Source organism: Colossoma macropomum, unplaced genomic scaffold, assembly GCF_904425465.1.
Source record: "Colossoma macropomum unplaced genomic scaffold, Colossoma_macropomum, whole genome shotgun sequence".
NCBI classification, from domain to species: Eukaryota; Metazoa; Chordata; class Actinopteri; order Characiformes; family Serrasalmidae; genus Colossoma; species Colossoma macropomum.
This window is the reverse complement of record NW_023495933.1, coordinates 1-72,089: the sequence shown is the minus strand read 5'-3', so window position 1 is coordinate 72,089 and position 72,089 is coordinate 1. Positions and strand designations below refer to the sequence as shown.

General features: G+C 38.7%; 1 long non-coding RNA gene across 5 annotated transcripts; it reads left to right on the top strand.

Annotated features, from left to right (window-relative positions):
* The first annotated feature begins 38,609 nt into the window (after positions 1–38,609).
* Positions 38,610–69,339, top strand: LOC118803635. 5 transcript variants are annotated; one of them, XR_005006904.1, is made up of 7 exons: positions 38,610–39,014; positions 39,108–39,264; positions 40,416–40,477; positions 59,911–60,123; positions 64,064–64,155; positions 65,922–66,001; positions 68,401–69,339. It is a non-coding gene; the product is annotated as an uncharacterized LOC118803635 (long non-coding RNA). The 5 variants fall into 5 exon arrangements; XR_005006903.1 differs by lacking the exon at positions 40,416–40,477; XR_005006905.1 differs by lacking the exons at positions 40,416–40,477; positions 65,922–66,001.
* Positions 69,340–72,089: the final 2,750 nt, after the last annotated feature.

Here is a 72,089-nt window from a genome sequence, read left to right as displayed (position 1 = left end):
CTGTGTGTGGTGGTCTGCAGAGGGAAAATCACTCAGACACACACAGACCCCAAAACTGACCAAACATCAGTTCAGGCTGAGCAGTCAGTGTAATCTGAATCTGGTTCTCTATGTCAGGTGTTCAGTGTCAGTAAAAAGGGACCAAATGTAGAACGTAAAACAAGTCTGAACATCATTTTCGGGATGTTTTTTCCACTGATTTTTAAGGTTTTAGCATATTTAACTGTCTTTAGTTTTTACATGTGATGATGATGATGGTAAAATAGTGGTAAATCTGAAAGGTTTTTTTTATCTTGAATGTAATTTTAAAAAATTAGTTTTAGACTGAAAACCTTCTCAAAACTACTGAAAAACGTGTCTCAGGCATCAGGCAGTGAATTCATGGCCATTTCATGTAATAACTTTCTGTGATGGAGCTTTTAGAAGCGTTAAACTCTTCAGTCGTCTGGTTCTGCAGAACGGAGCATTTCACTCTTCTGAATGAACACGCGTCTCTGTTTTTGTCATTTATTATTTTTTTTCATAATTCGAAAACTCCAGTTACTCTTTACTTTGTGTGAAACTTTTATGATAAATGGATCAACAAAAGTGATCTAAAAATCACTGTAAAAATAACTTCCATTAACTTCAACTATAAATGAAGAATGTTTTCTCCTTGTTCTGTAAAGTTACCATTTGAGATGATACACACAGAGACAATGTATATGTATGTTTGTGTGTCTTTGTAGTACAAAACGTGTTTATTTGTTTGAGATTTCTGATGTATGTGGTGTTGATTATAGTAATAGTTCTTAATTCTGTTTCTTTCAGAAATGTGTAAAAGACTTCTGTTGTTCCATCACTGCATTTGTCGTTACTTTGTATAATAAAACCATGAAAATTTAATTTTGAGACAATTATTTTACACAAAACATGTAAAGCGAGCTGTAATTTAGTTAATGCTACATCTAATCTATGGCCAGAGAGCTGATTCTAAATGATAAAAACATGACTACTTTACAAATCACGCCCTCATAGACACACACTGACAGACTGTGTTCAGTAATATAACAGTATCATGTTACCATTAAAGGTGATTGTACTGACAGACTCTATAATGTTTGATGTCACTACATCAACATTATTCACTCTCAAATGAGAACTTAATGAATCATAAAGTTAAATCAGCAACTTCAACCATCCTACAGTGTTTATAATCACTAACTCTGTAAGCAGATCAACATCAGATTTTACTGTATTACTGTAGTCTGAACCCACAAACACATATGAGCACACGCAGTACTCTCTACTGACCACACACACAGTACTCTCTACTGACCACACACACAGGACTCTCTACTGACCACACACGCAGTACTCTCTACTGACCAAACACCCAGGACTCTCTACTGACCAAACACACAGTACTCTCTACTGACCACACACGCAGTACTCTCTACTGACCACACACCTGCTAAAGCTGTACTGTCCATGTTTTCTGATCATTCTGAATAAGTGCTGAATCTGTGAGAATGAAGAAGAGACTATAGAAACGAGCAGAAAGCTTGTAGATGTTTCATTTACTGTACTTGTTTATGCTTCTTTTTTTGTCATTATCCAATAATAACATTTTTCAGTTTTTTACATAATTTCCCTACATAAAATGCCTGTTGCCCTTTACATTGTGTGTAAATTTCATGAAGAAAACAAGAAACAGCCCAAAAAAGACTGGAAAAAATGTATGTATGTACAAATCCAGTTCCAAAAGAAATTGGGATAATATGTCAAATTCCAATAAATACAAAAATCAATGATATACGTATAGTTATAAGCACCTTTACTGTTGGTGTTATATTTGATTTTGGAATGTGACACTTTCTTAAAGAGATCATCAGTGCTGATGTTGATTACCAGGATTTGTTAATCTTGTCAGTAATCACTCAAATTACAGTAAAACTAATCCAGCTCGCCCGAGAGGGCACTCGTGCAGTCTAAGGCCAAAAGGGCAGGACCTCTGTGCACATGCCTGGAATCAATGTTTTTTTTTTTAATCCATTTTAAAATGTGTTTTTCACAAAATGTGGAATATTAGAACATTAATTACAGTGATATGTCTGTTTAATGGTTCGCTTTACTTTCAACTGGTTGTGACACCTGTGAACTGCTGTGTGAACCTGTGTTGTCTTAAGGGGTTCAGAAATATGATAAATATTATGTGCTTCATGAGTAAAACACACTATTTTAAAAACTGTATGATCGTGTCTGAGCTCTCTGTTCTCGAGTGCAGTTTGTGTAAATTTCCACACTGTTTGATTTGCAGGAGATCTTGTCTTCATAACTCTTGCTGTTGCACATCTTAAAGCCCAGGCTAAACCATAAGAAAGCTGCACCTTCTTCTATTCACCGTGTGGTCTGCAGTTAGCGTGTGGTTTGTGCTCAGTGGCTGTTTTTCCTCTCGGTGGTCTGTCGCTTCAGTAAACAGTAAACAAAGAAATGCATGAACACGCACCACACTTTCTCACACTCTCTCTCTATATATGGACCGTTTTACTGAAGGTGTTAATAACAGCAGTTCCACAATAAAAAATACTTACAAAAACAATGAAGTATTGACACCTTACATATTTAGAAGGATTATGCTATGATCTATTAAAGCCAAGGCATTCATTGAGACAGTAATAAGCTAAATTTATTGTGACTTATCATTTATAAGGTACTTTCTATTGGGAGGCATCTTTCCCAAACCGTAACCTCTAAATTTTAAAACTGTTATTTAGAAAATGCTGTCACATGTTTTCATGTCACTCCTGAAACACAGAGTTTCAGGGCCTGTTTACAGCTGCATTATCATGCATTTTAGGTGACTGGATCATGATTGGATTCCACACAAAAAGCCAGGTGTAAACATCACCAGCACTGCATTATGAGCGGATTATGATTGGATCACTCAACCTACGTTCAGAGATGGTCAGAGATGGACTTTCACCACATTTAACACAAGTGTAAACAGAATGTATTTTCATTATCTGTACACAGTTACGCGAGTGGAAATGTGTCTGCTGAGCGCCGACTAGCAGGTGAGAGAATAAACAAAATGAAAGATGGAGGACACGCGAGGCTGGAGTTAACCGTAAACCAAGAGCCTTCATGTCCAGATCAGTGCAAGATAATCAACTCGCATCATGAAAGAAAAAGAGTAAACAAAAGGAAAACAGAAGCAGCACATGTGCTAACATGCTTTTCTGCAGGAAAAGTAAAACTGGATCATCTGGTCAAACTGGAGACGCAGTTTAGTAAAAAGTGTAAACAGAATCAGGTCGAAATTTATCCAGCTATGATATGAAACATGTTAATGCAAGGCATAAACAGGCTCAATGTCCACAGGCAGGGCCTTATTTTAGCCACAGCCCTGAACATGAAGTGAGACTGTATAACTGTCCCTTTTTGGTGTTTTTACCCCTTAAAATCCAGGCTTATTACATACTAAGGCTTATTATTCAGTAACTACAGGGACTTCACTGTAAACTGGTTGAGTTGTTCTTGGGTTGTAGAAGTGTGTAATAACACTTTGGGCCATCCGGTGGGCCGTGACCTTATAAAGGGGAAATAATTACGGTTTTATAAGTGTCTGTTAGTCATGTGCTGACTAGTGTTTTTGACTTCTGCTCAAAATGAGCTAAACTTTTTACTATGGAAATGTGGTACATTTTTTTATTATTTTAGTTTTTATTATTGTATTTTAGTGACAAAATGGAATGTTCAATTACAGATTTCAGTAAAATAAACAAAATAAAATTAAGAGTCACTCAAAGCAAAAGGACTTTAGTCTAAAATCCACCTCAGCTAAAAGTCCAAAATGTGTCAGTTAAAAGTCTAAAATGTGACTTCGAACCAGTTCGGTAGAATAATATATTCCATCATTTCAAATGTTTCAGCTGGTTATAATATGAGGATATTAATAATCATCACATCATGTCTTTCATTGATCATAATATCATAATAAAGCGTAATCATGGTTTTATTTTAAAACGATAGCCTAACCAGCATCTTTATAAAGTCTGAACACCCCCAGCTGGCTGGCAATTTCTATATAAAATCCTCTACAGAGAACAAACATAAATATGCCATTTGTCTGATTTTAGTGCACAATTTAAATTTTTCTGAATTTCACATAATTTTTAAACATAAAATATAAACTGTGCCATAACTTCTGCACAGGTTTTTTCCCCAAATATGTTAAATTCAGCAAATAAACAGTAGTTGTGCAAATAAAAAGTGCAAAACTGTGTTGTCTGCAGAGGACGTGTTCACTTAATTTCACTTAGAAAATCAACAAAACACGTCAGCATCTCAGCTCCCAGTGCCCGTTATCCTCTGTTAGACTCCACAGTAAATATATTTATGTTATTTCACAGTTTGGGACTGTATGAAATTCTGTTTATCTTGTGGTTACAGTTGTTGCTCTCACACTTTTCAAAAAGCAAAAACTGAAAACGCTGCAATCTGTTACCTTCACTGCTCTTCGTTTGGTGGTTTGTGCTCAATGTTCTAACTGTCTTCCACTCAGTGGTCTGATGCTTCAGTCAGTAAAAGCATGCCCCCCTTTAGCAAAATAAAAGTATGCGTTCCCCTTACTTAATCACTTATTCTTGCTTATTAGTGACTGCACATCGCAAAGCACTAACACTACTGTTATCCAATGGAATCTTCTTCAACCTCAGAGCAAAAAAATTAGCGGTCATTTTAATGCATTTAATCCTTTTTACCACATTGAATTTTCATGTTGTTTAACGTTGTTCTATAATTATAAAAGAAACATCGAGCAGAATAAATCTTAGGGCTGAAGCAGTGCTGTAACTGATGAACAGACTCACTGGCAGCAGTTTCACACTTAGTTCGGTTGTTTAGTTTCTATTTTGTAAATCGCCTTTTTAACAGAATAAGAAAGTGATCCGTTTAAACGGCTAACCAAAAATAATCCACTGTAATTATCCAACAAGAGTCTACTGAGCATTTTTAGTGACTGACTGAATTAATGTTTTGATTAATAATGATAGCACTACACTGCACATTCTCAGTGACGGTGTACCGAGGTATAAAAATGTGCTCATATCTTGTGGAAAATATTTATGAACTGGTAGCCTAATTTAATTTATACAATTTATATGAAAAGGCCAGTGAACATTTTTCAGTTTGACCAGGCTGTGAGATGGGAACTTTAAGCTACGGTAGCAGATTCTGATTAGGCCATCGGCTGGGGACTTTGCACTGAGACAGCAGACTTTGACTGGGCCAACAGCTGGGGACTTTGCACCGACACAGCAGACCTTGACTGGGCCAATAGCTGGGGACTTTGCACTGACACAGCAGACTTTGACTGGGCCAATAGCTGGGGACTTCGCACTGAGACAGCAAACTTTGACTGGGCCAATAGCTGGGGACTTCGCACTGAGACAGCAAACTTTGACTGGGCCAATAGCTGAGAACTCTGTACTGAGACAGCATTTTTTGACTGGGCCAATAGCTAGGGACTTTGTGCCGTGACAGCAGAATAAAATTAACGGTGTAAACTGAGTTTCATTTAAATCATTTGAATGTTACATGATTTGCAATAGAAATTTGCAATGTTACAAGCGTGTTTTACATGGATCACTTTCAGCTCACTGGCAGGCATTATGGAGGGGCATGTGGGAGCAATATACCTGTCATATATAGCTGTTTGCTAGTGGCTCAGTATAGTTACTTTTCTGTGATGAATATAAGCTTTGATACCATTTTTATTTTCTCTGTACTCCACATGTAGGCGCAGTCTCACATTTTATTAAAGGGTATTTTTTATACATTTTACCTTTAAACACCCTTCACAGGTGTTTGTGATTACTCAGATGGGTTTAATTGCTTCATTAGTGCAGATATGAGAATCTTTCAGAATCCAGTCTTGATTCTTGATTCTGTCTCAACTCTGATTTTGCTGTTTGTCAACATGAGGGCGACACTAACGCCATTGTTTTCATTTAACTGCCAACAAAAGTGAAACCATTATAGGGCTGAGTAACAAGAATAAAGAAGTAAGAGGCATCAATGTAGTCGATTTGTGAAAGTCCAGATATAAACATGTTTCCTTTTGGCTGACAGTGTAGCTGAACGCTGCTACTCAGAATGTGAAGACGTACACAAGATCTGCAGCCTTTAGTAGGTTTGAAGTTTGTTAAACTGTTCGGATTCTGGCAAAAGTGACAGAAAGAGCTCAAGTTCTCAGTAGGTTACATATATGACGCCTCATCAGTGCTGTGGCCCGGGTTCATTTTTGTTCTTCAAATCACTTTATGATTTTTGGTACATTGGGAACAAAATTTGTTTGGTGTATCTTAGACCTTACACGTGTCAAAAGAACTGCAATCTTTGCAAAAGAGTCGTTTCACATTTACTCAACTAGAACCTGTCTGGTCACTTTGTGGATAACCATATAAAAAAAAATCAAGCAAAAACTTCTTAACTCATGTAGCCAAAATTTTAAAGCTGTGCTCTAGTTAGTTAAGTTATGAAAGTTTAGCCAAACAGGTTCTAAATTGTATCTTAAATATAGTTTCACTGTTTATAAAATGACTGAACTGAGCTGGAATATTAATTGAATATAAATACAAAACCATGAATAATACTTCAATTTAAAACAGCAGATTTAATGTTAAGAGGTTCATTTATTGAAGCAGTTTATGTCAAATGTAATGGGTATAACGTCAGTACAGTCATGAACTTAAATTCCATTATTTGTCAAAATTAAGTTTCTCACTCTTAAAAAGATGGTGCTTCAAGGGTTCTTTAGTAAAGAAAATGGTTTTATACAGAACTATGAACGTTCAAAGAACGCTTTGCATGATTTTTCAAAAAACTTCTATATAAAACTGTCTACAGCACATTCACGCACATTTTCCATCAATCTGAATTATCAAATTCTGTGCTCTCTTTAGCTTGTGTGGTCACATGGTTTCTCAGACAAATCTGGTGTTAACAGTAATGAGGACTTAACTCTGTGGTTTAGAACTTAGTAAAAAAACTTGGTAAAGTTAGTGAATCTGGGCAGCAACAGTGTCTGATTCCTCAGTGTCAGGACTTTCAGCTGAACTAGATGTAAAGGACAGTTTAGAACTCAGAACAAGTCAGTTTAGAGAGTCTTCCTTACAGAGTGTTCAGCTCATGCTACTTAATGGTATCTGCTTTCTTCCTGTTCCTCTCGTCACTTGTTGCGTCACTGTGAGTGAGAGAGGGTGTGATGGTCTTCTTTCCTGTTCTTTCAGATCATCATTTCACTCTTTCAGAGTAACACTGCACAGATCTGATCACAGAGGTAAGAACAGATCATGGCTGTGTAATATGGAACTGAACTGGTTCTAGATTCTACTGACAGAGAAACTGTTTAGACGTATTTAATAAAAGTCTATATTTGTGTGCAGTGAAATTTTAGGAACTCTCATATTCAGTGTCTGTGTAGACTTTTCTACCTCGTCATGTTTTCAGTTCATGGTTAACTAAAATACTACTTAAGATAGAATAAAACTTTAGCGAGATTGGTTTTAATCTTAAGTGGAACTGTACTTCGCACTAGTCTTTTGTCTTTCTTTATTCATTTTGTTAGTAATGAAGTAACGAAATGAATAAATAAAGAAAGTTAATTTGTTTCTTCATCTGTGATCTTTTCAGGGCGACTCTTCTTGTGTTCTTCATTCTGCCACTTTGTTTGTAAAATTAAAGGGGAACATTCACGTTTGGCTGTTTTTAGTGTCAGCAGGTGCTGCTTCATGTCTGAGATCTGGAAAAAAAAAACATGACCTCTAGTTCCCACAAATCACCTCAGCAGCATAAATCTCCAATTTCTTCACTCTGTTCTGTCGCTCATTCACTCACCGTCTTACCAACCAGCAGTCCAGAACTAGCCACAGCAGCAGATGGAGATTAATATGCCAGAGTCTAGCTGTGTTTACATTTTCAGAGTTGATTCCTCAAAATATCCTGATTTTGTTCTGAATGTTTACTAAGATGGCCAGTAAATTGATCAAGGCTGTTTGATAACATGACTGTTTCCCTTTTAACACCTGCTTTACAATGAATTCTCAAATCTAAACATGAACCAGTTATATTAACACACGTTAACTGCTGTTTTTCTGTTTCTATTTTTTTGTGAACAAAAAACAAAAAGTTTTTGTGAGTCATGAATCATTTTAATCATTATAAAAAAAATCATTCGCCAGAATAAATCTGACAAGGAAAATTTGACGCTGTGAAGTCATTTTTTTACATTTTGTTTTCATTTGTCCAGAGCAGTAGTTCCCAGCCCGCTCATCAGGGCTCTTCAAATGGTTTATAATTCTCCTTCATCTCTGAGTGCTGCGAGTTGTGTTGGAGCATAAATGTGGATCATCTGGGGGGCCTGCAGACGGGTTTGAGAACCACTGGTCTAGAGAACACTGACCAGACAAACACAAAGACAGATGTTCGGTTTGTGTGTCGTACCTGTGTTTAGTTGTTGTTAGTCTGTAGAACAGACTATTTATCACTACAGAGCCTGAAATTACTGACAGAAAACATGTCAGAATTATGACCTAAACAATCGCTAAAAGATCAGATCCATTTCAATTTCAATCACAGAAAACAAAATTTCACCTCAGAAAATGAAAATTAGACAAAAGAATAATTTATTTTGGGTGTAAACCTTTAGCTCTAACTTTTCTGTTGATGCTCAGTGTCCAGGAGGGGAGACCCAGTCAAGACCGAGCCTGGATGAAGATTTTTTTCAGAATAAAATGAGAGAAAAAGAGATTTTAAGATCTTTGAAAGTCTTTAGTTGATAATATTTAGCCTTTAAAAGCATTTTATATTTCCTTCTTATAACTAAGAAGAGCTCGTGGTTCCCCCTCAGTATAGACTGAGGTCCACCAGATGGTGCTTCGACCCACTAGTTGAGAAACCCTGCTCTAGAACAGAGCTCTTCAAATCCAGACTTTAGAACCTAAATGGATTTTGTAATAACTGGTATTTAACTGAAGTGTTGATGTAACTGAATGGCCTCCTAGTGTTACTACCAGTGATCACAAAATCCAGGACCGGAGACTTGATTCAGGATCAGGATTTGAAGACCTCTGTTTTATAGTCTTTCTCCATTCACTCTGGTTCATTTGGCCTGTCAGTCCTGTTTAATTTGAATAGAGCCTCTCAAACCTAAGATCACTTTCCAACAGCAAATCATAAAATAGATTAAATACATAAGGAGGAAAAAATGCCAGGTGCAGCAGTAGATCTATAATTTAAGTGCGACAACACTGAAGTATCGACTGCCATCATTTATATATTTTATACAAATATAAACTTTGCGGAGTTTATTTTAAAACTTCACTAAATCAGTTTTTGTACCTCTGTAATCTCCCACTGTTATCAGTCTGTCATGGTGTTTGAAATTCTGTGTGGATTTATGTTTTTTATTGAAATGTAATTTTCTTTGTATCAGAATATTTTATTTCTGTGAGGTTTGACTGGTTTTTTTCACAATTTCTACTAAACTTGTCACCATGTTGATGTTTAGAGAGCTCACAAATTTTGTCTCAGTGTAAATTTGATGGAATACTTATATGGTCATTTCAGCCACATGATGAGATTAATGTAGATCATTATTTTTGTTATGATCCTGCACTGACCAGTATCTGAGGGTCAGTTTGTAAAACCACTCAATTTAAAGCATGATAGTGCCAGCAATGTTACAGTAAACAAGACCCACCTATAATGACCTTTTAGCCATTTAGCTTTGAGTCTATGAGATTAAGGTACCACAGTGAGATTAGATTCACACAATTCAGCAGATTTAATGTGTTGCTTGTCAGTAAAGGAAACATCTACTGAGAAACCAGGAGAGAAGTAGCTATAAATGAACCATCTCACTCTTGCAAAGCGAGTTTCTGTTTAAATCAGTCATTGAGGTGAGTTTAACAGATGTTCTAATAAATTCTTTCTCAGTTGATGTTTTCTGTTGTGTTAAGCTTGATTATAATTGATCTTATATTCTTTTGAACCTTAAAGAGGCCAAAATGGTGTTTTTTCATATATTTGCATGTATGTGTTTATTTTGTATGTTTAATGTTTTGATTTTTAAAAGTGGCATGACAGGTTTTACTTTCACAGCTAATCATATACTGATGTAGATAAAGATCACAATTCAACACTTTCCTACTTCAGATTTTTCAGTATGGGAAAAATTCACCCAGTATATTTTATATCTGTGACCAGCTGTACTGAACACTTTAAAGCTTTGTCTTATTCACTGTGTCACTACAGTACATACTGTATTAATACATGTGATCCATGACCACCATTAATAAGCCAGGAGACAAATTATTCTTACTCTTCTTTTAAATATTGGTGTAAAGTTGATGAATAGAAATGAATAATTCTATGGAAAACTAATCAATCATTTACAGAATCATTTTTAGAAAGGAAAAGAACCAGCAACTGTTTTTATATATGAGCTGATTTGCATATTATGCTTAACCTGGGAATCAGATTTCACTCTGAATAATCAGACACACTGACTACCAAGTCTAAATGCATGTGGTTAAAATCTTATGTTACAATCCAGATACAAAATACATGAAATGACCAGGTGTGAACTGTGATGTTTCTGACCATCAATAAAAGAAAATGAGTATAACTGACTCGTTCATTTATTACTGAACTCACTTCTCAGCAAGTTCAAACAGCAGAGCTACTGTTCTCTAACAATACTGACTAAACAGACTTTCAGTTTGTTACTCACTACTGCCATCTAGTGGACTGATAATACCTGCATATCGCAACATAAACTGGCTCAAAGGCTGCATAACCCATACAGTAGCTGTAGAGTGGCCTTCACAGCCAAGTCTTACTAAAGAAAAAGCACTGCTGACCTCAGTGGGATTTTCTGCTAAAATAAAGAACTATAAATATTGATATTTCACTGATGAACATGTTTACAGTCCAAACGATGGAGATCATCAATGGTTGAGTGACTATAATTGAATGAGCTGATTTATGTGTCACACTGGCAATACTTTTACTGATATTATGGCTTTACTGCTTGATACGTCTGCTTGTAGATCTGTGAACTTTGTATCTTATATAACCACCATATTTACACACCTTTCGGCAGTCAGTGCAGCGATTAACTCAATCCTACACATCAAGTGTGATAATATATTTACTGCTGTTGTACAAACAAAGAAAATCTATAATAAACAGGTCACTGAATAGAAATGCTTTGTCTGTAAATGATTGACAGTTGAGTTAAAGTCATGACAGGTTCTCTTGTATGTTCTCTGATTCTATGAGTCAGTAATCAAACTGAGCAACACTGAATAACAAAGAAACATATGTTGATATGTTAATGAAAAAATATTGCCATTAAATTTACTATCTGCATGATCTGCGACACTACTGCCCTTTTCCCTCATTTGCATATCATTAGCGATTCATAAAAAGCAGATCCTGATTGGTTTATCTGGCTGGGTTTGGACTGTGGATGGCAAACTGCAGCTGCAGAAGTGCATGAGGAGGAAAGTGACCTGCTTGAGAAGGAAGTTACAGTGCATTAATATATCAGTAATTAAAATGAAATATATAAGAGTGTCTGTAAACGTAGCTCAGGAAATCACATTAAACTAAAAATTAAGAATGAGGAAAAAATGTTGTGCTGCTCTGTTATGATTTAAAAGAAGAACTGAAATCATCAACTCAGAGCAACCATGCAGTTTCTGTGATGTTTTGTTTGTTTTTTGGTTTGCCGGCAGTGAATGGAAGTTGTAACATTTCAGTTTGTATAAATATGCTTAACAACTGCTTATTAAACATTTCTACATCTTCTGTTTCTTTTCTTAGAATCTGTAGCTCTGATTCTGAGACTTTTCTCTGAGATCACACGTCTACTCTGGCACCCAAACAGGTGCTGAGTATTGCTCGTTATTACCTCATTAACATGTTAATTATGACTGGCTTATACCTAGAACACACACTGATCATCACCACGGTGACTTTATAGGACTTAACTTCAGAACATGTGTCGCAGCTTTATGAATCTGGCCCATAATTAATAGCTGTGACACAGATATGTTAGTTACCCTCTCACAGTTCCTTCACATTCTCTGATCTCCTGTGCACTGATTTAATTAATAAAAACAGTGCACAGTTCAATTATAACAGAGAAACAAAATCTCTGTTTTATTATATATTCAGTAACACATTGTAACAGTTAGTAATTACCAAAAACTGAACACGACTAAGTAGAATAATGTCAGCATTTTTATGAGAAATTACATTACAGTCATGATCTGTTCTTACCTCTGTGATCAGATCTGTGCAGTGTAAGTCTGAAAGAACAGAAAAGAAGACCATCACACCCTCTCTCACTCACAGTGACGCAACAAATGACGAGAGGAACAGGAAGAAAGTAGATACCATTAAGTAGCCTAACCAGCAACAAGGACATAAAAATGCAGCTATACAAGATGTGGGCTCTTAGAACGACAACTGCTACATACTGATGGTGAACTGCACTTGCACGGCTGGGTTAGTATCTTTTTCATTGTCTAATGTTTGTCTGAACTATGTAAACCACTACAGCTACGGCTGCTGCTACTATCTCAGTGTATGTAAATGTTATTTCTAGCTATAGATCTAAATATTATTTCATGCTGTCAGGCTAATAGAGAGCAAATACAATATGCCAATATAGGCAATAGGCAATTCGTCTACACATCGACCATGTTGGAGCGGTCAAGAGCTGCTTGTAAACTAATACACGTGTATTGCAAAATGATGAGTTGTCATGATTAAATCGGTAATAGCTTCCTTACAACTCAACCAATTTTCTTCAAATATATTTTGTTATAATCCTTATACATTAATCCAGGTTGCACTGACTGTAACATTTATTTCTATTTAGCAACTGTGATTGTGCTGTTTAGCTGTCCAGAGCAGCAGGAAAGAATTCAGTCTGCACTTGATGTTAAAAACTGAGTTTAGTCTCATTCATATTAGTAAATCCATCAAATGAGTGAATAATTTCTAATCTTAATGCACATAAACATGAAATAAACCCCCCAAAACACAGAAGGAAGGACGAGGATAAAGTCGGCTTATTATATAAGTTGGCCTATTCACCAGCTTCTTGTTTGAAAACGCTGCAGCTGTTACTTTCTGGTGACTGAGGCTGCACCATTTAAGGTGGAACGGGAAAATTCGAATAAGAAGCTGAAACTCACCAACATTGCTAACTCAGAATTAACAATGTTAATAAATGACTATAACTACTACATCAAGTTAAGATCTCCTGTATAGACTATTAAATGAAATGAGCTTAATATAAAACCAGAGCAAAAACAATCACACCAGCAGGTTCTCTGAGCCTCACCAACCACACGGCCTTATATACACATAAACACCACACAAACATGAGTGTGGATCGCTGTGTTCTCTGTTGTGTAACTTCGTATAACATCCCACTTCTGACTGCAATTTTCTTGAAATACAATTTTGAACAGTACCTTTCTTAACCTGCTGCTCTGTAATGGTGCTCCACGCAGTCCAGCAGCAATGCTGACCTCCCCAAAATGGCGGCGCTGTTGACGTGCCCGGCTGAACCCAATGCTGCATCTGTGCGTGTATCTCTATGGTCAGGATGGGAAGGACAGACACAGCAAACACATCAAAGGGCGTCTTCGAGGACAGTATTCTATAAAAATGAAGGTCGTTTGTTTGTCCATTTTCTATTCTGTCATCCAAACAACACAAGAAACTTTTTCCCTCCACTGGTTTCTGCTGTTTTTTTTCACTACCACAATAGGCCACTGTGGTCGTGTGGTCATTTTGTTTTGCTCTTATGTCCATATAAGAAACTCCGGTCTAAAAAAAAATCTCTATGAGAAGAATGAACTGAGTTTTTGAAAACTGCCTCTGTCACATCCTGTGATAATCAAAAATGTTCCAAAGCTGATGTGTTTTGTGCTATGAATATCACTGGATCCTCTGAATTATGAGGTCGTTAAAGAGTTCAAATATGAATATTGCCTCATGTAAGCTGATGTTACTGCGCACTGAACTGACGTCATTAGACTGGCCGCCTCCTTAAAAAACACACAAACCAGCACGTTTTGCCAGTATGGCAGCGTATTTCCATGTACAGACTGAGGGCAGATGGAAAGTAGTCAGAACAAAAGAAACAGGTTTCCCTGTAGTTCTCTGATTTACGCTATAAAAATATCCCACCTAGAGGTTTTATTTACGGGCGTATCTATAAAAATGTGCTGCGGTAGAACATTTCGATAAAGTAGCACAGCTCATCAGAGCCCAGCCACAGCCCACCTTACCTTCATGGAGCTTAGTGACATCAAACTGATGTGCAGCAGCTTCAGCTTCCATGTAGCTATATTAGTATTAAGGCTCTTTAACGGCTCCGTAATTCAGAGAATCCCAGGAGAAAAATGTTCACAGAACGAAACGTTTCAGGATTTTTATCTAACTCAGGCTGAGATGGAGGAGATTTTACTGAGCCCCATTCTGGCCAAAGAGAAACTGAGCTCAGACCCGGAGCTCCTAATGTGGGCATAAGAGCATAAGGCGGACAACAGAATGACGACACGACCACAGGGGTCTATGCAGGACAAACTGGTAGTGACGTAACCGTGACGTCACTCCAAACTGGTCTATTATACGCGCTTCTTATTAGTGCAGACTGTCTACAGTCCCATGTAGGCATATATGACTCAAATGGTCACACAAAACCAAACCTGTGCTGATTTGGTGTAGAAGGAGAATATTATCCTACAAAACTAAACTCTGCTGTGGTGATAAATGAACAGAAGCTCATATCTGATCTGTTTAACCATCATAAATCATCTCACAGCAGCAGAGAAGCGCATTAGAGGCTAACAGGCTAACAGTCTTACTCTGAGCTCTATGACGGAAACGCTAACAGCGCTAACTGATACTAATACTCCCTTTAACGGTCACCAGGCGGAAAATACACTCTAATACCTGATAATTCTGCTGAAACTAAAATGTAGAAACCGCTCGAACACATATTTACAGCCTTAATCATGGTTTAGTTCGCACACAGTGACGCCGTGAGTTAATATATCCGCCATTTTACCACTTCAGTTCTGCACAAACTCAATTATAACCGAAATTACAAACTTCTGCCGACTGAACCTCAACAAACCAGAGAAAACAAGGCTCCGTACGATTTACCGACTGGGTTCATATAAGGTTTGTGTTCTTTTATCTCCTTTCTCACCTGTAAACTGGGTGAATTAGATGACAGAAGAGGAAACATTGCTTGAGTTTCCAAACGGCTCTCAAAGCTGACAGGCAGAGCGAAAGGCTGCAGAACTAACCTGAGCTCAGCGCTACACCGCCGCCTACTGGACACTCACAGTAACAGCCATCATCAGGACTTTAGGTGTTTCTGCAGAAAATTATAATAAAAATAAAATAATAAAATAAAATAAAATAAAATGAAGTATTTTATCACAAATGTGACAACACTTTGTGGGTGTCACACTTTTCACTCACAGTATAGAAACTCCTGGTTTTCATTCTTTCATTGGAAAGTTCTGTATGTTTATCTCTGTTTCTGAGTCATTTGTATCTTGTGTCTACTATTAGTTGGTTACCTGGTGTTCCCTATTTGTCTCCCATTCTCAGCTTTGTCTACCCTGTTAGTTTGCCTGTTTTTGGTTCAGACTCTGTGCTTCTGATTTACTCTTTGTAGACATGATTTCCAAATAAAACCTGGCAAATTCACCCTTTTAACTCTGCAAACATCACTGTGCCGTTCACCAAGCCTGACAGTAGACTTTACCACCACACAGAGGAAGCAGCTGATCAGGGCAGACGTGTAGGCCAGTGCCAACAACAGCTTACAGTTGTAAGTGTGTCTGTATGAGCTCTTGTAATTTATTCTTTATCTAAGCTATTCTGAAATGTTTTGGTCACTCAGAGGAGAACTGCTACCTTCATTAAGTCCATGTCCTGGACGGGAGACCTGTGAGAACAGGCACCATTACCCATACCACCAAGCCCACCCCCTTCTCCCATTGTTCAGTCTTAGACATGCTTTTGCTATGTAGACAAAACCTTAGTCCAGTATTTCCTATAAGGATCCTTTCCTGGAGCTCCTTATTAGACCAGAGTCCTTACATCTACTCCAGCTGAAAGCCCCGTCACTGAGGAATCAGCCACTGTCCCTGTCCAGATTCACTAACAAAGTTTCTAACAAGTTCTAAGCCACAGAGTTGCCACCTCATCATTCCTATGATTGCCCCCTTAAGCTAGTAGAGGGCGCCACCTAGCTGTAGACCTTATGCCTGACCCTATTACAGCACCAGGATATTAAGTAGTGGTTCACTGAGGCTTCAGCTCAAGATCACAATTTGCAGCAGCTGATTTCTTTCTGTAGAGAAGGTTTGAGGTCTCAGACTCCATGTGTCAAACACAAAGCCTTCAGGCCGAGTCAGGCCTGTAATGCCTCCTGTTCAGCCTGCAAAATGATGTATTAGCCCTTTTGCACTACAGTTCCCAGCATGCACTGCAACATAATGTGCACTCAGACCCCCCCCCCACACACACACAAAGGCAAGGTGGTCCACCTAAAATGCATCACATAGCTTTCATAGCCTTGAAGAGAACATCTACACATGCTGTGTTAATCTAATCCAGCAAGCTGGGCTGATTATTCAAACCATATTTTGGTTCATACTGACTACAATGCTGGGATTGTGTGCTATAATAATATGTATAATATGTTTTCTTACAGTCATTTTAGAAGTAATATATTTTTAAAGTCTAATTTATTTACACTTCTCTTTAACAAAAATATAAATAATAATTTCTTGTTTACTGAAATAATGTTATTAATCATCAACCAAACTCAGAGTCTCAGCATCAGTGCTGTGTGTTACTGAACTGGATGTCTTTATGCTGCAGCTGAAAACAGAAACTGGGTTGAGGCTGAACATTAAACAAAGCTCAGATCTACAGCGGTCATTTGAACCCCACTCAGATTAAATGTTGATGCAGTGTAAATAAGCCCTCACTGTCTACAGAGAACAAACCTCTATACGACACTTTTCTGCACAGTTTAGTGCCCAATTTCTGCCACTTCTCCATTTTAAATCTATTCATTCAGCCCAGTGGGGCCCAAACTTTCCCATATGACTGTGTTTTGGTACAGTGGACTGAAAACATAGTGCTAGTTACTCTTTTATTAATGTGCTGTGTTTAGTTCTGTTTAGTGTTACTAAACTCAGTGTTATGTTTAATAACTGATTAACTCTTACATATTAGGTTTTTATTTCATAAGCAGCTGTTTAATAAGGTAAAAACTTGTGTACAACTAACAGTGTCATTATCTGCCACTGAGACTGACCCAGTCCTTAACCCAGCAGCCGAGGTACACTGAACTGCCCAGCACTGTCCAAATAACACAACACAATACTCCAACAGTCACCCAGTGTTTGGATAGAAAAAATAACTCAGCAGTTTATGGAGTTTATTTTTTCTGAAATCAAACAAACAGTACAAAAGATTAAAGTTAACAAAGAAAACATCACCTGATTTATAGATTATTAAATATAATAAAGAAAATCAGAAATGAACAGTAAAACAGAAAGTATGCAGTAGTGAAAATGAGCCGTGTGCAGGTCTCATACGGGCTTTTCCTGTTTGTGCTGATCTTGAGAGCAGATTCAGCTCTTATATTGGGGTTTTATTTAGGTTGGTAATGATTACCTGTAAAAAACTGAATTGTGACATATTTAATCTAAAGGTTTACTATATTAAAGGAAAGTAATCAAATTACTTGGTTACTTTTGAATTACTTGTCCTTTTAAAGTTATATCAAATAAAAAAGAGGGAAAAAATCAACAAGTCTTTTCCCTCAATAATTTTCCTGAACACAAAGCGAACAGGAGAACTGCACTGTTTTATGAGACACAATGATACTTTATAGGTGACTCACACAAACAGTCACTCATCTCACCTTTATCAAAACTGCCCATCTCAGTGGAGCAGCATATGGAAACATCTCAGGCATGAAGATGACAGAACTGTACAGTATAAACAGTGTAATTTAGACTCGTGAGCAGTACGATCAGAAATAAAGGCTCCTGATGAGAAAACTGGAGTGATTTTAACAGGGAGAGTGAAAAATGTTGGTACTCTGAGATTAAAAGCTCTGAGACTGAAACTGTAGAATGATCCAGTTCACTGAGTTCAACAATTATGCAAATACAATACAGCTCTAAACTGAACTGCTGTCCTGGGATTTTGCCATATTTGTTACAAATCTGTGGTTTATCTCACCAAAAGATCAATCTGGTCTGAAACTTCTTTTGAGATCCTCCTCATCAGGGCTATTAAACAGAGGTCATTCTAAACTCTGACTGACCATCATTTGTGCTCTATCTGCTAAAAGGTCTGTGCTGGATCATGATCGCTGTGTGTGATGTAATGTGTAGATTTGTAGACGCCCCTCAGCTCTCAGTGGGTTTAGCAGAAACCTAACGACTTTAAAAGGCTTTCAATTCACATGAACACTAAGAGGGAGTCGAGTGTCTTTGTTACAAGCAAACTGCTGCTGAAGAGGGGGATTCTTCAGGACCCCTCCTTCTTTACAAACTAAAAACTCTTTAAATCTACACAACATGTGACATATTTAGCATTTAAAATGGCAAATTTAAACAAAAGTTGATGAGTCTGCATGTATATGGTTTTAATGTAATACTGCTAGTGATCACTCCTGTCTCTATAATGTACCTGTAATCTGATTACTGTCTGTTTCACTTTAACAGGATTCAGTTTCCTTTTCCGTATCCTGATTATAAAACACTGTTACATCTGTTCCATTACTACCAAACCCTGCTGATAAACTGATATCTGATTACTGACAGCTGAGCACAGACAAATTACACTGACTGTTCAGCGTGACCTGATGTTTGGTCAGTTTAGGGGTCTGTGTGTGTCTGAGTGATTTTCCCTCTACAGACTATCACACACAGCAGGGGGTCTATTATCACTCTGAAACTCAGCAGACTCTCACTGATCACCCACAGGACCCAGCTACCCCAATAAAGGTACACAATCAGAAAAGCCAAATATAGGATCATAGTGAACATCGCCAAAGGAAACAACACGTGTTTGTGCTTCTTGGTTCTATCAGCACTGTGGATTTTAGTAGATGACTTTCCACAGGTGACTGAACATAAGGAGACTGTCACAGCTAACGGTGGTAACAGACTGAAAAGGTGAAACGGTGGTGCTGCAGAAAAGATGGACAGACAAAAAAACATGAATCCAACAGCAGAGATTATAATGCAGCAAAGAAAAAAGAAAACTTGAACACAGCAGAGTGGATCCCTAAGATGAAAATCAGTCTCTAACACCATCATCTGCTGGAGGAAAACACCACAAACTCTTAATGCTGACCAGAAAGAGGACAATATCCTGCATGTCGTGTCCTCACACCTGTCTTCTTGGAACAGTTTTGCTTTAATATATAGATTCAGAAGTAGCTCCAGTGTATTATTGGTGAGGAGGAGAATGACAAAAGCTGGAATCCTGCGCTTGTTTCTATGATGACGGTGAAGAACAGAAAGAGCCCAAACCACAGCCGGCACACCAGCACACACAGCAAATATGAGAAAGATGGACAGGATGATGTTTCTTCCATGATAAAGGGGAAGAGCGAAGAACGGGGCGACTTCCATAGTACGATCACTCTGTCCTATGATGGAGTGAAAATGATGAGTTAGATTCCATTTCTGCTGTAATAATAATGACTTTACATCATGAAATGAACTAAGATTTAAGAATCTACTGAAGCTTCACACCAGATACAGAGATATGAACTGTAACCAGCACAAACCACCACCTGAATGCACTGAGAAAAAGATGGAAAACAACATAAAGCCAAACAGAGGAATTAGTGTTCTACACCTTTTCTCTATGAACGTTTTAATAGCACTGAATAAAGCCATATCAACTCTCTTACTGGTTATACTGGGACATTTTTAAATTACATTTAACACTGAAGAACCTTTTTAATGACTCTGAAATAAACAGATGAAAATGAATATAACTGCATGCAGAAATACAGAGACAGGCATGTTTGTCTACAGAATGAAACAATTTCTCTATTAAAATTTTGGGACATATTAAACCTGTCCTCATAATAGTACATCTATACACACACACACACACACACTTATATCACATTTTAATGAAATGTTTAACATATACATATCTTATGCTCTTACCTCAGCAGATGACAATGTTTTTCTGAAAGATTAAAATGCTGTTCTGTCAGATCGTAAAGGAAGACCACCTCCCGCCCCCTTCATACTGAAAATATGCCATCCGCTTAAGTGACAGTTTCTTGCTGAATACAATTTAACTAAAATACACTGATGAGCCAAAACAGTCTGACCCACTGATGAAGTGAATAGTGTTGATGATCTGATAATGACGGCGCATGTCAAGGTTTTAGAAATATCAGACAGGAAGTGAACAGTCGGTTTTTGTTGTTGACGTGTTGAAGCATCAGATCAGTGAGATTAGAACTGCTTCCTCACTGAGCACAAACCACCAAACGACTGCACAGACAGACACTTTCAGAGATGGCAACGTCTTCAGATTTCACATTTTAAAATGTGTGTGAATGTGAGTCTTTCAGGAGTAAAGATGAGGAGCGGTTCACCCCTCTGTGAAAGACTACACAGGCAAATAGTGTAATAGTTCAATAATAATGTTTGTCAGTGTAAAATAGCAAACATTAAAAACAGACACAATTCTGTAGAGGAAATCACTGTATGGACTTAGAAACACGTCTCAAAATCACTGCATCCACAAATCCAAGTTAAAACTCTACCATGCAAAGAAGAAACTAGATATAAACATGATTCAGACCATCAGAGAGTTGAGCATCCTGACAGCCTGGTGGATGAAGCTGTCCCCCAGTCTGCTGGTCCTGGCCCGGAGACTCCGCAGTCTCCTCCCTAGTGGCAGCAGGCTGAAGAAGCTGTGTAGTGGGTGAGTGGGATCACCTGCCATGCAGAGAGCTTTTCAGGTGAGACGGGAGCTGTATATCTCTTGGAGGGAGGGGAGGGAGGCGGCAATGATCTTCTCAGCTGCTCTCATGATGCGCTGGAGTGTCTTGCGGCAGGACACGGTGCAGGCGCCATACCACACGGTGATGCAGCTGGTCAGGATGCTCTCGATGGTACCTCTGTAGAAGGTGCACATGATGGGGCCTCTGGCTCTTGTCAGTTTGCGGAGGAAGTAGAGGCGCTGATGAGCCCTTCTGGCCAGTGATGCTGTGTTGTTGGCCCAAGAGAGGTCCTCTGTGACGTCCACGCCCAGGAACTTGGTGCTGTTCACCCTCTCCACAGCAGCACCATTGATGGTCAGAGGAGCATGCTGGGTGCACATTCTCCTGAAGTCCACAACAATCTCCTTCATCTTTTCAATGTTCAGATGGAGATTGTTGTGTCTACACCACAAGGCCAGGCAGCTCACCTCGCTCCTGTAGTTTGTCTAATCGTTGCTGCTGATGAGACCCACCACAGTCATGTCATCCATAAACTTGATGAAGAGGTTGGAGCTGTGCGACGGTGTGCAGTAATGGGACATCAGAGTGAATAGGAGGGGGCTCAGTACACATCCTAAAATTGTTTAATGAATTAATATAAAATGTAGCTGCAGCTCTGTTGAGGCGTCATATATGTAACCTAATAAGAACTTAATCTAATGGCTGCTTTCAGTCACTTTAGCTGCAGTTCAGTCAATGTAAAAACCTGTAACCTAGAAATGCTGCAGTTCTTGTGAACGTCTTCACATTCTGAGCAGTGAAGCTCAGTCGGACTGTCAGCCAAGAGAAAACATGTTTATATCTGGACACCACAGTTTCTGAAAGTGGACCAGAACATGCTAATTTCACATTTCAGCTGTAGCAGAATTTAGAAGCCTGATGTTAATAATCAGCTAATAAACTGCAGTTATGCATCACATGAAGTTTGACTGCTGAAAGATTCACACCACAAAATGTGGCTGAGATGTTACAGTGATACCATCTAAACGTGCAGCACTTTATAAAAATCATCTTCATGATCTTCTGAGTTGTGGTTTTGCAGCATGAAGTCTGGAAAGTTTTTTTAAATTTTGTTTACTGAAAAACAAACAGACCACTGAGAGACACCAAGAGAGCAAAAACCACAAAGTACACGATACAAGAACCTTGAGAAGCTGCAACATGTTCAGTTTTCACACTTTAAAATGTGTAAGAATGAGAGTTTAATATTTACACTGAGTTTAAAGCCAAATGGTCTCTAAGTTGTTGGTGCCATAATCACAGAATCATGTTTAGATTTACAAATGTTTCTTTCAAGGGAGCAAAAGATATAAATAAGATAATATAATATGTAGTGAAGATCTTTGGGAGGCTGGGAGGAGTGAGGACACCGGGAGCAGAGTGTGGAGACACAGAGTTTCCTTTTATTCTGCACACGACACAAATCGCTCAGCTTTTCAGCCAGTATACAGAATTAAAAAGCACATTCACAGAGACTTTTCTGTCTTATCTTGAGTCTCCTTCTCTCTCTGGGCTCTGACACCTACTGAGAAAAGAGATGGCTGTAAGTCGGCTGGCAGAAACGAGGCACAGGTGAATCTTATCAGCTACTCAGCCCTCTGGTTCAGCATGACTGGCTCTCTGTCCTGCATGTGACGCTCGACCATGTTAATATTTAACCATTCAACACATTGTTTGAGCCACAGAGAAACACATTTAAGAAAAAGGCTTTTCACATACAAAATAAATGAAATATAAAAACACACATAAATTAACCACATAAAACACACAATCTCTTCTTAGTCTCTGAACATGTAGAGTTTACAGGTTGTGTAAAGACACACAGAGAAAACAGGTGGCTGTGATGCTAAAAAGCCCCCATCGAGACGTTCATGACCTGATTAATAATCATGTTTATGATCTTGTGGTCTTGAACCATGAGGCCTCTAAAGTTTTTAATACTCTTTACTGAAGCGTCAGACCACTGAGAGGAGAACAGATACCACACTGAGCACAGACCACCGAACGACTGCACGAACCAGACACTTTCAGAGGCAGCACTGTTTAAAATGTGTGGGAACGAGAGCTGTAAACACAAGATGAACAGCATTTATATTTAGTCACTAACTGTGTTGAAATAATCTAATTTCCAAATCAAAGGACATAAGATGACAAACTGAATTCAACAAAAGTTTTGTTTGTATAAAAATACATTTTACAGAGTTTTTGTAATAATATTCATGGAGTCTCACATAAAATATAAACTGTCAGTAACGTCCCTGTTTATGAGGTCACTTATTAACCCTTTATGATGTTATCAGTACTGATAAGGAAAGTTCATATTAATGTAATTAAGGCTGCAAAACTACAGGACTTAATTATTTAATACATTTAAGAACATTAAAAGTAACATAAGAACTATTCAATAAACTCTTCTGTACAATAATCAATAATATACAGCTAAACACCATTAAGCACAGGACAATAGAGAAAACAGACCAGCTGGTGATCAGAGCACTGATGAACTCTATACTCTACATATACTGAATGTTCAGAGTCAGTGCAGAGAGGAATGTAGGATGTTTGTGACAGAGCTGCAGGTACAGAGTACAAATACAATCATCATCATATTATCATATTATTCACGAAGCTCAGTGAGATATAATAATTCATCTACTGCAATATTTACAGCAGGTGGTGAATGTTAAAGCCCTCCAGTCTAAAAGATTCTGGGTTTATAAAACACAGTTTGGGTAGTTTTCAGTCACACGACTGGGTCACAATTAAACAGAATAGGGGGGCAGTCAGGGACTTGTGGTTAGGGAACCAGCCGATTCTATCCCCTGAGCCGACAGTACATGACTGAGGTGCCCTTGAGCAAGGCACCTAACCCCCAACTGCTCCCCGGGCGCTGTGGATAGGGCTGCCCACCGGTCCAGGCAAGTGTGCTCACTGCCCCCTAGTATGTGTGTTTATGGTGTTTCACTGCACAGATGGGTTAAATTGCAGAGGTGAAATTTCCCCGTTGTGGGACTAATAAGGGTCACTTAATCTTAATTTAATTTAATACATGCTGCGTTAATCTAATCCAGCAAGATGGGTTGATTATTCAAACCATATTTTGGTTCATACTGACTACAATGCTGGGATCATTTGAACACCCACTCAGATTAAATGTTGATGCAGTGTAAATAAGCCCTCACTGTCTACAGAGAACAAACCTCTATACGACACTTTTCTGCACAGTTTAGTGCCCAATTTCTGCCACTTCTTCATTTTAAAATCAAATCAAAAATCAAGTCTTTTCCATTAATAATTTTCCTGAACACAAAGCAAACAGGAGAACTGCACTGTTTTACGAGACACAATTATACTTTATAAGTGACTCACACAAACGGTCACTCATCTCACTTTCATCTAAACTGCCCATCTCAGTGGAGCAACATATGGAAACATCTCAGACATGAAGATGACAAAACTGTACAATATAGAGTAAGTTTAGACTCGTGAGCAGTAAGATCAGAAATAAAGGCTCCTGATGAGAAAACTGGAGTGATTTTAACAGGGAGAGTGAAAAATGTTGGTACTCTGAGATTAAAAGCTCTGAGACTGAAACTGTAGAATGATCCAGTTCACTGAGTTCAACAATTATGCAAATACAATACAGCTCTAAACTGAACTGCTGTCCTGGGATTTTGCCATATTTGTTACAAATCTGTTGTTTATCTCACTGAAAGATCAATCTGGTCTGAAACTTCTTTTGAGATCCTCCTCATCAGGGCTATTAAACAGAGGTCATTCTAAAAACTCTGACTGACCATCATTTGTGCTCTATCTGCTAAAAGGTCAATGCTGGATCATGATCGCTGTGTGTGATGTAATTTGTAGATTTGTAGACGTCATCACTGCATCCACAAATAAAAGTTAAAACTATACCATGCAAAGAAAAAAACAGATATAAATATGATTCAGAATTGCTGCCACCTTCTCTGGGCTGAGCTCATTTAAGATGGACTGAGGTGAATTGGAAAAGTGTCCTGTGGTCTGATGAATCAAAGTCTGAAATTCTTTTTAGAAATCACGGACGCCGCATCCTTCAGGCTTATTATCAGCGCACAGTTCAAAAGCCAGTGTCCGTGGTGATATGGGGGTGCATTAGTGCACAAGGCATGGGTGACTTGTAGATCTGTGAAGGCACCATTAATGCTGAATGAGATATACAGGTTTTGGAGCAACTTATGCTGCCATCCAGATGACGTCTTTTTCAGGGAAGGCCTTGATTATTTCAGCAAGACAATGCAAACCACATTCTGCACACATACAACAGCACAGCTCCACAGAGAAAGAGTCTGAGTACTAAATTGCCTGCAGTCCAGATCTGTCACCCACTGAAAACATTTGGCGCATTATGAAACAAAAAATATAACAAAGAAGACCCAGAACTGTTGAGCAGCTGAAATTCAATTATGAATGGAAAAGCATTTCATTTTCAAAACTACAACAGTGTCTCCTCAGTCTCCAAATGCTTATAGAGTGTTGTTAAAAGAAGAAGTGGTGCAACACAATAGTAAATATTTCCCTGTCCCACAATTTTCAGTGTTGCTAGCAACAAATTCAAGATAGGGATATTTGCACAGCATATTGTGTTGTATATAAGTTCAATGATCAATCAAGCTTTTTTTCTGAAGAAGCATTTATTTTTGAATTTTCTACTAATTCTGAATTTTCTTTTATATATATTTTTTCAAAGCTTCACAAATTTTGTGCATATATGTATAGGTGTGTGTGTGCGCATGCCATAACTTTTACACAGGCAATGTTTTATGTTTTATTTTTTCCCTCAATATGTTAAACTCCACAGATTAACAATAATTGTAATAAATATATTTACATAATTTGAAAATACCCTCTGGACTATATATGAATGGACCAATACAAGTACTAAAACACTATATATATATTTATAATTTGAAATTTTAGAAGCAACAGCTGAAAATCTATTTCATCTGTCTGTATGTATTTCAATATATTGTATGATTTATCTATAAATACCTTTTTAACTATAATAAAGGACACCTAGGACATCTTAACATGCTAAATAAACCTGCCCATTTGAGTAGCTTGAAAATAAGCCTTGTTACCAAAACTTTAAGAATATCAGAGGATTCATTTAGGGAGTTTTGTATTATGACTTTCTTTTTGTGTGAAGAATGTATGATGCTGTCCAGCAGTGTTAAAATAGGACCATCTAGTACTGGTACAAGCACATGATCCGAAACAAAATCATATCAATAAGCTTTATTTATAGAGCATTTTTATAAACAAAGCAGCTGAATGTGCTTTACAATCATACAAGTGGACATAAAAGAGTAAAATAAATGAAAGAAAATGATACAATCAAATACTAAAGACAGTAAAATGGCTTTTAAATGATGGCTCAATGATTTAAAAATATGTTCTTTCAAATTTTTATTAAAATGATGAACTCAACATGAGTGCCTGACTGTGAGAGGTAATGAGTTAAACAGTTTAGATGCATTAAAAGAGGCCTTTCTACTTTTTCTGTGTTTAACACAGTTTATTCACAGAGAATCAGCTGATCTGACTGTAAATCTGAGATAAAAGTACTGATGGAGAAACATAAACCCATTTTACATTAAGACATTTCTAAAATATCAGACTTTCAGAGTCACAGGACAAAACACTGAGACCAAATAAAATCACCAGATTTATAGATTATCAAATATAAAAAAGATCATCAGAAATGAATAAAACAGAGCCTGCAGTAGTGAAAATGAGCCGTGTGCAGGTCTCATACTGACTTTCCCTGTTTGTTTGTTTGTTTGTGCTGATCTTGAGATCAGATTCAGCTTTTATTCAGTTACTCAGATACTCTGTTCAGATCAAACTGATTCCTGGTCAGTAATAAGGGCAGTGTGTGTTTAGAGTATCTGAACCCCGACCTGCGCACAGTGGAGAGGATTCAGAGACTGGACTCCACTGACTCTTCATGTGGATTAGAGAAGATAATAACAGTGAAAATCTCAACACTAAAAGAGAACCAGAGTGTCCTGGGTTTTACACATCAGTCTAAAAAAGGCAACCAAAACAAACCTTAAACATTTTTAACATATTTTATTAATGTAAGTTAATCACACAGTTAATAGAGTCTTATGTCCACTGTTTAAACACTGCTAGACATGTTTGTCTTCTTTAACTTTTACCTCTCAGATTTTTCCAAATGTAACTTACAGAAACTGATTTCAGATTCTGACACTGACGTTCAAACTTCTCTCCATATCTCTTCACTTTTATACTGATTAACTGATATATGATCACTAATAGTTGAATACAGACAGATTCCACGGATCAAACTGATATTGATCAGTTTCAGGGTTTGTGCATGTGTGTAATATTTCCTCTCTGACCATCACACACAGCAGGAAGTCTATGGTCAGTCTCAAACTCAACAAACACATCACCCACAGACTCCAACTACTCCGAGAAAGGTACGCAATGAGAAAAAGCAAATACAGGATCATAGTGAACAGTGCAAACATTAACACCACGTATTCAGGCCTCTTGGTTCTATCAGCACTGTGGATTTTAATGGGTGACTTTCCACAGGTGACTGAACATAAGGAGACTGTCACAGCTAACGGTGGTAACAGACTGAAAAGGTGAAACGGTGGTGCTGTGGAAAAGATGGACAGACAAAAAAACATGAATCCAACAGCAGAGATTATAACAGAGCAGGGAAAGAAAACATGAGCACAGCAGAGAACATATCTTAGAGCAAGACCAGCCTCTAACACCATCATCTGCTGGAGGAAAACACCACAGACTCTTAACGCCGACCACAAAGAGGACAATATCCTGCATGTCGTGTCCTCACACCTGTCTTCTTGGAACAGTTTTACCATGATGTACAGATTCAGAAGTAGCTCCAGTGTATTATTGATGAGGAGGAGGATGATAAAAGCTGAAATCTTGAGCTTGTTTTTATGAAGACAGTGTAGAAAAATAAGAATCCAAAAAAAAGCTGGCAGACTAAAAAACGTAAAGATGGACAGGATGATGTTTGTTCCAGGATAAAGGGGAAAAGTGAAGAATGGGACGTCTTCCATAGTACGATCACTCTGTCCTATGATGGAGTGAAAATGATGAGTGAGATTCCATTTCTGCTGTAATAATAATGACTTTACAGCATAAAATGAACCAACATTTAAGAACCTACTGGAGCTTCACACCAGATACAGCGATATGAACTGCAACCAGCACAAACCACCACCTGAATGCACTGAAAAAGGGATGGAAAACAACATAAAAGCCAAATAGACTTTCACAACAAGAGTTTTAATACCACTGTGTTCAGAAAAGGAATGACAGGCTAAAAAATGCTTAATTTTTATCCTACTTGAACAGCCAGTAACAGATTTAAAGTGAAAATTTGGAAAACAGATGATAAAAACACAGAAGACAGTAGTGACACCAACTCTCTATGTGCTCTAACTAACATATTTTTAATCAAATTTAACACTATTTTTAAATGTTCCAAAATAAATACATTCAAACCTGAATATAAATGCTCAGAGAAATAAAGACTCAGGCAGGACTAAATAAATCCTCAATCAAAATTTGGCTTGATGGGTATTTTATCATTACACTTTTCACAGTAATAGTATATTTACATTATGTTAAATAAACTGTGCTCTTACCTCTGCAGATGGCAATGCTGTTCTAAAAGACTAGAATGCTGTTCTGTCAGATCATAAAAGAAGACCACCTCCCGCCCCCTTCATGCTGAAAATATGCCATTCACTTAGAATGTAATATAAGTAAAATACACAGATGAGCCAAAACATTCTGACCACTCACAGATAAAAACCTTGATTATTTTGTTAACAGTAGCGCATGTGAAGGTTTGGGATGTTAGACGGTGAGTGGACAGTCAGTTCAGTTGGCTTGTTGGACGGAGGACAAATAGGCCGGAATGAAGACCTGAGCAACGATGACGAGACCCAAATAAGATCAAGGTTTCCTATCAGCCCATCAAGTTACTGCAGCTGATCCAGAACACAGCAAAGACAGACCCGTCTCTATCTGACTTATGGTAATGTTCGGAACTCAGTCCACACCTTTAGCTCAAGGCTAGTCTGGACTCTATGACACAGTGTCTGAGTGGACAACAAAGCACTTTGGCCTTAAATATACATTTTCTTTCCTTCCGTTTTAATCAGTATTCCAAATATATGGATGGTGCTGTACAGTTACTGTAGTCATTTCTTTAATAAAATATACTGAAAATAAAATATTTACCCTTATTTTGAAAAATGTATTGTAAGCATCTAGAAAGTGCTGAAATATAAGAGCTTTGAATTGTAAGAAAAGTGCTTTTTCAGAATTGGGACTCAGAACTGAAACTCTGCCATTTCATCATGAGAAAAAACCCATGAACAAAAGTGATTAAATGAGCAGCACCAACATTAATGTGGTGAATACCTGAATGTAAAAAAGTGAAATTGTTTAATGAATTAATATAAAATGTAGCTGCAGCTCTGTTGAGGCGTCATATATGTAACCTAATAAGAACTTAATCTAATGGCTGCTTTCTGTCACTTTAGCTGCTGTTCAGTCAATGTAAAAACCTGTAACCTAGAAATGCTGCAGTTCTTGTGAACGTCTTCACATTCTGAGCAGTGAAGCTCAGTCGGACTGTCAGCCAAGAGAAAACGTGTTTATATCTGGACACCACAGTTTCTGAAAGTGGACCAGAATATGCTAATTTCACATTTCAGCTGTAGCAGAATTTAGAAGCCTGATGTTAATAATCAGCTAATAAACTGCAGTTATGCATCACATGAAGTTTGACTGTTAAAAGATTCACACCACAAAATGTGGCTGAGATGTTACAGTGACACCATCTAAACGAGCATCACTTTATAAAAATCATCTTCATGATCTTCTGAGTTGTGGTTTTGCAGCATGAAGTCTGGAAAGTTTTTTAAATTTTGTTTACTGAAAAACAAACAGACCACTGAGAGACACCAAGAGAGCAAAAACCACAAAATACACGATACAAGAACCTTGAGAAGCTGCAACATGTTCAGTTTTCACACTTTAAAATGTGCAAGAATGAGAGTTTAATATTTACACTGAGTTTAAAGCCAAATGGTCTCTAAGTTGTTGGTGCCATAATCACAGAATCATGTGTAGATTTACAAATGTTTCTTTCAAGGGAGCAAAAGATATAAATAAGATAATATAATATGTAGTGAAGATCTTTGGGAGGCTGGGAGGAGTGAGGACACCGGGAGCAGAGTGTGGAGACACAGAGTTTCCTTTTATTCTGCACACGACACAAATCGCTCAGCTTTTCAGCCAGTATACAGAATTAAAGAGCACATTCACAGAGACTTTTCTGTCTTATTTTGAGTCTCCTTCTCTCTCTGGGCTCTGACACCTACTGAGAAAAGAGATGGCTGTAAGTCGGCTGGCAGAAACGAGGCACAGGTGAATCTTATCAGCTACTCAGCCCTCTGGTTCAGCATGACTGGCTCTCTGTCCTGCATGTGACGCTCGACCATGTTAATATTTAACCATTCAACACATTGTTGGAGCCACAGAGAAACACATTTAAGGAAAAAAGCTTTTCACATACAAAATAAATGAAATATAAAAACATACATAAATTAACCACATAAAACACACAATCTCTTCTTAATCTCTGATCATGTAGAGTTTACAGGTTGTGTAAAGACACACAGAGAAAACAGGTGGCTGTGATGCTAAAAAGCCCCCATCGAGACGTTCATGACCTGATTAATAATCATCTTTATGAGCTTGTGGTCTTGAACCATGAGGCCTCTAAAGTTTTTAATACTCTTTACTGAAGCGTCAGACCACTGAGAGGAGAACAGTCACCACACTGAGCACAGACCACCGAACAACTGCACAAACCAGACACTTTCAGAGGCTGCACTGTTTAAAATGTGTGGGAACGAGAGCTGTAAACACAAGATGAACAGCATTTATATTTAGTCACTAACTGTGTTGAAATAATCAGCTTTAAAAAAAGAACATAAGATGACAAACTGAATTCATCAAAACTTCTATTTGTACAAAAATACATTTTACAGAGTTTCTGAGCTGCACTGGGACATTTATAAATTACATTTAACACTGAAGAACCTTTTTAAATGAACAGATGAAAATGAATATAAATGCATACAGAAATACAGAGACAGGCATGTTTGTCTACAGAATGGAACAATTTCTAAATCAATATTTTGGGACATATTAAACCTGTCCTCATAACACACACACACACACACACACACGTCAACAACAAGAACAGTCGGTTTTTGTTGTTGACGTGTTGAAGCATCAGATCAGTGAGATTAGAACAGTTTCCTCACTGAGCACAAACCACCAAACGACTGCACAGACAGACACTTTCAGAGGCAGCAACAAAATAAAATCATCTGATTTATAGATTATCAAATATAAAAAAAGATGATCAGAAATGAATAAAACAGAGCCTGCAGTAGTGAAAATGAGCCGTGTGCAGGTCTCATACTGACTTTTACTCAGATACTCTGTTCAGATCAAACTGATTCCTGGTCAGTAATGAGGGCAGTGTGTGTTTAGAGTATCTGAACCCCGACCTGCACACAGTGGAGAGGATTCAGAGACTGGACTCCACTGACTCTTCATATGGATTAGAGAAGATAATAACAGTGAAAATCTCAACACTAAAAGAGAACCAGAGCGTCCTGGGTTTTACACATCAGTCTAAAAATGGCAACCAAAACAAACCTTAAACATTTTTAACATATTTTATTAATGTAAGTTAATCACACAGTTAATAGAGTCTTATGTCCACTGTTTAAACACTGCTAGACATGTTTGTCTGCTTTAACTTTTACCTCTCAGATTTTTCCAAATGCAATTTACAGAAACTGATTTCAGATTCTGACACTGACGTTCAAACTTCTCTCTATTTCTCTTCACTTTTATACTGATTAACTGATATATGATCACTGATAGTTGAATACAGACAAATCACACGGATCAAACTGATATTGGTCAGTTTCAGGGTTTGTGCATATCTGAATGGTTTTCTCTCCGACCATCACACACAGCAGGGGGTCTATGATCAGCCTGAAACTCAACAAACACATCACCCACAGGACCCAACTACTCCGAGAAAGGTACGCAATGAGAAAAAGCAAATACAGGATCATAGTGAACAGTGCAAACATTAACACCACATATTCAGGCCTCTTGGTTCTATCAGCACTGTGGATTTTAATGGGTGACTTTCCACAGGTGACTGAACATAAGGAGACTGTCACAGCTAACGGTGGTAACAGACTGAAAAGGTGAAACGGTGGTGCTGTGGAAAAGATGTACAGACAAAAAAACGTGAATCCAACAGCAGAGATTAAAACAGAGCAGGGAAAGAAAACATGAGCACAGCAGAGAACATATCTTAGAGCAAGACCAGCCTCTAACACCATCATCTGCTGGAGGAAAACACCACAAACTCTTAACGCCGACCACAAAGAGGACAATATCCTGCATGTCGTGTCCTCACACCTGTCTTCTTGGAACAGTTTTACCATGATGTACAGATTCAGAAGTAGCTCCAGTAAATCATTGGTGAGGAGGAGGATGATAAAAGCTGAAATCTTGAGCTTGTTTTCATATTGTAGAACGATAAGAGCCCAAATAAAAGCCGGCACACTACCACAAAGACCAAGCAACAGAAAGGCAGACAGGATGCTGTTTGATCCAGGATAAAGGGGAAAAGTGAAGAACGGGACGTCTTCCATAGTGTGATCACTCTGTCCTATGATGGAGTGAAAATGATGAGTGAGATTCCATTTCTGCTGTAAAAATAATGACTTTACATCATAAAATGAAGAGAGATATGAACTGTAACCAGCACAAACCACCACCTGAATGCACTGAAAAAAGAATGGAAAAAACATAAAAGCCAAACAGATTCATTAGCGTTCTACACCTTTTCTATACTAACTAAGAGTTTTAACAGCACTGTGTTCAGAAAATGAATCATAGGCTAAAAAAAATGCTTAATTTTTGTCCTGCTTGTACAACCAACTACAGATTTAAAGTGAAAATTTGAAAAATAGATAATAAAACACAGAGGATGGTAGTAACACACCAACTCTCTATATGCTCTAACATATTGTTAATCAAATTTAACACTATTTTTAAACTTTCCAAAATAAATACATTTAAACCTGAATATAAATGCTCAGAGAAATAAAGACTCAGACAGGACTAAATAATTTCTCAATCAAAATTTGGCTTGATTGGTATTTTATCATTACACTTTTCACAGTAATAGTATATTTACATTATGTTAAATAAACTGTGCTCTTACCTCCGCAGGTGACAATGCTGTTCTAACAGACTAGAATGCTGTTCTGTCAGATCATGAAAGAAGACCACCTCCTGCCCCCTTCATGCTGAAAATATTCGCTTAAGTGACAGTTTCTTGCTGAAAATGTAATATAAGTAAAATACACAGATGAGCCAAAACATTCTGACCACTCACAGATTACGTTGATTATCTTGTAACAGCTTTACATGTCGAGGTTTGGGATGTTAGACGGTGAGTGAACAGTCAGTTCAGCTAGCTTGTTGTACGCTGTTGGACGATGACAAGAGCCAAATAAGATCATGGTCCTCCTAAACAGGCCATCAGGCCACTGCATAAGATCCAGAACGCAGCAGCATGGCCACTCACGTCACTCCACGGCTGCGTCCCCTTCACTGTCTTCCTGTAGCTGCACACATCAGATTAAAAACCTTGATGTTTGTCTACAAAGCCCTTACTGAGCTACACTGTACTGCAGTTACGCTGTGTCTTAATTCTGTATCTCTCTTTCCAGGTATCAGCACTGGCTTTTGTTTCTGACAGTGTCTGAGCTCAAGGCTAGTCTGGACTCTATGACACATTCTCTGAGTGGACAACAAAGCACTTTGGCCTCAAATATACATTTTCTTTCCTTCAGCTTTACACTTCATATTATAAATCTAACAACCCCCCAGGCTAATTCTATTGCCTTATATTACTCTAGAAATCACACAACCCTCCATCACTGTCCATCTGGCTGGATGATTTTAAAGCCTTACTAAAACTAAAACAAATTTACCCTTATAGGCTGTACCAACACATTTCTCTCAAACTGGAAACCACAGATTTCATATTTCAAGGAGTTTATGGAACTGCATTTAGATTAAAACTCACATCAGACCACTCTGAATGACTGTTTAAACTCATCAGCTGAAATGTAAAGACATTTTGTAAAGTCGGGGGACTTTTAAGCCCTTTAAGCTGCATGAAAGGTGAAAAACGTTCCAGATGCTGCAAAGATTTTGGGTGTAACCACAGTGAACGGCACACATGTCACCTGTTCAGCTGTACAGATGACTAAACCTGTTAAACTCTGTTACTGCAATGAGCAGAAAGCTCTCACAGACAAAAACCCACAGATTAACCTCAAACTGAAACCTCCTCTCTGTGTTAACTGGAACTCTCAGCGTTCACACATGCTGTCCCAGATATTAGAGTCTGAGCATTCATTCATCAACTCAATTAAATATTTAACTGTAACCTAAACTTAATTCATTAATACATTAATACAGTGAAACAAAATAAGTTAATAAATACAAATATATACAGGAGTAAAAAATGTATTATTAGTTGAGTGAAACCATTTGAAACTCACGGTGTTGTTTCACAAAACACACAAAGAAATCAATAATTCATCTGCCTGGTAGAAATGTACAAAAATTAACCCCTTTATGCAGATAGAAATTTAAGCACATTGTACTGCTACACTGTAACATTAGTTGTCTTGAGTTATACTAACAGTACAATGATTATTCAGGGTTTAAATTGAAGTAGACACTTGGGCCGAGACATTCAATCACTTCCAGGCTTTTACTCCCATCATTTAGGTTCCAATTGAGCATCAAATCACGAAGAAAATGTGGGAAAAAGAAACAGCTGTTATTTCTCAGGTTTACAATATGTGCTTTCACTCACAGCAGGGATCTCAGCTGAGTTTGAGCTGATTTTGGAGATGCAGCTCCACTAAACAAAGCTCAAAACAAAAGGCTGAATGTCTTTAAGTGCAGTAACATCTCATTTACTCCTCACAGAATGAGCTAACGGTGACAATGAGCTACTGTCCATTTTGAAAAAGTGAATGTAGCGAGAAGATTTTCACCACTTCACTCAGAGACTGAAACACTGAGCGCTTCCATACAGGATTAACTTAGTTTGCAGCCCAGTTTGTGTTTTCAGAGATTCTGATTCTTTTAGCATTTATGCAGAAGTTCTAATTGCTGGAAATCAGCTGCGCTGTTTTCTTGGTTGTCGTCATACCAACAGCTGAGATGACCATGACGTCAGAGAGTTTTGTCGGCGGCGAATGTTTTCCAAAAAGGAACAATAATATAAGACGAATAAAATAATGTCGTATGGTCATACTGGTCATATTAGATCCATTGCTAACAGGCTAAAAGATTATGCTGGTGAATAACCTGTAAATGTATATTATGCATTTTCTCATGTACAAGCATGAGCTTAAATGTATGTAGTCAACATAGTCACGGCATGAATTCCATGCACAAACGCATCCTCTTCTTCAGAGTCTCTGCTCGCAGCTACTGAACCGTCAGTCTCAGCTTCCAGCTCATCGTTGCACCCAAACAACTTCTCATGAACCTCAGCCAAGGTAAAGCTTCTCCTTGTAAAGATGTCCAGAAGTCTTGGAGATCAACAATTATTAGTAAAAAAAAAGTCACAATAAACCGCACAAAACAGAGTCACAGGCATTTTAAAAATGTGGATAAACACTGTAAACAGATTTGAAAGGACAGCTCTGAACCCCAGTGTGATCCAGGGCTCACGCCATGGACGCAAAAGACCATCACTCAAGGAAAACAGTTGTTCAATGGCCAATAACAACCATAGAATCTAAGAGAGAACATCTTCAGCTTTGAATTCATTCACAACTCTATGTGAAAACATTACATTGCGTGGTCCTTAAGAGCTCCAGAGTATTACATTCTGGTTACGATTTGTTTGGAATAAATTAACCTGTTGTGGAAATTAATTCAAGTAAAATATCATTATTAGTGTTGTATTTATACCTCATTAATATTTCAGCTCAGTTCAGTCACTCAGTCAGTCTATAAGCAGTTAAATGTAGCTCCACTTTCATCATGAGGGAAAAGGGGTTTGTGTTTAACCGGCGTTTGACAGATACGGTTCTCACCCAATAAGTTTACAGTAGAATAAATACAGTTTAACCACCCTCATTTCACTCTCTGTCAGAATTAACAACAGCATAGCATGTCCAGTGAGTGGACACAGAGACAGTGTATAAAAGGACAAAACATTTATAAACATATAGTGACAGCAAAAGCACTATTTAGATGTGCAAAGAAGACTAAATAAACTAATGTAAACAAAACTTTAAACAGCTTGTAAACTCAAATGAACAAATTTCTAAGTTGACCGGTCACTCAAACTATGGTAACACTCTGTTTCTTTATCAAGCCAGTAAAAACAAACAGAAACAAACAAACAAACAAACAAACAAAAAAAAACGCTGCAGGCCTGTTAGACTCAGTGATGGTCCAGCAGCCTCTCTGTACTCACCGTCTGTGTCCGTCACTCTGAGGGTCGTGGTGAGAAACTTGCGGACAGTCAGCACTTCTCCCTCTTCAGATGCCGGAGCCTCGCTGGTGGCTAAACTGAGGAACCTGCTAGCGTTTCCCGGGTAGCTAAAGGAGCTATCGGTTAGCGTAACGTCCCACGAAAGGCTGCACTGAGGAACCCCGAGCTGAGGAAGCTGAACAGACAGCTCTGGTCCCACGGAGGCTGCATATAAACCAGCTAACTCAAAGTGCACAGTCCATAGACCTCACAGGGAGCGGGTGTAGCAGCTAAGCTAAAGCTGCTGCTCAGGCTGAAAGTCCCACCTTAGCAGTTAATGCTTCTGTTAGCGACTGAATGCTACTGTTAGCAGATGATGCTACTGCAAACACTCATGTTCACTATTGCTGATTGCAACTAATCACACAGTGTAAGTCTGGATTTAGAGGACATTCAACTAACGTAAAAGCACTGTATTCCATACAGTATTTAGGCATTTTTCACGTTTTAGTAGCTATTGCGGAAATACCCAAAGTCATACATGATTTAATGATTGGTTGGACTCTGCCTAGCAACAATATGCACTGTAATTGGTCACATTTGGGCCAATACTTTTAATGAAATGAGAAAAAACGTCATCTGCGTCCGCGGTTTGTGCCGTCAGTACTCCATACACCAGCTTCCCCAGAAGGAGCAGTTTTCTCTACAGTGTTTTCCCTGCATTTTATTTGAAGTTTTATGAAATCTAATTGCATAAAAATAGACATTAACTGATTATACAGATTATAAAATTGAATTATTATAAACAATATGTGCAATGAATGATGCTACCATGAAAAAAAGCCTAGTAAAGTGAAGCAGTGCTGTGAAGCTGCGCAGCTGAAAGGAGTCTGTTAAGGTAAATTAGCTGACGGTGTAAACTTAGATTAACAACTCAGTACTAAACATACTGTGTTTCATGGTGATAATCCATTGTTTAATATTCGTTTAATTGTTAAATATTTTAACTGGTTGTGAAAGTTTTCCCCACCCCATTCACATTCGCATCCCTGGGTTTCCCCACCCGCCATGTTCGGGTCGTGCCGGGGGTCGGTCACTATTTGCATAGATTTGATGTCCAAACCCAGGTTAGATGGTCTTTCCAACCGATTTGATGGAAAAAGGGATATATGATAATGTCTCAGATTTATCTTTGACAAATGTCAAAAAAGTGGTTTTTATTACACAGACAGAAATATTTGCAAGTGTACGGAATACCATGCTCTTACGTTACATCTAACCCAGTAGGGCTGCAGGATGTTGACATAAAATGAGATGTTGGAAAGCTGTTGGATATCAAAATGACAATATGAGAAGCAATAAATAAATTATTAACATAGAGTGTCTCTGACTGGATGTGACAGAAAAAATACAGACTTTTTTTAAGCAAATAGCAGAACAGAAAATTACAAAAGCAACATTCACTACTGTGCAAAATAAAAAGAGCTGCAATACTAAGAGCTACTTATACCAGAACTACAAACACATTTTTGTGCGCTGAAAGACAGTCAGTATTACCCCAGCAGGTTTTTATAAAAAGGCTAAAAAAACAAATATATATATATATATATATATATATTAAGTCACACATTTTCTCATTTTATTGTTTGTTTACTTGTTAAATATTGTTATTAAATTAATTATACCCAGTTCTAAAAAGAGACGCTTTTATGTGTGTTTCTCAACAAGGACTTTTATTCTATCAGCGGGAGCGGGAGCTGACTAGGCGCTGTTGTAGCAGCTTCAAGCAGTGAGTGGTGAGCAAAGCAGAGCTGCTCTAACAGTCTGAGTTCGGCTGTGTTCAGAGGAGGAGCTGGAAGATGAGCTGAACACCGAGCTGCCATTTTCCTCTCTGAACTGTTTCTCTGAGTTGAGTTTGAGTGACAGGAGCCGTTTCTGCCTCACACTCAGAACACAGCACTGGCTGTGAGAGCAGCTCTAAGGTTTGCTGTGTTTACAGGCTGGTCGTTCAGAGGATGAAGCAGTGTTTTATCTGGGCGCTGTGAGTTCTGTAGTTGGGCTTTTTGTCCAGATGGTAAAGTGACCGGTCTCCGTGTGGGAGAGCAGCTTCAGTCCCAGCACAGAGAAACTCTCATTAGGCTCCTAACGGTTAGTGGTGGTGACGTAATGACGTCTCTCTGACGCTGCGTGTTTGAGGTAATTTGATCTGTTCTGTCGTTGCAGCTCTAACTGTGTGTTTATCGGGGAAACTGATATCGCCATAATGATAAAATATGATTTACCCTGCAGCCGCAAAAACCAGCCAGTCAGACTTCAACAAGACGTGAATCTCCACAAGTGAGCTCTGAAGATGTGATTCCTGCTGTGACCGTTACAGAGACCGTTAAACAGACAGAAGAGGATGGTGAGATCACTTCCTCTCCACTTCAGCGACACTAGATTCAAGGTAACCGACGTAATACAGCTAGATAATGATTAATGAATTAATGATGAAATCAGACAGACTTGAATGATTTATTGTTAATGTTTGTTACACTCATTTACACAAACAACCACTTAATTCTAAGTAGGTACTCAGTGTGGTACCAAACTCAGTATCAAGTACTTAAACATGAACTCGTACTCGGTTTGGATGCATGCCTAATCAATCCCTGATCAATCCCTAATCAATCCCTAATCAATCCCTGATCAATCCCTAAATAATCCCTGATCAATCCCTGATCAATCCCTAAATAATCCCTAATCAGTCCTTAATCAGTCCCTAAAGGGTGCTTCTGATGACAGGATGTAAAATCTTCCTTCATTACATTTAATCTTTCAGTCAGTTTTCAAACTTATTTTTACAAATATTTTTAATGTTCCTACATTTGTACCAGACATATGAATTATTGACGACAAGAGTTTCAAACGGTTTCACTCAACTACTGATACATTTTTAACTCAGTATTTTTACTTAATGTGTCATTAACATGAAAAATGTGTTGTTGTGGTATAAATTCAAGCATTTATTATTTTATTAATGAATTAAGTTTAGGTTACAGTTAAATATTTAATTGGGTTGATGAATGAACGCTCAGACTCTAATAGCTGGGACAGCATGTGTGAACACTGTGAGTTCCAGTTAACAGAGAGGAGGTTTCAGTTTGAGGTTAATCTGTGGGTTTTTGTCTGTGAGAGCTTTCTGCTCATTGCAGTAACAGAGTTTAACACATTTTGTGGTCTGTGCAGCTGAACAGGTGACATGTGTGCCGTTCACTGTGGTTACACTCAAAATCTTTACAGCATCTGGAACATTTTTCACCTTTTGTGCAGCTTAAAGGGCTTAAAATAAATCAGCCAGTCAGGTGGACAGTGATGGAGGTTTGTGTGATTTCCAGAGTAGTAGAGTCTCTATGTGTGTCAGTAGGAGGTAAAGGCAATAACATTAGTCTGTGGGATTGTTAGATGTGTAATACGAGGCCTAACGCTGAAGGGTGCAACATTCACACAGGGCTGTAACGTGAGGGGTGCTGTAACATGAACACAGGATCTGTAAATATCATCACTGAAGCTGAGAAAAGGCTGTTCATCATGTATTAACAGATGTTTCCTGTATAGGTACCTGTGTTGGAGTTTCAGTGTGGTTGGAGTTTCCTCTCACTGGTCTGGATCTGCTTTCAGTAAGTAGATAAAATTCTTCAGGAATAAATTAAACATAATATCACTAACATGCAGAGTGAGCACAAAAACTATATATACATATATATATGTGTGTGTGTGTGTGTGTGTGTGTGTATATATATATATATATATATGTATAAAAAATGTGTAAAGTACAGCTGGTCATGAATCTAAAGTCTTTTTATTAATAATAATTTGCTTTAATTAGGTCTATAAAGTATTATTTCTTAAAATTAAATATATACTGTGTATATTTTACACTGTTGCAACACACAGGAGGGGGTCTGAGACCACTCTCACGTTCATTAGAAAGGCAGACATGGTGTCATAAATATCTGTATGGTGTTTGCTTTGAGTTAAAATGACTAATGCAGCTATAACTGGTGCACATAAAGTGGAAAGTGTAAGTGTAGAAACTATCAGCACTGCCTGCCTTGACTCCCGTGTGATGGACACGGTCATTAAGGTGATTAAGAGTAGGTAGCCGATGTTCAGTATGTCTCCGATAACCTGAATTGGCAGTTGAACTTGCCTCCTTGCCGTTAAAAGCAACACAGACAACAATCTCGCCTAGCTAGTAGCTAATGACAAGGCAAAGAGAGAAATTTAAAATGAACGTTGATAATTCAGAGATGAATGGATTTATTTGCTTTTATAAGGACTCAGCTGGTTTCCTGATACGTTTCTGATTAAACGAGAAACTGATAAACACTAAAAGGACGTGAAGATGAAGTCAGCTTCTCGTTTACATTTTCCTGTTCCGCCTTAAATGGTGCAGCAGTTACATTCTGGTGTGTCAAGCACCATTTAAGGTGAAACGGGAAAATTCAAATGAGAAGTGACTTCAGCCTCGTAAAAAGTCGGACATTGAAAGACATTTTACAAGAAACTATTCACCTTTTGAGGAAAAATTACCCGCCTGAGATGCGAGAAAAGTGGCTATAGCTAAGCTAAAGCTTAAAGCACAATAAATTACATCTGCGTTTTCATTTATATCTTTAGCCTGTACTGGTACATGAGCACATACTGACACATACTTACAGCCAAGATGGTAAAATGGACATAAATGTAGTGGCTCCCAGTGTTTCTGTGTGACAGAGCAGACACTGTGTGTGGACCCACAGCACTTCTGTAGTAGTTTGAACCATAGACTCTATAATATATACAGTCTGTGGTTTGAATGTGTTCAGAATATGTGTGCCTGTAGTGGAGCTTTAGTGGAGCCAACTATGCAGACAAGCCCTCAGAAATCAGTAAATTATTAGTAAAATCATAACATTTTACATTTAATATTCACAATTTCACACCTTTTCATTGCTGTTTTCACTCATTAACAGTACAGACAGCTGCAGCTCCTCCTCGCTACTTCTGTACCGCTCTGCTTAGACTAAACAAGCTGTTTCCATCTAATCATTCAGCGCAGAATACGTCCAACTACTGCTTTCACATGAAATACATTTTGGTTGAACAGCAAAATAAAATAAGCATGTTAATTCATTTTCCTTCATTGTTGTTGCTTTTTTTTTTACAAAGTAGTGGCTCTTCTTACTGCATGATTGCTCAGATATTTACTGGAATATTTTTACTGAGGTTACATTTACAGTTGTGCATATTTTGTTAGTGTAGGCTTTATACAGTTTTAGCCTGTATCTCATCTTCTCACTTGCACCCATATACAGAAAAGGCAAGCCACGCCCCTGATATGTATGTTTCAACATTGGCAGAGACTTATTCTACATGTTTGTTTTATATATTAAAAAAGTGTGTATGAAGTATAAAAAATGTGACATGAAGTAAAGTGTGAATTCGCTTTGTGAAGTCAAATGTTTGCTCTAGACTGCTGAATGGGCTGTTTTCCAGCCTTCTGTGTGATTTTGAAGAGGTGTCCAGTGCTGTGGCTCAAAATGCTTTTAGATGTTCAACTGATCTCTTAGACTGACAAAAGGGAACAAGCATGTGTGTACAACAGCCAGCCAGCCAGGACAGTCAGCTTGTGTATTCACTCTTTGTCAAATGATGATGAATCTTCGTTCGGACACTGAAAAAGGTGCCTTTACTTGATTCAGTAAGATTCACTGAGAGAAACTCATAGCCAGTGATGGAATTCTGTAGTGGGTCTGCTGAGAGCAGATTTCAAGAGCTAAACGTTTGTAGGTGGTTTAGCAGAATCACTCTAAGCTGAGGTTCTAGAAGGTATTTGTTGACCATGCAGGGCACTAAGGCTAATTTAGACGTCTTTATTCATCTAAACAGAGGTTGTTCTGGTCGCAGTGCTACATTGTTAGCAGCTTTGCCAGAGGGCTGAGCACCTTTAGAGAGCATAGCATCTTGTATAAGTCTAGCACAAGTCCTGTGGGATGAGTACGTTTGTGTGTATGGACTCCCAGAGAGGATTCACAGTGATGAAGGAGCAAGTTTTGAAGGCCAGCTAATCAGACATCTGGAGAAAGTGCGAGAAAGCCCCTTAACACCCAACAGATAACAGCAGCATTTCAACAGAAACAAAAGTAACGAGCTCTCAGCCTCGACACAAAGCGTGATTTCCAAGATGATTGCAGACACTCAAATAGTCCACAAGACTGTAGAGTATATCTATTTCTGTATATTCAGTTTAATGTTTGGAAGGATCCCTTGTCTTCCTGTAGATGTTTAGAAGTGTATGGTATTTCTACCAGATGATCTCAAGGAAGCTGTGATGATTGTCCAGAAGCAAGCTGGAAAAGCAGATGTGCCCTGCTGAAATACAACAGAAGAGTCACAGTGCCCAGTACTGAATTGGATACTCTTAGCTAATAAGACTGAATGCAGGAAGAGGAAAATTGCAGGTCACTGATGTTGTACTGAAATGTGACTCCAGCAAACTACAGAGCCATTATCCACAAACGGAGAAAGCTTGCAACAGTAAACCTCCCTAGGAGTGGCCGGCCTACCAGAATTTCACCAAAAGCACATTGACGACTCATCTAGGAGGTCACAAAAGAACCCAGACGAACATCTAAAGAACTGCAGGCCTCATTTGCCTCAGTTAAGGTCAGTTTAAGCGATTCTACAACAAGAAACACACTGGGCAAAAATGGCATCCATGGGAGAGCTGCAAGGCACAAACCACTGCTGACCAAAAAGAACACAACGGCTTGCCTCGCATTTGCCAAAACACATCTGGATGACCCCCAAGAGTTTGTGTTAATATACTGTGGACTGATGAACCAAAGGTGGAACATTTTGGAAGACATGGGTCCTGTTACATCTGCATGGAAGCTAACACTGATTCCACCATAAGAACATCATACCAGCAGTCAAACACGGTGGTGGTAGTGTGATGGTCTGGGTCTGCTTTGCTCCTGCAGGACCTGGGTAACTTGTCATAACTGATTGAACCATGAATTTTGCTCTCTATCAGAAAATCCTGAAGGAGAATGTCCGCCTGTCAGTTTGTGCATTTGGGTTATGCAGCAGGACAACGATCCAAAACACAAAAAGACTCATTGCAAATTATCGGAAACATCTGAGTGCAGCTGTTATTAGTTTTAGGGGGGCAGTTACTTTTTCACACAGGTGATATAGGTGTTGAATAAATCTTTATCTTTAATAAGTGGAACGATCATTTAGAAGCTGCATTTTGTGTTTACTCATGTTGTCTTCCTCTTATATTAAAATCAGTTGGATGATCTGAAACACGACAAATTAGCAAAAAAAGAATCGCGTGGGGGCAAATACTTTTTCACAGCAGTGTATCACATGATTACTGTATGATCACAGAGCTCTGCTTTATTACATCATCTTTTTATTTGACACAGAATAGCTTCAATAAGCAGTCTGTCTCAGTAAATGATCTGCAGTGTGTTCTAGCGCAGTGGGCTGTACAGCGTTATACTGAATTTGTGTGAATGGACTGAACTTGTACCTAAATGGAAATGAGATAAACGTAAGGATGGTCTCTGACGTTGGCACAGTACTTTGTTTTTGGATTGTTGCATGTAATAGTTTGATGCCTATACTTAACTGAAAGATTGATGGGACTAAAAACCCACTTTTCTGATGCCACATTTTAGCGGTTCTGCTTCTACCTTGGCTCTTGTCCCAAGTGTCCTGTTTCACCAGACCTTGTTAATCTACTCTTAAGTTGAGTGCTTTGTTATTTCAGGGTACTAACGCTCCGCTCCACCTGTTCATTGCTTTGTACATTCACAGATTCCAGATTCCTGCCTGGTTCTGCTTCTGGACTCACGCTCACCTTTGTGTCCTGTCCCAACATCAGTCTCGTCTCTTTCCCCAGTTTCAGACACATCGCCTGCTCTAGTATTAGACTGCATGTCTGTTATTATCCCTGACCCTGGTAGAGTTACTCTCTCTGACTTTGATCCCAGTCAGGTCCCATCAAGGTTCTGTCTTGTGTCCTGATTGTGTGTTTGGTTCAAGCTCCTGTTCTGGATCCACTTCTGGGTTAAGTTTTTGCTCCTGCATCCACCACAGAGTCCATGTTCTGGACCATGATACCACATATAGTTCTCATATATCCTGTTTTTCCTCATTCAATTATGGTTAAATTTTCTGACCATAACTTGGTTTCAATTGAGGATTGAAGAGATGCATTAAAGTCAGAGTCACTCAGGATTTCATACCTGCCGATTTCTCCTGCCTTCAACACGTCAACTACAAGAACAGACTGTTCACTTACCGTCTAACGTATCCCAGACCTTGACATGCGCTGTTGTTACGAGACAGTTAACATTATTCACTTCATCCATGAGTCGTCATAATGTTTCGGCTCATCAGTGTATTTTAGTTATATTGTCTTCTCAGCAGGAAACTCTCACTTAAGCGAATGGCATATTTTCAGTATAAAGGGGGGCGGGGAGGTGGTCTTCTTTTATGATCTGTCAGAACCGCATTTTACTCTTTCAGAATAGCGTTGTCATCTGCCAAGGTAAGATCATAATACGTCTCATATACTGAACAGCCCAGTTTTACTGAGCATTTATATTCTGATTTGTGTTTTTATTTATTTTGGAAACTTTAAGTATAGTTTTAAATATGATTAGAAATATGTTACAGTACATGGGAGTTGGTATTGTATTTTTTATTTATTTATTTTTCCAATTTCATTTTAGAATCTTATATTGACTGTGCAAGTGTGACCAAAGAAAACCTAACATTCCTTTTCTGAACACAGGTTTTAAAACTTAAAAAAGTTAGTATAGAAAAGGTGTAGAACACTAATGCCTCTGTCTGGGTTTGTATATTTTCCATGCTTCATTTCAGTGCATTAAGATGGTGGTTTGTGCTGGTTGCAGCTCATATCTCTGTATCTGGTGTGAAGTTTCAGTAGATTCTTAAATCTTAGTTAATTTTATGATGGAAAGTCATTCTTATTTCAGCAGAAATGGAATCTCACTCATCATTTTCACTCTATCATAGGACAGAGTGATCACACTATGGAAGACGTCCCGTTCTTCACTCTTCCCCTTTATCCTGGAGCAAACAACATCCTGTCCATGTTTCTAATTTGTGGTCTGTGTGTTGGTGTGCCGGCAATGCTTTGTGCTTTTCTTGTTCTGATCTGTTATTATCAAAAGAAATGCAGGATTTCAGCTTTTGTCATCCTCCTGTTCATCAGTAATGTAGTGGAGCTGTTTCTGAATTCATACATCGTAGAAAAACTATGGAAAGAAGACAGGTGTGAGGACACGAAATGCAGGATATTGTCCTCTTTCTGGTCAGCGTTAAGAGTCTGTGGTGTTTTCCTCCATCAGATGATGGTGTTAGAGGCTGGTCTTGCTCTAAGATATGTTACAGTCTCCTTATGTTCAGTCACCTGTGGAAAGTCACCCATTAAAATCCACAGTGCTGATAGAGCCAAGAAGCTTGAATATGTGGTGTTAATGTTTGCACTGTTCACTATGATCCTGTATTTGCTTTTTCCCCTTGCATACCTTTCTCAGAGTAGCTGGGTCCTGTGGGTGATGAGTGAGTGTCTGTTGAGTTTGAGAGTGATCATAGACCCCCTGCTGTGTGTGGTGGTCTGTAGGGAGAAAATCACTCAGACAAACACAGACCCCTAAACTGACCAAACATCAGTTCAGGCTGAACAGTCAGTGTAGTTTGTCTGCTCAGCTCTCAGTAATCAGATATCAGTTCATCAGTATAAGAGTGAAGAGAAATACAGACCAAGTTTGAACATCATCTGGTGTCATCTAATTAATTTCATTTGTTTCCCCCAAAACTTGATTGTCAGTTTTTTTGTTTTTTTTGTTTTTTTCTTTTGTTAAATACATTTGGAAAAATCTAAGAAGATCAGAGAGAAGGTAGAAGAAGAGGAGCATGTCTACCAATTCAGACTTTATTAACTATAACAGGTGTAACTAATATTAACTAAAATCACATTTTTAGGATTTTGTTGAAAATGTACCATAAAATAGTTGAAGATTCTTTTTGATTGTCTTTATTAGACTGAAGTTTAAACCCAGGCCAAATCCAGAATGATTACATTCCTTTTATTTTTAGCTTAATGTTTCTTTTAGTGTTGAGACTTTCACTCTTTTTATCTAATCCATATGAAGAGTCAGTGGAGTCCAGTCTCTGTATCCTCTCCACTGTGTGCAGGTCGGGGTTCAGATACTCTAAACACACACTGCCCTCATTACTGACCAACAATCAGTTTGATCTTAACAGAGTATCTGAGTAACTGAATAAAAGCTGAATCTGATCTCAAGATCAGCACAAACAAACAAACAAACAAACAGGAAAAGCCAGTATGAGACCTGCACACGGCTCATTTTCACTACTGCAGGCTCTGTTTTATTCATTTCTGATTTTCTGTTTGTATTTGTTTTAGAAATCTGGTGAAGTTTTCTTTCTTAATCTTTATTTTCTGTACTGTTTGATGGATTTCAGATCAAATAAACTCCATAAACTCCTGAGTTATTTTTTCTGACCAAACACTGGGTGACTATTTGAGTTGTGTTGGGTTATCTGGATACGGTTGGGTGTTTAGTGTAGCTCGGCCACTGGGTTAGGGGCTGGTCAATCTCAGTGAATCACATCATAAAGGATGTGATTACTTAATATTTTATTTTGAAAATCAGTAAAACATGTAATGTGACTTGGGAGTGATCAGACTTTTACATACGACTGTAATCAGTGAACTTCAGCTCTGAGCTTTGTTGAATGTTCAGTCTCAACCCAGTTTCTGTTTGAAGCTGCAGCATAAAGACCAGTACAGTAACACACAGCACTGATGCTGAGACTCTAAGCTTGGTTGATGCTTGATGACATTATTTCAGTTAATCAGAAATCACTACTTATATTTTTGTGAGAGAAGTGTAAATAAATTGCTCTATTAAAAATATATATTATTGCCAAAATGACTAAGAAAACATGGAAACAACAATGATCCGTTTATACACACAATCCCAGCACTGTGGTCAATATGAACCAAAATATGGGTTAAATGATCAGCCCAGCTTGCTGTGTTAAATGAAGAACCCAGCTTGCTGGATTAGATTAACGCAGCATGTGTTCTGTTTAATAGGGACCCAGTCGTGTGACTGAAAACTACCCAAACTTTAAAACCTATTTTTATAAAATGTTATTTTGCCTGTATGTTTTGCTCGCTTGACAGAAACGCTTGTAAACGTACAAAGTGTCAGATTTATTAGATTTACTTTATATTGTATTTACAACTCTTGCTCTCACATAAAGCACAGGCTAAAACTGGAATGCTGCAGCCTCTTCTGTTTTAAATGAGGTGTGTTATTATTGGGTGGTTGTGCATTGTGTAGTAGCTGTTTTACTGTTCAGTGCTCTGTTGCTTTAGTAAATAGAATAAAAAATAATTAAATGATAGAACACTATCATAGACTCTGTCGTGTATGGTAATGTGATTATGGCACCAACAATTTAGAGACCATTTGGCTTTAAACTCCATATAAATTTAAAATTCTCATTTTATAAACTTGCATTTTATAAGTTTGGCCTTGTATGGTTTAGTTAGTTGACCTCTGAAAGTATAAAATGTATTAAAAGGTAAATCACTTCGTCATGAATTCCGTCATGCATGATAATGTTATTATGGCACCAACAATTTAGATACTATTGGGCATTAAACCTCATATAAATATAAAACTTGTTCTTGCATATTAAACTGTAATAACTGAAAATGCTGCAGCTTCTTTATCGTGTGTTCTTTTGGTGGTTTGTGCTCAGCATAGTGACTGTTTTCCTCTCAGTGGTCTGTTTGTTTTTTTGGTAAGTAGAATTTCCAGACCTCACGATACAAAACCACAACTCAGAAGATCATGAAGATGATTTTATGTACATTAAGATGGTATCAGTGTAACATCACAGCCATGTTCTGTGGTTTTGTATCTTTTAGCAGCCTAAAAGTTTAGCATCTGGCTTCTGAGTTGTACAGTTAAAATGTGAAATTATCAGATTCTGGTCCACTTTCAGAACTAGACGGTGGTTGTTAGTGTTCCTGAATCTCACTGCTCAGAATGTGAAGATGTACACAAGAACTGCAACCTTTACTAAGTTACAAGTTTGTGTGTGTTTTTTTTATTATTATTTATTAATTTTTTTTTTAATGAAGATCATCCGACTCCAGTGTGAAAAATCTGGGACGATTGCGTTTGACCAACTTCTCAGGAATCTTTAATAGAGGCAGGCCTGTGAACTACTTCTACTCTGCTACTACTTCTATCCATGACTGAGGATTTCCTTAATTGAGAGAAGCTCATCCTGACCCCTGGGCTCAGTCTTGAGTTGATTTTGATTATTAGTGAGGTTGGTGGTTTGAATCTTGCTCAGGTCATTTCTTGACCCCTGCTTTTGGAGCAGTCCCTGACTGCCCCAGGTCAACAAACCCTAATCACTCCCAGTCAATACCTAATCACGCTTACTCTTCCTGATGGTATAAAATATTGAATAAGAATGAACAATACAGTTTTGGGCCTTCAGGATGATGTAGAACCTCCTGGGACAATCTTTTAAAATTCATAAATAAAAAATATGGAAAGTTTTCATATAAAGTTTAGCTAATAAAATAAATAGTCAGGGCCTAGGAGAGTTGGCGTGGAGATGGTTCCTTTCTTGCAATTTTTCAACAAGCAATACGTTCAGTGTTTTTCTTTTTTCATACTTACTCACACGCACACACACACACACACACACATATATATATATATATATATATATATATATATATATATATAAAGATTCAATAGTGGCGGCCCTCTCAGCATACACTGTCTGACTAGATGAGTTTGTGGTTCACAGTGCTACTGAGAGTTTCAGATACTTACAGAAGCCACAGCTGAAATCTCTGAGTAAAGACTCTGCTGAACACACGCACCTGTTAACAGACAAGATATGAAAGTGGCTTTAAGATTACAAACAACTGCACCTGCTTAAAAATAACAAACAAACATATATCTCAGATGTCATCACTGAGGAAAAGAATGTGAACTTTGGATGAATTTTTAGGAAAAAAGAAATTGCTGAAAAATGTCTTAGTATTTAGTGTTTCTCACTGTCTTCTTTAAAGACAGCATTTGCACTGAAGTTTGAGCAGAAACCTCTGATGAGCAGATCAAATCCATCAGACAGTCGTCTGAACTTGTGTGCATCAATGGAAGGGATAATATCCAGAGGTTTCCAATCTCAGTCCTGGTGCTTTGTATCATCGAACACACCTGATTCAGCTCCTTAACTGATTCACAAGCGCCTCGTTGGCTGGGTCAGGTGTGCAGAGTAGAGCTTTGCTGATACTAATACCACATCAGTACCAGCACCGATACTGGCACTAAAATTCTGGGTTGTTATTGAGGGAGTGAAAATTAGAGAAACATACGGAAGGAATTGTTGGTCTCCTGGGGTAATGAGGGTAGGGGTGGTCTTGGTTTGGCCTTTAGCATATCAGCCTGCTAGCCATGCCTTTGTCGGTCAATTGCATCATGCAGCAGCGCGGTTTCATAGCCTTTTACTTCAACCAGGCTGAGAAATCTGTGACTAAACCACAACTACTGACAGTGTGGATGACTGATATTTACTAAAGCAGAGTCTAGTGCTTGGAGATGTAAGCGAGAGTGAATTGAACACACGTATGAGACAAATGAATTGAGAAATTTGGATGTAAAACAATATTTAAATCATTTTTGCTCAGCCAGAAAAGCTGCTGCATGCTTACATGTACAGACCTCAGGTTTATCTGTATATAGTGTTCAGATCTTTTTTTAATTATTTTGGAAAATAAAATGTTTTGCATTTAATTGAGCATAGCGTTAGTTCAGGCAGGCAGTGAAGTCAAGCTCAGGCCCCAGTCTCAAACCACCAGCTGTTATCAGCTGATCTCAGTTAGCTGACAGCTCAGCATGTGATTGGTTAAATTTGTCAGGGTGTTTATTTAAGCTGCTTTAGCTCATTCTCTCACTTCCTTTTTGCAACCCGCCTCCACTCCAGCTCCTCCTTCATACTGCATCTGTCTTGATTAATGTCATTTTTGTTGTCATTGATGCCTGCTCTGTTCTGTACCCTTTCTGGGGGGTCTTTCTGCTTTTCTCCCTGCCGTAGGCTTTTCATGTGTGCACATTGGAGGGCAGGGAGGTTCCAGAAAAGTGCCATACAACTAAATATAACTTGCAAAGATAACGACGAAGACGTCCTGACTGAACTTCAGTTGTTAAACATGGTTCTTAGTACCAAATATTTAATAGTAAAAATGTATTTTATATAGTAAAGCAACAAATAAATGTTGTCAGAGGAAAACACTCACTGCCCAACTTTGTATCCACTTTGTTGTTTTTTAATTACTTACTTTTTCGCTGGACAGCTGAATGTTGTCAGAGGAAAACACTCACTGCCCAACTTAGTATCCACTTTTTTCATTTCCTGTTGCAGTGACAGTGGTACATGAACTTGCTGGACAGCTAAATGTTGTCAGAGGAAAACACTCACTACCCAACTTTGTATCCGCTTTTTTCAATTTCTGTTGCAGTGACAGTGGTACATGAAAATCGTTGAAAAGCTGAATGTTGTCAGAGGAAAACACTCACTTTCCAACTCTGTATCCACTTTTTTCATTTCCTGTTGCAGTTACAGTGGTACATGATCTCGCTGGACAGCTGAATGTTGTCAGAGGAAAACACTCACTGCCCAACTTTGTATCCACTTTGTCGTTTTTTAATTACTTACTTTTTTAAAAGCCCGAGCCAAGTGACTTGGCCACTCCACCAACCCCCCCTGTCGGGGACCCCTTTTGTTACATGATTTTTTTGTAGTTATCTTGTTGCAATGGCAGTGGTACATGAACTTGCTGGACAGCTGAATGTTGTCAGAGGAAAACACTCACTGCCCAACTTTGTATCCGCTTTTTTCAATTTCTGTTGCAGTGACAGTGGTACATGAAAATCATTGAAAAGCTTAATGTTGTCAGAGGAAAACACTCACTTTCCACCTCTGTATCCACTTTTTTCATTTCCTGTTGCAGTGACAGTGGTACATGATCTCGCTGGACAGCTGAATGTTGTCAGAGGAAAACACTCACTTCTCAACTTTGTATCCACTTTTTTCATTTACTGTTGCAGTTACAGTGGTACATGAAATCGCTGGACAGCTGAATGTTGTCAGAGGAAAACACTCACTGTCCAACTTTGTATCCTCATCATCATCATCATCATCATCGTTAACCGCTTAGTCCAGCTAGGGTCGCGGTAGCAGTTGGGAGAGCAGAGAATCCCAGACGACCCTGTCCCCGCTGCAACTTTTTTCAGCTCATTCCCGGGGAACCTAACCGCTCCCAGGCCAACCTGGAGATATAATCCCTCTAGCACGTCCTAGGATGACCCCGGGGTCTTGTCCCGATAGGCTGTGCCTGGTACACCCCCACTGGGAGGCGTCCAGGGAACATCCGGATTAGAACCCGAACCACCTCAGCTGGCTCCTCTCAATGCAGAGGAGTAGCGGCTCTACTCCGAGCTCCTCCCGGATGGCCGAGCTCCTCACCCTATCCAATAGAGTGTAGCCCGTCACCCTGCGAAGAAAGCTCATTTCCACCGCTTGTATTCACGACCTCATTCTTTCGGTCATTACCCATAGCTCATGACCATAGGTGAGGGTCGGGATGTAGACCGACCGGTAAACAGCTACAGTCCGGTACAGCGACCGCATTACTGCTGCCCCCTGTCCCAGCCTGCGGTTGATCTCACGATCCCTCTTCCCATCACTCGTGAACAAGACCCCGAGATACTTAAACTCCTCCACCTGGGGCAAGTCCTTTCCCCCTACCTGGAGTGGGCATGCCATCCTTTTCTGGGCTAAGACCATGGACTCAGACTTGGAGGTGCTGATCCACATACCAACTGCTTCAAACTCATCTGCAAACTGCTCCAGTGCGCGCTGGAGGCATCCATGTGATCCAGCCAAAAGAACAAAATCTTCTGCAAATAGCAGAGACGCCATCCTTCGGCCTCCACACATAATGCCTCCCTGACCACGGCTACGCCTTGACACCCTGTCCATGAATATCACGAACAGGAGTCCAACGCTAACACTGAAAGAGTCCGACTTAATGCCAAGTATACGAACACGGCTCTCACTCCGGGAGTACAGAGATCGAATGGCCCGGAGTAGCAGCCCTGGCACCCCATACTCCTGGAGGACCTCCCACAAGATATCTCAGGGAACACGGTTGTAAGCCGTCTCCAAATCCACAAAACACATGTAGACTGGGTTGGCAAATTCCCATGCCCCCTCAACAATCCGTGAGAGGGTGAAAAGCTGGTCCATTGTTCCACGGCCGGGACGGAATCTGCATTGTTCCTCCTCAATCCGAGGTTCAACTATCGGTCGAAGTCTCCTTTCTAGGCATAGACTTTCCCAGGGAGGCTGAGCAGTGTGATACCCCAATAGCTGGCACACACCCTCCGGTCCCCTTTCTTAAAAATAGGGACCACCATCCCGGTCTGCCAGTCCAAGGATACCGTTCCCGAGGTCCATGCAATATTGCAGAGGCGTGCCAGCCACGACAGCCCCACAATATCCAGAGCCTTAAGCATCTCCGGACGAATCTCATCCACCCCCGGTGCCTTGCCACTGAAGAGCTTGCCAACTACCCCGATGACCTCCGCCAGGGAAATGGAGCTTGACACGCCAGAAGCCTCTGGCCCTGACTCCCATGAGGGAGGCATATCTCCCGGATTAAGGAGTTCCTCAAAGTGCTCCTTCCACCGACCAACAATATCCTCATTTGAAGTCAGAGCTTCCCCACCCCTGCCGAATACAGCTTGGGCGCAGCCACCTTAACTGCTCCTGAGTCGCCGGACAGTCGTCCAGAACCTCCTTGAGGCCGACCGAAAGTCTTTTTCCATGGCTTCTCCAAACTCCTCCCACGCCCTGGATTTTGCTTCTGCCACCGTTGCGGCTGCCACCTTTTTCGCCTGTCGGTACCTATCTGCTGAGTCGGGAGTCCTTCGGGCCATCCAGTCCATAAAGGCCTCTTTCTTCAGCTTGACGGCCTCCCTCACCCCCGGTGTCCACCAGGGGGTTCTTGGGTTACCGCCCTGACAGACACCAACAAGCTTTTGGCCACAGCTACGCCTGGCAGCTTCCACAATGGAGGTTTTGAACAGGGTCCATTCAGACTCCATGTCCCCTACCTCCTCCGGGACATGAGAAAAGCTCTCCCGGAGATGGGAGTTAAAATCTTTCCGAACAGGGGCCTCCGACAGTCGTTCCCAGCACACCCTCACTATTCGCTTGGGCCTACCGGGTCTGACCTTCGGTCTTCCCTGCCATCTGATCCAACCCACCACCAGATGGTGATCGGTTGACAGCTCAGCACCTCTCTTCACCCGAGTGTCCAGAACATATGGTCCCAAGTCAGATGAAACGACAACAAAGTCGATCATTGACCTATGACCCAAGGAGCTCTGGTACCATGTACACTTATGAACATCCTTGTGTTTGAACTTGGTGTTCGTTATGGACAATCCATGCCTGGCACAGAAGTCCCATAACAATTCACCATTCGGGTTTAGATCGGGCAGGCCGTTCTTCCCAATCACGCCTCTCCAGGTTTCCCAGTCATTGCCAACATGAGCATTGAAGTCTCCCAGTAAGACTATGGAGTCTGTAGTTGGGACCCTTTCCAGAACCCCACCCACTTGCTCCAAGAAGGCCGAATACTCCGACCTGCTGTTTGGTGCATAAGCACACACAACAGTCAGAGTTTTCCTCTCTGCGATTTTAATTCGCATTGAGGCGACCCTCTCGTCCACCGGGACAAACTCCAACTGCACGGCTGCCAGCCAGGGACTCGTGAGTATCCCCACACCCGCCCGGCGCCTCTCACCCTGTGCAACCCCGGAGTAGGAGAGGGACCAACCCCTATCAAGGAGTTTGGTTCCAGAGCCAACACTGTGGGTGGAGGTGAGCCCAACTATATCTAGTTGGTACCTCTCAACCTCCCGCACAAGCTCCGGTTCCTTCCCCCCCAGTGAGGGTACATTCCACGTAGCAAGAGCCAGTTTCTGCCGCAGGGGCCTAGGCCACCAGGCCCCCCCCCCCGCAATCTCCCACTGCCCCATGCTGGACCTTGCGGGTGGTGGGCCCACATGGTCCCCCCACGTTGCCTCTTCGGGCTGAGCCCGGCCGGGTTACGTGGGCTGCCCAGCCACCAGGCGCTCACTGAGGGACGCTACCCCCAGGCCTGGCTCCAGGGGTAGGTCCCGGTGACCCTCTCCCAGGCAGGGTACACGATTGTCTGTGCACATTTTTCATAGAGGAACTTTGTATCCACTTTTTTCAATTTCTGTTGCAGTCACAGTGGTACATGAAATTGCTGGACAGCTGAATGTCGTCAGAGGAAAACACTCACTACCCAACTTTGTATCCACTTTTTTCAATTTCCTGTTGAAGTGACAGTGGTACATGAAATTGCTGGACAGCTGGATGTTGTCAGAGGAAAACACTCACTGTCCAACTTGGTATCCACTTTGTTGTTTATTAATTACTTACTTTTTTGCTGGACAGCTGAATGTTGTCAGAGGAAAACACTCACTGCCCAACTTTGTATCCACTTTGTTGTTTTTTAATTACTTGCTTTTTTAAAAGCCCGGGCCAAGTGACTTGGCCACTCCACCAACCCCCCCTGTTGGGGACACCTTTTGTTATATGATTTTTTTTTATTGTTGTTATCTTGTTGCAATCGCAGTGATACATGAAATTGCTGGACAGCTGAATGTTGTCAGAGGAAAACACTCACTGCCCAACTTTGTATCCACTTTGTTGTTTTTTAATTACTTACTTTTTCGCTGGACAGCTGAATGTTGTCAGAGGAAAACACTCACTGCCCAACTTTGTATCCACTTTGTTGTTTTTTAATTACTTGCTTTTTTAAAAGCCCGGGCCAAGTGACTTGGCCACTCCACCAACCCCCCCTCTCGGGGACACCTTTTGTTATATGATTTTTTTTGTTGTTATCTTGTTTCAATACCAGTGGTACATCAAATTGCTGGACAGCTGAATGTTGTCAGAGGAAAACACTCACTGCCCAACTTTGTATCCACTTTTTTAATTTCCTGCTGAAGTAACAGTGGTACATGAAATCGCTGGACAGCTGAATGTTGTCAGAGGAAAACACTCACTGCCCAACTTTGTATCCACTTTGTTGTTTTTTAATTACTTACTTTTTTAAAAGCCCGGGCCAAGTGACTTGGCCACTCCACCAACCCCCCCTGTCGGGGACACCTTTTGTTATATAATTTTTTTTGTTGTTATCTTGTTGCAATGGCAGTGGTACATGAAATTGCTGGACAGCTGAATGTTGTCAGAGGAAAACACTCACTGCCCAACTTTGTATCCACTTTTTTCATTTCCTGTTGCAGTGACAGTGGTACATGAAATCGCTGAACAGCTGAATGTTGTCAGAGGAAAACACTCACTGCCCAACTTTGTATCCACTTTGCTGTTTTTTAATTACTTGCTTTTTTAAAAGCCCGGGCCAAGTGACTTGGCCACTCCACCAACCCCCCCTGTCGGGGACACCTTTTGTTATATAATTTTTTTTGTTGTTATCTTGTTTCAATAGCAGTGGTACATCAAATTGCTGGACAGCTGAATGTTGTCAGAGGAAAACACTCACTGCCCAACTTTGTATCCACTTTTTTCATTTCCTGCTGAAGTAACAGTGGTACATGAAATCGCTGGACAGCTGAATGTTGTCAGAGGAAAACACTCACTGCCCAACTTTGTATCCACTTTGTTGTTTTTTAATTACTTACTTTTTTAAAAGCCCGGGCCAAGTGACTTGGCCACTCCACCAACCCCCCCTGTCGGGGACACCTTTTGTTATATAATTTTTTTTGTTGTTATCTTGTTGCAATGGCAGTGGTACATGAAATTGCTGGACAGCTGAATGTTGTCAGAGGAAAACACTCACTGCCCAACTTTGTATCCACTTTTTTCATTTCCTGCTGAAGTAACAGTGGTACATGAAATCGCTGGACAGCTGAATGTTGTCAGAGGAAAACACTCACTGCCCAACTTTGTATCCACTTTGTTGTTTTTTAATTACTTACTTTTTCGCTGGACAGCTGAATGTTGTCAGAGGAAAACACTCACTGCCCAACTTTGTATCCACTTTGCTGTTTTTTAATTACTTGCTTTTTTAAAAGCCCGGGCCAAGTGACTTGGCCACTCCACCAGCCCCCCCTGTCGGGACACCTTTTGTTATAGAATTTTTTTTTGTTGTTATCTTGTTGCAATGGCAATGGTACATGACCTCGTTGGACAGCTGAATGTTGTCAGAGAAAAACACTCACTGCCCAACTTTGTATCCACTTTGTTGTTTTTTAATTACTTACTTTTTCGCTAGACAGCTGAATGTTGTCAGAGGAAAACACTCACTGCCCAACTTTGTATCCACTTTGTTGTTTTTTAATTACTTGCTTTTTTAAAAGCCCGGGCCAACTGACTTGGCCACTCCACCAACCCCCCCTGTCGGGGACACCTTTTGTTATATGATTTTTTTTGTTGTTATCTTGTTTCAATACCAGTGGTACATCAAATTGCTGGACAGCTGAATGTTGTCAGAGGAAAACACTCACTGCCCAACTTTGTATCCACTTTTTTAATTTCCTGCTGAAGTAACAGTGGTACATGAAATCGCTGGACAGCTGAATGTTGTCAGAGGAAAACACTCACTGCCCAACTTTGTATCCACTTTGTTGTTTTTTAATTACTTACTTTTTTAAAAGCCCGGGCCAAGTGACTTGGCCACTCCACCAACCCCCCCTGTCGGGGACACCTTTTGTTATATAATTTTTTTTGTTGTTATCTTGTTGCAATGGCAGTGGTACATGAAATTGCTGGAAAGCTGAATGTTGTCAGAGGAAAACACTCACTGCCCAACTTTGTATCCACTTTGTTGTTTTTTAATTACTTACTTTTTCGCTGGACAGCTGAATGTTGTCAGAGGAAAACACTCACTGCCCAACTTTGTATCCACTTTGCTGTTTTTTAATTACTTGCTTTTTTAAAAGCCCGGGCCAAGTGACTTGGCCACTCCACCAACCCCCCCTGTCGGGACACCTTTTGTTATAGAATTTTTTTTTGTTGTTATCTTGTTGCAATGGCAATGGTACATGATCTCGTTGGACAGCTGAATGTTGTCAGAGAAAAACACTCACTGCCCAACTTTGTATCCACTTTGTTGTTTTTTAATTACTTACTTTTTCGCTAGACAGCCGAATGTTGTCAGAGGAAGACACTCACTGCCCAACTTTGTATCCACTTTGTTGTTTTTTAATTACTTGCTTTTTTAAAAGCCCGGGCCAAGTGACTTGGCCACTCCACCAACCCCCCCTGTCGGGGACACCTTTTGTTATATGATTTTTTTTGTTGTTATCTTGTTTCAATACCAGTGGTACATCAAATTGCTGGACAGCTGAATGTTGTCAGAGGAAAACACTCACTGCCCAACTTTGTATCCACTTTTTTAATTTCCTGCTGAAGTAACAGTGGTACATGAAATCGCTGGACAGCTGAATGTTGTCAGAGGAAAACACTCACTGCCCAACTTTGTATCCACTTTGTTGTTTTTTAATTACTTACTTTTTTAAAAGCCCGGGCCAAGTGACTTGGCCACTCCACCAACCCCCCCCTGTCGGGGACACCTTTTGTTATATAATTTTTTTTGTTGTTATCTTGTTGCAATGGCAGTGGTACATGAAATTGCTGGACAGCTGAATGTTGTCAGAGGAAAACACTCACTGCCCAACTTTGTATCCACTTTGTTGTTTTTTAATTACTTACTTTTTCGCTGGACAGCTGAATGTTGTCAGAGGAAAACACTCACTGCCCAACTTTGTATCCACTTTGTTGTTTTTTAATTACTTACTTTTTCGCTGGACAGCTGAATGTTGTCAGAGGAAAACACTCACTGCCCAACTTTGTATCCACTTTGTTGTTTTTTAATTACTTACTTTTTCGCTGGACAGCTGAATGTTGTCAGAGGAAAACACTCACTGCCCAACTTTGTATCCACTTTGCTGTTTTTTAATCACTTGCTTTTTTAAAAGCCCGGGCCAACTGACTTGGCCACTCCACCAACCCCCCCTGTCGGGACACCTTTTGTTATAGAATTTTTTTTTGTTGTTATCTTGTTGCAATGGCAATGGTACATGATCTCGTTGGACAGCTGAATGTTGTCAGAGAAAAACACTCACTGCCCAACTTTGTATCCACTTTGTTGTTTTTTAATTACTTACTTTTTCGCTAGACAGCTGAATGTTGTCAGAGGAAAACACTCACTGCCCAACTTTGTATCCACTTTGTTGTTTTTTAATTACTTGCTTTTTTAAAAGCCCAGGCCAAGTGACATGGCCACTCCACCAACCCCCCCCTGTCGGGGACACCTTTTGTTATGAAATTTTTTTTGTTGTTATCTTGTTTCAGTAGCAGTGGTACATGAAATTGCTGGACAGCTGAATGCTGTCAGAGAAAAACACTTACTGCTCTTCTTTTTATGTGCCTTTTGCTTCATCACTATTACAAAGTGTTTGCAAAAATAAATAAGTAACTGTAAGCTAAACCCCACTGTAAATATGTTTGTACTTACCGTTGATGGTCTTGCTGTTTGTGTTTCACTTGCGGTTTGTTTTTTTCTGTACAGTTCAGTGTTTTCCTGCTCTAACACGCTTTACACTGTATAAAATTAAAATACCAAAATGCAAACAAATCAAACTTTCAGTGATAACTCATAATTTAACACAAGATTAAAATAACTAAACAAAAATGTAGTAAAATAGTACTAATAAACACACACAATGCTCTCCGTGACCACTTAAATGTAGTTAAAGTCTGTTTAAAAATGAAAGATTTCACTAATTGTACATAATACGTCCCTATTAACTGAAATATTTTCATATTACTGCAGGAAATCAGGAGGAGGAGACTTACTTACCGTCACCTGTTGAAGAGACTCACACATTCAGAATGAGACGCTCAGTTTTCTGGTAGTTCTATATGATGTCATAAAGAAGTGATGTCATAAAGGAAGATTCAGAGTCTGAAATACTCCATGTTAACTGATGAGGCCACCTGAATAAGTGCCAAAATGGGCGGGGCTAAACTGCTGTAGGCTAAAAAGGTGAATATATGCAAATTCATTAGTTTGAGTCTCGTTTATAGACTAATATCTACTATTGTAGCGTATAAGATTTGTTTAATTAGATCATTTATGGACACCTATGTGTCAATAATAGTGCTGTGGAGTGTTTATTGAGGTTTTTTATGGACTAATAATAATTTATTGATGATGTTTATGGACTAAAATTTCCAATTCTAGTATATAGGAGTGGTTATTTAGATTTATTATTAACAATTATTTTTTATTTAAGTGTATAGGAGCACTTATTGTTATTTATGGGTTAATATCATATTCTAGTGTGCATGATTGTTTATTAAGGATGTTTATGTACTAATATCTTTAGATTTTTGTTTATTAACTGTCATATTCTTGTTTAGATGATTGTTTCTTTAGCTTGTTTATGAAGGATTTCTCTTCTGGCATATATGAGTGTTTATTAGGGTTGAATATAGATTAGTTTGTCTTATTCTAGTGAATATTAGTATTTGTTTAAGATGTTTATTAACTAATATATTCCATTCTAGTGTTTGGAGTGTTTATTCAGGTATTGTTTATGGTATATCTCCTATTGGTGTGAATAGGAGTGTTTATTAAAGTCATATAATAACATATTTCCTATTCTAGAATATAGAAACATATATTGCAGTTGTTTGAGTTAATATATTGTATTTTACTGCATAGGTAAATGTATTGAGGTTGTTCATTTACTAATACATGCTTGTGGGTAGGAGTGTTTATTGAGGTGGTTTATAGACTAATATCCTATTTTAATGTATGGAGTGTTCTTTCTATGTTGTTACAGACTAAATATCTATTTATATGTTTATATGATTGTTTTTATTGGTAGTTTATTCACTTATTTATTGGTAGTTAATAATCACTTTCTGTATAGTGTTTATAAGTGTTTATTCAGTTTGTGTGTGGAGTAATATCTCCTATTCTAGTGTATGTGAGTGTTTATTCAGTTTGTGTATGGAGTAATATCTCCTATTCTAGTGTATATGAGCGTTTATTCAGTTTGTGTATGGAGTAATGTCTCCTATTCTAGTGTATGTGAGTGTTTATTCAGTTTTTTAAGGGGTGATATATTACTTTTTTATGATTAATTAATTCCTTTATTTACAATTAGTTAATTACTTGTATAACATTGAGAAATTATTACTTTTAATTTGTTTTTCAAATTTTTTTATTAATTGTTCCACTTGATTTATTTATGACCTACTTCATTCATATCAATATCTCAGCCAAGTGTCCCCACTATTGTTTTCTTGTTGCAGTGACAGTGGTACATGAAATCACTGGACAGCTGAATGTTGTCAGAGGAAAACACTCACTGCCCAACTTTGTATCCTTTTATTGTTTACGTTTTAATAACCTGGGCCAAGTGACTTGGCCACTCCAACACGCCCCCTATAGGGGACACCTTTTTTATGATTTATTTGTTTTTTTTCTTTTCTTGTGTGTTGTTGATTTTTTTAATTTATTCTTTTCTTTATTTACTTATTTATATGAATAACAATACCGTTTTTAACTTTTTATAAATGTTTTGTGTTATCTTTGCTTCATTTCCTAACCTTTTTAGCTTAGACATTTATTTATCTATTTGATTATCAATTTCTATTAATGATTCCAGGCCAATAGACTTGGCCACATCACCACCCCAGTATTGAGGACATTATGTTTCTCTAGGTTTTCCTTTTTCTTGTTACAGTGACAGTGGTACATAAAATGACTGGACACATGAATGTTGTCAGAGAACGCTCACTGCCCAGCTTTGTATCCGCTTTTTCCTGTTTTTATGTTTTTGTGTATTTATTTATTAGTCCTGTTGTTTTATGATTAGCAGCTTTGGTGATTTCTTCAGAGGAAAGCTATGATCTATTGATTCTGATACAGTTGTAGATAGTTGGCCTAAGGCCAACTGAAGTCTAGAGACTGGAGTAAAAAGATCTAAATACATCATTTATATCTAAGGGTATCTTACCTAAATGATCTCACTGTCTGGTTTAATTGTGTAGTATATTATTAAGCCTGTATTTGGTTTTCATTATATCTTTAAACATTTCATCAGTCGGCATCTTAGAGGGCTGTAGGCCAATAGACGCATTATAAAAATCACTATTACAAAGTGTTAAATAAATAAGTAACTGTAAACTAAACCCCACTGTAAATATGTTTGTACTTACCGTTGATCGTCTTGCTCTTTCAGTGTTTCACTAGCGGTTTGTTTTTTTCTGTACAGTTCAGTGTTTTCCTGCTCTAACACGCTTTACACTGCATAAAATTAAAATACCAAAATGCAAACAAATCAAATTTTCAGTGATAACTCATAATTTAACACAAGATTAAAATAACTAAACAAAGATGTAGTAAAATAGTACTAATAAACACACACAATGCTCTCCGTGACCACTTAAATGTTTAAAAATGAAAGATTTCACTAATTGTACATAATACGTCCCTATTAACTGAAATATTTTCATATTACTGCAGGAAATCAGGAGGAGGAGACTTACTTACCGTCACCTGTTGAAGAGACTCACACATTCAGAATGAGACGCTCAGTTTTCTGGTAGTTCTAAATGACGTCATAAAGAAGTGACGTCATAAAGGAACAGAACACTGAAAGCTGCTGACTCTTTTCTGCTGTTTTCTCATTATAAACCTCATTACAGTCTCGACACCAGAGTGAGGAATATGAAGAGATCAATTCATCAGAACCTCATTTATAAAACATCTATCATATAATAATTACAATATATAAAACGGCAGTTAAAATCAAATGTAATGAAGTGAACTAACCCTTCTGGATTAACCCAGGACTCTGTGTCTCTCTCAGAGATCGATGGTGTTTTCCAGCATCTCCACACCAGAAACACTACAGGAGAAACGTCTGGCAGTAACATTAAAAATAAACAGTGTAGAATTATTTATTACGTAGTGCAGATTTTTTTAAAGACTTTTTCCCACTGAAAGATCAGTTAGATCGCTAATATATCATTCAGTTTAGCTGTTTAAAGGGAAACTCGAGTTGATCTCTATCTGCTGAATCTGTAGCGCACAGTCAGTTACCACAGACCATAACTTCAACTTCCCTGAACTTAGAAAAGAACAGGAAACCCACGGGCACTAAACTCTATAGTAGAAGTCAGTGGTCAGACGCTGAAGCTAAAGGTTTGTTTGAGTGAGCGAGTTTTCTGTTCATTTCTAAAACCAGGCTCTGAGAAAGTTAATTAATTAATCCTCATTTTATTAGAGCTGCTTCCAAACCTCCCAGCTCAAAGTAAGCTCATTTTGTTAGCTAGCTAGCACAAAGTCAGACACGGTGTTGTGGAAAATGCTTCTAATTAAAAATAAAACCTAATATGGAACAGAAAACAATTAAACACCAAGAATATCAGAAAAAGGTACAATCTTTCATTAAAGATTAAGACTTAAATACAAGTGTTAATCAAAGTTGCTCAGCTGTAATTAGCAGCTGTAAGCCATTGCATTGGATTACACTATTATCCATAAACATAAACACACTTTAAGAAGATGGGGCTGTGCTCTTGGTTACATCATATCACATCAATTAACATACCCCACTTTTCATTCATCAAGAGAGTACAGAGCAGTTAGAATCTACTGATTATCCCTAATTGTGACTAAACATGTTATTGCTAATTGTGACTAAATAAGAAAGTGATCAAATATATACTTTGTGAATGAAATGGATGAAAAATAAAGTTATGGTCAAAACTAGGTATGTGTGTGTGTGTGTTTTTTTGATTTGCTATGCTGGGCTTCTTGTTGAGTCATTACTTCATTGAAGCAACTTTGCATGCTATAGTAATACTTTGACTTGAGTAAGAGTCAAGGTTACTCTACACACCTTATGTGTGTATTTTGTACAGTGTGTTAAGAATGTTTGTTTTTTTCCCCCCCCTTTATCATCAAGATTTCAACATCTGTCTATCCATGCGACACTGGCTTAAGGAGCTGGAACTTGGTGCCCTCTGTCATGTTTTGGAGTGACTGTGTACAAAAACAGTAAGTAAGATGACTTTATTCTGTTCTTCTAATAAATTATGTTTATGTGCTTCTATTGTAATTTATATCGTTTCTTTTTTTTCCTGGCAAAAAATATCTACTGGTAGAAAACATGCAAACTTTTTCCTTTTTTTGGCGATTCTATTCAACAATTTGCCGTTTCAACTAAGCCTTTTTATTCAATATGTACAAGAACTATATGGATGGAAACCCAGCTCATGACCATGAGTACATTTACATGCACTTAATAATCCGATAACTGCAGAAAATCAGATTTTGTCCGATCAACACGTTTACATGCACTTGAGTAGTCAGATAATGGGAAACCTCTGGTCAACATGAGTCAGGCAGTAATTGGATTTCTGAAGAAGTCGTGACGTAAACACAAACGTAAAATTTGAGCTTCATGCCGTGGCTTTTTTAAAACATCTTAACCTGACAATATGAACATACATCATGTAGAAGATGAAGAATACTTAAATCCTTTATTTCATGTTTGGTTTCAGCGCCGCTCCAAAAGTGTTTTGCTGCCATCTCATCGCAACGCTGCTCATTTATTTCTGGTACCACCGTCTGTTCTCTGAGTAATCAGAGTAAGAGGCTACATGCACTGAGAAATCTGATTACTGAGCTAAAGAACAGCTCTCTTAATCAGATTTCTTAATCAGATTTCTAGATCAGAGTATGGTGTTTACATGACCATTTGAATAATTGGATAACTGCAGAAATCCGATTATGATCAGATTATTGAGTGCATGTAAACACACTCACTGTGTGTTCAATAGAGGTACAGCATGTTTCAAATAACTTATTTTTTATGTACATTTCCTGTTAGTTGCTGATTTTTTGTTTGTTTTTTTCATTTATTTGAAAGTTTACAATCTTCAGCACCGGTTTGCACTATTCAGAGATGTGATGTGGCAGCAGTTCACATAGTTTGGGTAATGCAGTTAGACAGTTTTGCATTCATTCACATTCAGAATTATTGGCCTGATGTTTCTGTGCTGCATGGAGTGCCGTTTCTAGGAGTCTGTAAATGAGGTGTCCAGGGGCGGCTAAGGCTACTTTAGGGGTTCCAAAGACCAGTGATGAAAATCTTAGATCTTGCCACATACAGTAAGTCAGGAGACTATTGTACACAGAAAATATGATCTATTTGAAGAGCTCTCTGTACATTGCTGGTAATCTTCATACAGTCTGAACAGCAGCTCTTATACCCACGTCATCGACCACCCCACGCCTTAATGTCACAAACTGAGTGTTCTGTCCCAGAAAGGCCTAATCCTCCATAGGGGGTGTCGTAAAGGCCATTTGTTGTTATTGTTCAAACCGTGAGAACAGAATGAATTCGACTTCTTATAAGAGCCCTTCAGCATTAATACTCTTTACCAATGAATAACAGCTGAAAACAAAGGAAACAGAAGAGAAAACTAGAAAACAAAACAATCCCCAACACCATAAACACAAAATTATATTGAACCAAAACATAACCCAGTTAAAGAACCTCTGTAGATGATATTAAATTTTTAAGTTAAGTTCGCTAGTAGGCTGTTTAAATTATATGAGCCTTTGAAAGCTCTAATATTGAGTGACAGATAAAAATTGATTGTTGATGAATTTCATGTAATTAATTGAACACTAATAGCTGCTAGTTAGCTCTGAGCGCGTTAACTCAGTGGAAACGTTTCACCACAACAAGACGAGAATGACAAACGCGTGGCAAAAAAGTCACATCATGAACTCATTTTTTACTCTGTTATTATTAGTGCACAGATATCCAGGAAGCTCACAGAGAGGACAAAACGTGCACTGAGCTTACCAGGTACTCCCAGGTACTCCCAGACAGGTGAGTAGAACTGTTTTATTCAGGGAATTTGGGAAAATGCAGGAAAATCTGGATTGGCAGCCAGAGTGACCAGTTAATTCTACATAAAACTAGCATCAATTTGATCAAAAAGCCTTCCTGTACTACAGCATGTTTTACTACTTTACATATACTTTACATATAGAATAGTGCAAATGTTTTATTATGTACTACAGGTGAAATACTATGCATGGAATGCTAAGCACATATATAAGTACACCTTTGTAAATACTTAAGTACATACTTTAGTATACTGAATCAGTATTGCAAGAGCACAAAAAGGATTCAGCAAAAATACTTCATTGTATTTGTAAATATACTAATTTTACACTGGGACTGTATAACTTGATGTACTAATTATGTAAGTAAAGGACAAAGCTAGCTACAAAAAGCATGACTTAAATATGTGTCAAGTACACTTTAGTAAGGATTTAGTACAAATTAGTGGTTCCACGAAAGAATGAATGAAGCTAAAAGTTTGATGGCGATTTGTTAGATATTGGCCTATTTTATGAATTCATGAGAAATGATCAAATTGAGATAATAAACATTCGTTTTTAATAAAAATATACAGAATTTTCCAAAAAAAGTATCTCTTTTGGACACAAGAATAAAAAGTACAATAAGACAATGGTTCTCTTACAAAAACTAGTGGAATTTCTTTTTACTCTAGTTTTAGCCTTAATTTGAGGAAGTGTTTATCGCTGTTGTTGGAAGAAAACCTCGTATCTCCTAAATGGTAACTTTACAGGTGAAGAAAAAAACCTACTTTGCTTTCATATTTCCAAGTCATTTTGGGTCATTTCTTTTAGTCCGTTCATCATGAAATCCACACACGCTGTAAAGGGCAACAGGCATTTTCAAATTCTGTCAAAAACACAAAAACGTCAAAAATGGAGATGAAGTTTTCTTCCGACAACAGCGTCTCATAATTCACATTAATGCCCTTTATAAAAATCTGGATATGTGCGTTTTATTTACTCTATAATACTATTTATTATAAAAACACCCCCAGTTCAAGACACCATGATGTTTGGGACAAAGGGCTTTTTGTCTGTGATGACTGATGTGTGTTTAATTGCTGTATTAATGCAGGTGTAAGAGAGCTTTAAACATCTAGTCTTGATTCTAGGGTTTTGGTCACCTTTGAAGTCTGATTTTGCTGTTTGTCAACATGGAAGACAAGGAAACCTTTATTAGGCTGAGAAACAAGAATAAAACAGTAAGACACATCAGACAAACCTTAGTTTGAATCATTATTAAGAACAACAGAGAGAATGGGTGATCTTAGTAACCCTAAAGGGGCTGGTAGGTCAATGAAGACCTCCACAGCTGATGATAGAAGAATTCTCACCATAATGAAGAAACATCCCCATAAACCATCCAACACTTTAGCTTAAGCTAGAAGCCCAGTATACATTACATGTGCTGCATTTTGTGTAACTATGTTTATCTGAATTGTCTCTGACAAATAAATAACTAAATACAACAAATAAAACAAACACTCTTCAGGAGGCAGTTGTGGATTGGTCAGCAGAAGACTTCATGAACAAACCCTGCAAGATGCAAACCACAAGTTAGACACAAAAGCAAAGTACTTTAGCAAGTTCTGGAAAAAGGCCTTGTGTACCTCCTCATCTGTGATGAGATGAGAGGAATCTCTAATTATTCTCTTTGCTCGCTTAAAGACGCGCTGGATTGTGAACAGAATCAACTGAAGGAAGTGACGTTCCAATTATCTTTGAAGCTTTACTAACAATATCTTGCCATTTATTATGAGTCACACTCTCCATGGTAGACAAGTAAAATTCATTGTGGATAGGTTCTCCTGTAGTGTTCCTTTCATTCCCTTTCCTTCTAGACCCTCAGCCTTCCAGACTGCAGAAATATGAGTTAACCAGGTCTTTAGATATTTTGGTATTCCAGATGTTCTTTAAGGCAGGGGTCCTCAATTCACCTCTAATGTTTGGGCAGCCTTTTTCAAACACATTGGGGTATCGGTTAGTCTAAAGACTGGACGAGGTTTCCCGTGTGGGCGGAGATTGCTCAAAATTCTTTGAGTTCTTCTACAGGAATCACTCCTTTCCAGGGTGTGTTAGGTTTCCAGCTGCCTGTTGCACCATGGACTGGTTTGGTATCAGATATAATTGAGTTCAGCAGAATGAGAGGGTCTGGAAGGAGACCCATCAGAGACTAGAGACCTCATCACAGGGGACCGAGTTTGGCTCTCAGGTTTTCAGAAGGGAGGCGAAAACTTGTCCTGAATACATTGGTCTATTTAAAATTCTTGAAAAGATTAATGACATCATTTACAAACTGGATTTACTCCCTCGTTATCACATTTCTCGTTCATTGTCTTTGCTTAAACCCTTTTTTTCCAGGTCCATTGGATGAGGCTACACCTGACGGTTGAAGGCTGATGGAGCCCTTGTCTACACTGTCCGCAGGCTGAGGGATGGAGGGGAGCTTCAGTATCTGGTTGATAGGGAGGGATTTGGCCCTGAGGAACATTGCTGGGTTCCCACTCGTGACATCTTGGATCCTGGTTTGATTGCAGATTTCCTCAATCAGAACCCAGATAAATATTTAAATTATTTGTTTTCTTGTCCTTGTGGTGTACAGAGTATAACCATACATAGTCTTTATAACCATGCATGGAGTTCATAACCATACACAGTGTTATGGATCCTGGTTAAAGCAGAATGATGGTAAGTGGCGTCTGTATTATAGTGTAAAATATGGACGAATAAAGCAAAAACACACAGGAATAAAGCAAAAATGGAAGTGTATTATATTAAAATGGTGAACTACAGTAAACAACTAGCTGACTTTCAGAATTCAGGTTTGACCCACAGACAAAATAAACAACATTCCAAACAACTTGGAAACTAGGCTAACATACATAAAGAGAACCAAAAAAGACAGAAAGTTTCCTCTATCCATGATCACCACATTCACACACACACACACCCAGAGAGACGAGCACTGCTGTATACAGAATATCTACAAAACTGAAGAATCCAAAAGGGCAGAGCAAACAGCACAGCGGAGAAACACATGTACAGTAATGAGTCCAAACTACTGAAGCTAAAGCGCCAGTGATGGATCCCCAACAATCCTGTGCGCAGCAACCAGAGAACTTGTAGTGAAGATACCTACCTCTCTGCAGTGTCTTCTGGGTTTCTCAGACGCCAGAGGGCGCTCCAGAGCGAGTCCATAATAAATGGGTTAATATGGGGCATTTGGGCAAAATCATAGTTTATAAATGCTTAAACGTTTTTATTTTAAAAGAATACAATCAGTTCCTGAACACAGAACAGTATAAACATTTTAACACTGCTGTTATATTTTAATGAGCTTTTAAACTCGAGTTATAAGACTTTAAAATGGCGCCTCATGTGTGTTCATGATGTCAGTGAGCGCGAACAGCCAGCTTCTCCACTCACCAACCAATCAGCACTCAGTAGCACTAATGCCAGTATTCTGCTGCCCAAAACCCATTTGCTGTAGAAAAAAGGAAATATATGAGTTTTCTTAGCTTTCAGTGAAACACATCCTTCTACTTTCTTAAATGAAAGTAAAGTTCTGGACAAGTGATTAGAAACTATGTACGTCCTGTTGCTGCATGTGACGTCATCGCTGTGGGACAGATGGGAGCTGTAGTTCTGCGCACACTCGCTCGTTTGATTCTGTTGTGAATTCTTTGTTTGAATCTTTACTGTCTGCCTTTTGGATAGCTTGATTAAGTCTTTGTTAGCTTGTTCTAGGACAAAACATTTCCATTTTTGCCTTAATCGTGTGTTGTTTTTGCCTCATTCATCCATATTTTACACTGTAATATAGACACAACGTACCTTTATCAGGTTGTTTTTTTAACCTAGATCTGATAACACTGTATGGTTATGTAAGCTGATGTTATTCACAGTTAAGACCAGTAGATGGCGGTATGTACATTCACCGTTATTTGGTGTGAAGGTGAGCCATGTTGATTTTTGTCTCTGTTAACAATCTTTGATAATCCTTGGACAGTATCGAACATCCAGTGATGTTTTGAGTAGGTTAGAGATGTAGTGAACTCCATGTCACTTGTTTGGTGGAAATGAGTAACTATTTGTTCATTACTGTTGTGATTTTTATCTTGAAAGTTGCAATCTAATCTGGATGTGGGATTTACAGCATCAGCTATGCTTCTCTACTTTATGCAGTGTCAGTTATGTCTAAAAAGTGCAGTTTAAGCATTTATTTCTTAAAATGTTAGTTACTCAAATGTGTAGGAGTTAAAATATTTCCTAAGCTTTTTCTGTTTATGGTGAATTTCAGTTCTGGACATGTTGTTTAGTGCAAAGACAGTCTGTAAATCAGAGAGACTCTAGTAGTAGCTGTGCAACTCATTCTGAGCTTGTTTAACACAGTGCTGTTTTGTTTTGTGAGGATGGAAACTGCTCCCTGTTGTGACCAAACCAAGAGAAGTCTGCTAATAAAACAGCGCCACCAGCTGAATCACCACAGTTTTGCACTCCCTGGTTCCTTTCTTTCCATGAGTTCACAGCGCAGGGCCTTGCTAGGGAGCTGTGTGAGAGGAAAAGGGTTACAGTGATGAACATTGTGTTTGGTTATGAACACTAAGTAGGCTGTATATTCCACAAATACCAGAAACGGGTCGTTCCTACTGGATTGGTATCTTGGGATAACAAGTTCATTATCTTAACTTACTCGTCATCTCAAGATAACAACTTTTGTTATTTTGAGATAACAAGATAATTAACTTGCCTTAAGATGACAATCCAGAAAATTAGACCTGCCTCATGGCCTCTCTGGATTTCTGTAAGTTCCTGTGTAAATACTATGTACAATTTACAGTCCAGTTTCCATCATATTACAGAGAACACAACAAGTAATATGGAATGAATTGCTGGATAAAGGTACTCTGCAATTTTTACACCTTTGTGACGTACCTGTAACCACATAGGCCTGTATTTCCTGAAGCAGGTTGGTAGTACTTGCCGTAACCAAGTAACGTCCTAGCATTAAAAGCTGAAAAACCTACATACTAAACTGCACTTATATATTAAACTTGCAAAGTAAGTTCCAAGTGTTTATTACTTGTAAAAACTACATATTTACCAAAAATGTGTAAGTAATGTTGAACATATGTGGCAAAATAATAACAATAATGATAAAATGCTACGACCAAGGTTTAAGAGTAGATAAGGAAAGACTGAAGTTATAGAGATAAATTCAAGAATTTTAAAGTTCAGTTGCTTTATGCAAACTGGGAGGAAACCGTGGTGATCACAGAATAAAATATCAGTGATTTCCAGTCTGGTCTCCCAGGCAGTCTGTGTTTTTACTCTAAACCAACTTGCAACACATAGAGATGAAGGAAAAATGTCCCTTCAGTTTTTTGAAATTTGAAATTACCGGTAAAATCTGACAAAAACCTCATGCATAGTTTGCAGCATTTGGCTCAATAACCTACAAAACCAGTGTTTTTGCCAGGGGGACAGTCCAGACAGGCAGGTATGATTGAGTGTACGACATATAAGCCAAAAGCCATTTTGAACAAAACCAAAAAAGACCTGCTATATATTTGTCATGTTGGTTGATGGACCACACGCTCAGGGTTCTGTGTCACCCTGTGTAAAACTGGAAACCTAAACACAGTAAAGAGTGGAAAATACCTCTGATTACTGCCAGCTGGGAGTCACTGCTGTCATGAGATGATAAGCAGTAATGACGAATCACTACAAAAGGAATCAAGTTAACTTGTCGTGGTTGGCCGTAAGTTCTGGGGTTATGAAGGCTGTTCGGTCAGTCTTTTGTTTTGTTTTGTCCAGTTCACCACAGACTACCAGCACACATTTCCCAAACTATGTTCTGGTCTTCATCTCATTTGGCACAAATCTGCATAACCCCATCTTTTCCTTGTTCCTGGGCCCCAGGGGGGAAAAACAGGTATTCCTTCCCCCGGTTCTTGTGCACCGCCCTTTCTCACACCATGCGTGCCATTCCTGATCAGGATTTGAACCGATAACCTCCTAACTGTGGCGGCATGGTGTCTACCAGTGAG